The sequence below is a fragment of the Lactuca sativa genome, chromosome 6 (genome assembly GCF_002870075.4).
Source record: "Lactuca sativa cultivar Salinas chromosome 6, Lsat_Salinas_v11, whole genome shotgun sequence".
In the NCBI taxonomy this organism is placed as follows: domain Eukaryota; kingdom Viridiplantae; phylum Streptophyta; class Magnoliopsida; order Asterales; family Asteraceae; genus Lactuca; species Lactuca sativa.
The window spans coordinates 18,350,827-18,422,915 of NC_056628.2; the positions used below are offsets into that span (position 1 = coordinate 18,350,827).

At 33.7% G+C, this 72,089-nt stretch overlaps 3 protein-coding genes and 2 long non-coding RNA genes across 12 annotated transcripts; 3 read left to right on the forward strand and 2 right to left on the reverse strand.

Moving 5' to 3' along the window:
* Positions 1 to 27,374: 27,374 nt before the first annotated feature.
* Positions 27,375 to 28,597, forward strand: LOC111906104 (short-chain dehydrogenase reductase ATA1). The gene is made up of 3 exons (XM_023901846.2): positions 27,375 to 27,430; positions 27,561 to 27,820; positions 28,013 to 28,597. Exons 1-3 carry the CDS (start codon positions 27,375 to 27,377, stop codon positions 28,555 to 28,557), a joined length of 861 nt encoding a protein of 286 aa, XP_023757614.1. The 3' UTR covers positions 28,558 to 28,597.
* Positions 28,598 to 36,797: 8,200 nt separating this feature from the next.
* On the reverse strand, positions 36,798 to 44,141 carry LOC111906080 (uncharacterized). 5 transcript variants are annotated; one of them, XR_002855095.3, is made up of 7 exons: positions 43,743 to 44,140; positions 43,463 to 43,621; positions 43,029 to 43,164; positions 42,797 to 42,857; positions 42,262 to 42,335; positions 37,385 to 37,591; positions 36,798 to 37,253 (listed from the first exon to the last, which is right to left on the reverse strand). It is a non-coding gene; the product is annotated as an uncharacterized LOC111906080 (long non-coding RNA). The 5 variants fall into 5 exon arrangements; XR_006184098.2 differs by having other exon boundaries at positions 36,798 to 37,591; positions 42,976 to 43,164; positions 43,743 to 44,141; XR_006184099.2 differs by having other exon boundaries at positions 36,798 to 37,545; positions 43,743 to 44,137.
* LOC111906081 (uncharacterized) lies at positions 37,312 to 38,620 on the forward strand. 3 transcript variants are annotated; one of them, XR_002855096.3, is made up of 4 exons: positions 37,312 to 37,449; positions 37,514 to 37,639; positions 37,725 to 37,855; positions 38,039 to 38,620. It is a non-coding gene; the product is annotated as an uncharacterized LOC111906081 (long non-coding RNA). The 3 variants fall into 3 exon arrangements; XR_006184100.2 differs by having other exon boundaries at positions 37,514 to 37,855; XR_008224691.1 differs by lacking the exon at positions 37,312 to 37,449 and having other exon boundaries at positions 37,501 to 37,639.
* A 969-nt stretch (positions 44,142 to 45,110) lies between the features above and the next one.
* Positions 45,111 to 47,251, forward strand: LOC111906079 (uncharacterized). 2 transcript variants are annotated; one of them, XM_023901819.3, is made up of 6 exons: positions 45,115 to 45,269; positions 45,517 to 45,588; positions 45,693 to 45,962; positions 46,046 to 46,151; positions 46,604 to 46,747; positions 46,854 to 47,251. In XM_023901819.3, exons 3-6 carry the CDS (start codon positions 45,706 to 45,708, stop codon positions 47,097 to 47,099), a joined length of 753 nt encoding a protein of 250 aa, XP_023757587.1. In that variant the 5' UTR covers positions 45,115 to 45,269; positions 45,517 to 45,588; positions 45,693 to 45,705; the 3' UTR covers positions 47,100 to 47,251. The 2 variants fall into 2 exon arrangements, with proteins under 2 accessions (XP_023757586.1, XP_023757587.1); XM_023901818.3 differs by lacking the exon at positions 45,517 to 45,588 and having other exon boundaries at positions 45,111 to 45,269.
* A 3,510-nt stretch (positions 47,252 to 50,761) lies between these two features.
* On the reverse strand, positions 50,762 to 52,407 carry LOC111906078 (uncharacterized). The gene is made up of 3 exons (XM_023901817.3): positions 52,072 to 52,407; positions 51,422 to 51,580; positions 50,762 to 51,239 (listed from the first exon to the last, which is right to left on the reverse strand). Exons 1-3 carry the CDS (start codon positions 52,330 to 52,332, stop codon positions 50,862 to 50,864), a joined length of 798 nt encoding a protein of 265 aa, XP_023757585.1. The 5' UTR covers positions 52,333 to 52,407; the 3' UTR covers positions 50,762 to 50,861.
* Between the last annotated feature and the right edge of the window lie 19,682 nt (positions 52,408 to 72,089).

Below are 72,089 nucleotides of genomic sequence, written 5' to 3' on the forward strand. Positions count from 1 at the left end.
GTTTAGTGAATATGGTTATACCTATAAGATTGAGTATAATTCTAAGTTGATTGAAAGAGTTTCAATCAATAGCAAAACGAATAAGAAGAATCAAGTAGGCAGAAAGATAAAAGTTTCTCTATTCTAAGAAGAAGGGAGAGTACATTTTATTATGTTTTATGATAAGTCTTAATGATTAAGAACCTTATCTCAATTGATCCTCTAAGTGAGTCTTAGTACAATTTGTAAGTCTAAAAAGAGGAATCGAGAACTGTGGAAATGGTTAAATCAAGAAGTCAATCATACTTCATTCCAATATCAAGTCTTAGAGTAATACTCCAAGATTGTGAATTGAGTGACAAGTCTTAAGAAGGTTTATAACATTCATCAAATTTGGAATTTGGGAAAAGGTTTTCTTATTCTTACACATTTGAAATTGATAAGTTGTGATGTCTTGGATAAGACAAAGACCAACTAGGACCAATCATGTGAAATGTTTTGTATTGATAAAACTACACTAACTCTTGAATATTTGTTTGTCAAGAAATGTTTCTTGACAAGAGAACCTTATATATCAAGGAGTCAGTGGGAGTCTTAATGGTCTTGAAAGGTTTCAAAAACAAATCAAGAATAAACCTTATCATTCATTACTAGCACACGACTTGAGGTCTACAACCTATCGTGTTGACACTACTTTTGTTTCTATGCCATTCCAATTGAGTTAATTATGCATGTGAGTTCTACGAGTTCTCAATGGGTTGTATAGGGACAAGGCACCTTGTTCAATGGAAGGTACATTGAAATGAAGGGGTGGGTTGTTCAATAACTTGGAAGTAATGGTGGGACCCTTGATGGCAAGAAATTAAGAAGAACAAGTTCTATCCATAAGAAGTTTGAATTTGTCACTAACATTATCTTGTAATTATGGTTATGACGAATTCACATGGATGGGAATGTATACACCACAAAATCTAAGTGTCATAAGGTTTCTCTCATTCATGAAAATGGTTGTGAGGAAACGCTTTCACTAAGAGAGATTTTGAAGATAGCATTATGTAATTTGGGTTTCTCAAATTCAACTATGATTATGGCATACATCTTCATAGTTCGAATTGTGGGAAATGGCAAATGGGTCTGAACATTTTAGACTTGTTGATATGAGTCCTAGAATCGTTTAGACATATACATATGAGCTGTCCAAGGAAAAGTGTATGAGTTTGAGAAGCTTAGATAAAGTCTTATCAAAGCATCTAGTATTATAAATATGAACTTAAGAAATTGTTTTCTAGAAGTTCAACTGATTTCTGAATACATGTTGAAGCTAGTGGGAGCATAAGTGTTATGCTAGTAAAGAAATAATCATCATGTAAGTGGGAGAATGATTATTATGGTAAGTATTTCTAGTTAGCAATATTAATTATAGAAAACAACAGTTATACTTTGCAAAGTCGTAAGGGTTGAAAAGTTGTTTTGCTATAATTAAGGGAGAGAATATTATACTTCATTCAAAATCTAAAGCTTAGATTGAGAAATTTTAAGAAATTTAGTCAAAGGATACATAGTGTCTTCTTAAATTTCGATTATGATTACGGTATCCCTCTTCATAGTTCGAATTGTAAGAACGTGACACATAAAATATTATGGCAGAAGATTGATAGAGTATCGTATCTTTATGTAAGACATTATCCATTGTGTCCCATACGCTTAAGGTAAAGGATCGATTGCAAGTGCTATAATATTTGACCATTCTAAATTTTTTTCCAAATGTCTAGCACATTAAGAGGGAAAAAGGACATGAATCGGTTTTGACTAAGATAATTAAACAACTATCAAAGGACGATCCAAAAGTTCGCTGAGGATTGGTCGCTTGTGAGTAGTTGGAAGTATGGTATTGAATGGACCATATCGACATTATTATGAATAGATAAGATTCTATTAAGAATGAGTTGTCATATGGTAAATATGGAAATGTTTCCATAATTGGGAGTTGGAAATTAAGAATTTATGTCTATATTAGAAAATTTTATGCAAAAGGATGTTCAAAGGAATGTAGTTTGAGTGAGAGACATCACATCTATAGAATTGTTCTGTAACAATTTTTGATAGAGTACCTTGTGATTTTGTTGTCCGAGTCTTTGTGATTTTTGTGTCGTGACTTCACAAGAGGATCATTGTAACACCAAGATTTCCAAAAACAAAATTTTCATTTAAATAATCAATTTAATATTAAAACACTTGTTTAAAATCTTATTCACATTTGAATTACAAAACATAGTTTCATTTTCGTTATAATAGAAGACCAGGATCCTCCAAAACGCAACTCTTTCTTCGGTGTGTACAATCGAACCGTTGCCATCCCGCGTTACTGTAAGAACCTGAAACAACATAACATAAACAACGTAAGCACGAAGCTTAGTGAGTTCCCCAATATACCTTACGCACATACGCCTTCCGGCCCGGACCTTTCGGTCCACATAACATTGCCTTCCGGCCCGGACCTTTCAGTCCACATAACATCGCCTTCCGGCCCGACCTTCCGGTCCATGTGTCTCAGGGGACTTCCGTCCCTGCTGGGTAAACCTTCCGGCCTTACCCACGCCGACCTTCCGGTCCATCACACATCATATCGCCTTCCGGCCCATAACATAATCGCCTTCCGGCCCATAACATACATAGCACATATAGCATATAACATACCACATATAGCATACATATCACATATCATATCCGACCTTCCGGTCACGCAGTCAAACCCTTCCGGGTACAGTATAGTGAGAAGACTCACCTCGCGGACACTGGAAGATAGCAACTCCTAAAACCCCTTGCACTTGATCCTCCGAGCTACAAGCTCCCTGTAACATCATATATCCCTTATTAATACTTCTATCTTCCCCGTTAACTGTCCCTAAGAAATCACACCAGTCAACTCTGGTCAACAGTCCATTGTCAGCTCGACTGGACTCGGCGAGTTCCCTGGCGACTCGGCGAGTCTAGTCGTCCTCACCAATTCCTGCATGATCCCTTTCTACTCGTCGAGTATCCCTCTTGACTCGACGAGGTCCTCGTGGAAGAATCGCGGGGCCACCCCGACTCTACTCGCCGAGTCTGATGAACAACTCGGCGAGTCCCAGTAAATCTTCAAGCTACTCGCCGAGTCTGAAGAACAACTCGGCGAGTCCATGCCATGCAGACGAGCAGCTGCTTCCTGAAATACGTATGGTCCCGAAATACACAATCATGGGACCTTCTGGACCTCTAACCATCCTATTACTGGGTTACAAACACTTGGGTAACAATATAATAATTCCTCTAATCACCAAATGGGTTTCATAAACCCTAAAATCGTGCACACATCAATATAGCAGAAATGATCCGAAATATTACCTGAATAATACCCTCTCTGTGTCTCCAAACCTCAGAACTCGATCCCCTTGATATTCCTTTGGCCAAAACTCTTCTTCGTCTTGCCTAACAAATTCTTCAAGGTTCCAAAAGCCTTCTCTCCTGCTCTAGACGTCCACAACGATTAGGGCTCTTCTCAGTCGGCCAAAAGACGGACATTGACGACATAACAACCCTTATATACTACCCAATACGAAACGGCTAGGGTTTCCGCTGAACAGCGTCGACTCGCCGAGTCCATACCTGGACTCGTCGAGTCCAGTCGCGAACCCGCGACCAAATCTGCGACCCTACTCGGCGAGTCTGACTCCAACTCGCCGAGTCTCCCCTTTAAAACACCCCAAAAATGCAATTTAACAATACTTGAGATTTTGGGCTGTTACAATCATTGCATAAAATATTAGAATTTGACATATTCTAAAAGGTGGCAAGAATTTGGTATTCTTACACTAATTATAAGGATTGGGGATTGTGAAATGAGTTTCATTTGAAAAGTTTTTCAATTGATCTATTTCACAAAGTATGGACCATAGGAAACCAAAGTGTGCATGATTGAAGCATGGGACAATTGTGGTTATGATTCGAGTTATAAAGTTGATTATCTGAAACATTAAACAATGGATAATGAGTAATCAATATGGTGATTAAATAAAGGTGTTTTGTTTATACTCACAAGTTTGGGGTCATATAAGATTAAGTATTATCATTGTGTTTCTCTTTGCATGTTTTGACTTCCAGAATAATAGAGTTTATTAAGAATAATAATCGAATTATTCAAACGGTCCGCAGTCGGTCACATGTTGGAAGTAAGTGTGAATGAAGACTGTCATGAATTGGTTTGTAGATTGTCTAAAGTGTATTAGACATAGCAAAGATTTGCTGCAACATTCATGAGTGCTTATGAATATGATTTTGAGCATTGGATTAAACCCACGCTCACTTGGATCGCTTCATGGATTTTATCACGAGCGATCGGTGAGACGATAATATCTTGTATTCTTGAAATCGAGATGTGTGAGTTGTATCTTGCGAATCGGTTACACATTGATAATATGTAAACGCACCAGTAACTTGGTGTTATAAAACATATTGTTGTGTGTGATTTGGTGAGTGAGTGCAAGAAAACATTGAGTCGAAGTTTATCCGTTACTTTTACTCAAAGTGGGATAAAAGCGATATTTGTGGGCCCCTCGATGATTTAGTGATGACAAACGTAAATGCTCGGCCGGGCTAGGGCTAATTTGATTTGTTCAATTAGTCAGTCGTCATAAATCGGAAATCGGGAAACAACACATAGACTGAGAGAATGATTTCAATCCATGTCTCACGTCTATATGATATCTAGAATGGAGGAATATATGATCCCTTATCTAAAGGACACATTACTGATAAGATCAGAGTTCGACAGCGTCTTTGAGAGCTACGATTGCTAATCGAGTTGTATTTAAATTTGTGGTTACTAAACTTATCCAAGTGGGAGACTGTTGGGTTAGTGTCTAAGCCCGTAACCATATTTGTCAAGTACTTGACCCGATTGTGCATGGTCCTTTTGGGTTGCCTTCACCAAAGCAACTTGACTAGAGAATTAATAGAGAAAGAGGTTATTATGATTTATTAATATGTTATAAGAATAATATATTAAAGAGAAATCATATTTGTTTAATTAATATTGGTCAATAATTAAGTAAGAATTAATTTAGTGATCAAGTGTAATTAATTAAACTAGAGGGGCTGAATTGTAATTATGTGATAGTTACAAATATGGTAATAGTTATCCTTGATATGGGTTGGACGAATTCAAGGGATAAGATATCCTTGAAATCGTCCAAAGGATAAAGGATAAGGGATTTCAAGGCTTATCTTATGATTGCTTGGTGGGCAAGCAACTAGATAAGGATAAGGACTGAAACCCTAATCTATACACCTATATAAAGACCCCTAAGGCCATAAGAATTCGTCCATGCCTTGTATAGGGTTCCTAGGGACGAATTTCATACCTTTTCTCTCTCTCTCTCTCTCTCTATCTCTCTTGCCTCTCCATTTGCTCTTGGTGTTTGTGAGCCATTAGAGGTACTACACTTGTGGTACTTGCTTTCAAAGACAAGAAGATTCAAGATTTAAGTTGTTATTACAGTATAACAACAAGAGGTATGTATTTCATCTACTATATGAATTTCGAAATTCTTAGAAGCCTTTTAGGGTTCTTCAAGTGTTCATAATGTTGTATAACTAATAGTGATAACATAGATCCAACTCTAGGGTTGCATGCACAGATAAGATTGTTTGTATATAACCCATCAATCACTTACCATGTACTTTATAATTTCCATTTCTACTTGATTGTCTTCACCGTTTGGTACACTGTACTCAGCATCAAAGTCGCCATAAGTTGAATAATCATTTGTAAATGCTTCAAATTCATCGAGTCTTACACTTTGTCGTCCATCAATATCTTCACAAATTGGTTCCTCTGCAAGATTGCCTAAATTACCCTTACACACTTCTTTTATGTGGCCTATGATCAATCCTTCATTCACATCAATGACGTTACTTCGTTGGCTAACTTGAGACATAACATATGGAACAATAGTCTTTGAATGATCCTGACTTTCATCCATATCTATTACCTGTGACTAGTCAACAACATGGTTGGCAGGGTGGTCTAACTCAAGCTTTTTACTACATGATCCTACTTCTCTTCTACAAGGTTTTTTTCTATTAAGTTCCGGTGACACACTCTCAGGTTCCAGTTCATCAATAACAACTTTGGAAGAAGACTTAAAATAACTAGCTACCCTAGTCTGACCAATTTCAATATAGACCTTTACAAGTCTGTGCTTAGGGACATAGGAAACCAATTTAAGAACATCTTGGTCATTACCTAAAGGCAATAACCCGTAGTCTAAGGGAAATTCAGGGATACATAAAGGGTAGTAAAGAGTTTGTTCACCTTTGTACCCTAATTCTCGATCCATGTCATCGAGTTCATGGACTGAAAATAAATCAGTGTCAACGTCATCTATGTATGATACAGTACCATCGACGTATTTCCTTCCAGGTGACTTGGTGAAGACACCACTATAGTGTCTCTTCAACGTGAAATAGTTATCATATCCCTCTGCAAACACAAAAATAGAAAAGGTAAAGAAGATGATTTATCTTCACGAATACATTCAAGGAAAAAAAAAACTTAAGTTTCTTTTTTTATGAAAAATCTTACCGTATCTCGATTGCAAGTCCTTCAAGCACGCATTTTTTTCACGCAAACAACATATTGACAGAGCCATTGTCCTTTGGTGCTGTGTAAACCCTAAACCCCGATTTCGTTTCTTGGATGAGAGTGATCTATTGAAGACGAAGTCACTTTACTATTGGGAGATGAAGAGTGTTTGGGAGTTGACGTGAAGAAGACAGTGGCATAATCATTTCCCTCGGTAAAGAAGAGGACACAGGTGAAAATACCGATTTACCCTTATATTATTTTAATGAAATAAGGGTTAACGGTGGGTTTCTAACGGTGTGAGGGATAAGGATCATCTGTCAAAAGTTTTGAAAGCACAAGGACCATCTATGAGATTTTTAAACCACAGGGACTAAACTTTAGAATCTGGGAAAACACAGGGACGATTTATGATTTTTTCTTTTTAAAATTAAAGTCAGATACTTATATATGTAAAGTATTAAATATTATATATATATATATCTATATATATATATATATATATATATATATATATATATATATATATATATATATATATATATATATATGATATTAAATTGCAATAAATATATTTCTTCTTTACTTTAAAGTTGTAGATTAAAAAATATTATCTATTTACACTTTAATGTTTATTTTTTTTAAATCAACCCGTGTAATATATGGTTTCACACACACACACACACACACACACACACATATATATATATATATATATATATATATATATATATATATATATATATATATATATATATATAGTGTTCTAAAAGGCGCGCCATGGCGTGAGGCGTGACTTCGCCGTTACGAAAAGCTTCATAACGTTGCTGTTAGGCGTAACGCGTGGCAAGGCGTGATATGGCGCGCCATGGTGCGTTATGGCGCGTGTTTTTCGTTTGAGACACAGTTTTTTTCTCTTCGTTATGTCTTTTCAAATCGGAGATACAAGTATTGTGGTTTTTGTTAACTTTTTGTTATTAGTTATTGATCTAACACTTCTAATAAGTAGTTATATTTAATATAAATTTATATTTATGTGGTAATATAATTTTAAATTAATACAAAATCGCCGCCTTACATCACGCCTTGAAAAACGTCATGGCTCGTTAAGCTTGAGGTTTGGCCTTGCCGTCACGTCACGCCTCACGCCATTTAGAACCTTATATATATATATATATATATATATATATATATATATATATATATATATATATATATATATATATATATATATATATATATATATAATAGCCATTCAATTGTATCGTAAAAAGTTTATTTGATTTATTCGTCTGTAATTCTGTATATCACATTCTTATATGTTTTATGTTTTTATTTTAGTTGTAATTTGGTCATTCAATCATATTGTCGGTTGATCATGCTTTTATAAATAAAACTAGGTTATTTTCAGGTAGAAATTTTATTCGATTTATTAGAAAAAACAATTTACATTGACTCTATAGGGTAAAGAACACAATATATTGATACCGCTATAGAAAAACAAATTGCCAATGCCAATCAACATCACTTTACTTTCAACGCATTGGTGTCATTCAGCCATTATGCAACTCCGCAACCTTTGTTTTATTTTATTTTCTGTGGTTTTTTAATTTGTACTTTTTTCTTCCAAAGATTATCAACCGTTGGTATCGTTTTCTTGGGGGCACCGCATGTTACTAGACTATTAAATAAAAATTATGTGAATTTTCTTTAATTTTAATACATTTCTAGTCTAGAATATAAAACATTCTTCCATTATATATATATATATATATATATATATATATATATATATATATATATATATATATATATATATATATATATATATATATATATATATATATATATATAAAAGCTTAGGTTATTATATTTTAAGTAATTATTGCGTGATTGTATGAATAAATATGTACTAATTATTTTACTTATTTTAAAAAAATGATTAATACATATTATTGAATTAAATATAATTGAAAATTATCATCTAGTTTAACTAGAAGGGTATTTTAGTTAATAAATATAGATTTAATAAAGTAATTTTGCATATTTTAAGGGATCATAGATTCAATTAATTTTAAAAATCCGATTTTACGAATTATAATGTTTTTAGTTCGGACATTTTAACATATTATGTTTGAGTATGTTCAAAAATAAAAATATTCATGAACCATAAAATAATAAAAATATTTTTAAACATATTTCTTGATCATGACTTTAAAAATTTCTTGTAAAATAACAAAATTCCTGAACCATCAATTGAAGAATTAAAACAAAAATTACATTAATTCTTATAGAATACATGTAACAATTGTTAATAATTATATTTATTATTAAAGAATAAAACTAAAAAAAACTTTCAAATCTGGAAAAAAAATCAAAATCTAACAAAGACGCTAATACATTCTAAAAGAATAATGTTGCTAAGAGGCATCGTTCAAATTTCATGGTCCGTTCTTTAAGCATCAGCTTCTGTGGAAACAAATCCAATGAATAAATTAGTGAGAAAATATTCATATTCCATTTTAGCATAATTGGAATTCGTGATTCCATTCTGATAGAATTGGAATTCATTTACCAATAATTATATTAATTCGGGTATTCTAACAAAATATGTTCATGATTATCATAAAAAACATTCTTTTCTGATAGAATTCTATAAATGAAGAAATACCATTCAGTTGAAGCATTTTAGCGAGCGCTTGGTGTGCATCAAAACAACTTTCAATTTCCTGTAAAAATTAGACAATCAGAACAAATTCCTAATTCACCAAAAATATTACACCTTGAAAGAATTAGACAATAAACCTAAACATATCCAAAATTTCTTTGATTCCCATCAAACAATCAACCCAAACATCCATTTTATATATTGAAATCAAATCAAATTAAAAAAAACCCATTTGAAGATTAAACTTCATTGGTTTACAGTAAATCAGTCAAAATAAGAAGAAGAAGGAAGAAACCTGTACCCATCGACCTCCTTGTTTCTCGTTCTCACCTCACTAGAAAAAAAGAGGAAGAAGTAGCAGAGTCGCCTACTGCCGCCGCTGAGCGTTCATCCCTATACCCTTGCTCGTCGATCACAACCAAGACCAAGGCCCTTTTCCCTTTTCCTTCTCTTTGGCCCCATCAGAAACCTTTTCTTCCCACTGATCGAACCCCGTTCACGTACCGTTCAACCACCATCGAAGCAAACGCACCGAACACCCCCTTCTTCTTCTTCACTGTTGCTGCTCGCGACACCTAACTGGAGACCAATGGCAGACCCCCTCTACTGGCGTCCGTCGCTGCTATGGTGCCTCTTGATTTACCCCATCAACACCACATCCAATCATCCCTCTTAATACCAACCAGTTACAAATCCAAGCCACACTTTACCAAATCCTTCTTCTATTTCGTTCGGGCTACGTTATCATGATTAGATGAAGATGAAGAGGTTTTCCCCCGTCGATTATTTTTGGATGATCAGTAAGGGGTTTCCGAACACGATCTGAAAGCGTCGATACCCTCTAAGATGCTAGGGCTTTATCGGGTGGGAGATCGAGGAGGACACACTTATTTATTTAGGTTATAAGTCAATACCATGATTATAGGGATTATTTTTGGAAGTTACTAAACAAATTACTAAATTACCCTTATTTATTTATTTAATTATTTAATTTTGATTGGCCCACATTTATGCATACAATCACACAATAATACTTTGAACACCTGAACCTAACTCTCCCCCTCTCTCTCTCTGTATATATATATATATATATATATATATATATATATATATATATTCATGTATTCTAACTATTTATTGTATGGATGTAAGAATCAACATGGATCAATCATTTTACAAACCTAAATAAGGGTAAATATGTAATCTCTCATATTATTTTATTTTGGTAACTAAATAAGTATTTAATTAATCCCTATTTAATCCTTAAAATATTTATAAATTTGGGTTACTAGCGATCCGTCACGTCTTCTTCAACCTTGCCTTACCATCGAGCAAACCCTTCAGCGGCCATGTTCCACCATCCGCTTCCATCATTGTCTGAGGCAATGGCCCCTCTCATGTCAAAAAAACATAACCCCAAACACCCCTACAACTTGTTGAAGAGGAACCACCCAAACGCCCCTGCTGCTACTACTTTTCTTTTGTGAATGGTTGTCGGAGACGAGGCAAAAAGGATGAAGAAAGGCTCGCCGGAGATCGACAGCCCTTCCCCTCCCCTGCGTGTTTTGCTACCACACCAGTCAAGAGGTTGCCGAAAACAACGCATCGCCACCATTTCCTTCGCCTTCTCCTTCTTAAAAAAATTTCTGGCACCAGAGGTGCTTTTCCAATCCTTCCCGTCGTTGTTTCCATTGTTCTTCCTCCTTTCCGTTGACTAAATCAGTCAAATGCCCTCCTGAATCATCAACCACCGCCACTGTCATTCACGATCGGTGGTTGTCGATGACTAAATCATGAGGCCTAGGAAGAATCGTCGGTCTCGACGGACCCCTTACCCTTCTTCTTCACGATGGAATTCCCCCATAGAGCCATCCGATTCGCCTCTGAATTCCTCTTCCCTCCGCTTGATAAACGAGCCATTGGAGGCGTTTGTCTACTTCATTTTAATGTTGCTTTTGTTCATCATAGTCGGATAGAAATTGAAGTTTATTCGATTTTTACCGGTTGCCACCGTAACCTAAATCCTCATTATATAGGGTTCATCAAGGTTTGTCGATATTAGCCCGGCTTCAAACATACAAACACATGATTTTGAGGTAATATTTTTCTGCTTAATAATAAAATTGGTAATTAATCCTATCTTTTAGATTTAGTGTTGATTTCTTCCTTGTATCTTGCAATTATTTTTTTTGTTATCGGCATGCTTTTTTTTTTATTAATTTTAAATTTCATTACTTTCATTAGATCTAGAAGCTTTTATTGAAATCTATATGCCCATTCTAAATTGTTTATGGATTTTTGGGCTTGTGGCTATTAGAGAATATGGTTTATTTTGAGATTTAAAGGTCAAAATTCAACCATATTTTTAAAACTAAGATATATTATTGGGGTGTTTTAGCAAGGAAGGCTAAATCAATCCTTGATGATGATAATGACTCTACTAAACGTTTTGATCCTCTTATTAGCAGTGTGAAGCCAGAAACAGTCTCAACAAGCAACCAGGTAGATATTAACTTTCACAATGCAAATAAAAAGTATTATTTATTTGTTGTTTGACAATTGACACCACTATCTTGATATTTGCATATATGATGTTTTAACACTCAGTTGAGCATCGTTTTGGTTTGTTTAACATCCTAAATTTTTATTTTGCGATGATATATAATATTGTTGAGAGGTTATTTTGCCAGAATTGAATTCAGTTATGTTGAAATGGAATTAGGAGTTTCAATTCTACTGGAATGGAATCGTGATATTTCATCACTAATTTGTGTATTTTCTACAATTCTTGCTTATGGATTTTGGTGCAATTCACACGTCTTCAGATTTGAACAAAATGAACAAAAGACTTTAGTTTTTTATCTTTTATTTGCTAATGTATTATTGGGTTCTAAACTACAATTGGATTTGGTTTGACAGATGCTTGAAGAACGGACTACAAAATTGAACGTGATTCATAGCAACAATATTCTTTTAGAATGTATAAGTCTCTTTTGTTAGATTTTTTTTTAATTTTAACCGTTCTTAGTTTAATTCTTTAACCTTAAATGTAGTTCTTAGCAATAGTTACCCATATTTTTTAAGAATTAGTGTAATTTTTGTTTTTATTCGTCAATTGATGTTTCAAGAATGAATGTAATTTATGTTCATAGTTGTTCATAGTTGATATAAAATATGTATTCATTAAAAATTATTAACTTTGATAATAAATGTTTATAGTATTATCTTAGAATGGAATGTTTTTTTTTTCAAGATAATCATGAACACATTCTTTTAAAATGTTCGAATTAATATAATTATTTTCATAAAAATAGATTCTTAAAGTTAAGAGAATTAATGATTTCCTAAAATCCGTAATTTTTCTTTTTTAGATTTAGGTTAATTGACTAAAATGCCCTTATAATGAAATTATATATATATATATATATATATATATATATATATATATATATATATATATATATATATATATATATATATATATATATATATATATATATATATATATATATAAGATGGTTCAATTGAGAAAAAAATGGTTGAGAATAGGAGAATTATTCTCAGTCACACATTTATTTTGCCGCAAAACACTTAGGTGTATTGACGGAAATTGGTAACGGATACACATATGTTTTCCAACCAAACATGTTTCCTTAAACTATGTTAATAATTATCTTAGTATACACAAACACACACACACACACACACACATATATATATATATATATATATATATATATATATATTGTTTTTTAATTTTTAGAAAGCTATTTTTATCGAAAAATGATTTTTTAAATATATCAAAATTCATAATTTTTTATTATCTATAACAGACATCCATTGATATAGTTTTAAAATAAAAAATAAAAAAATTACTTTTTAGAGTTTCGGCTTTCGTTATTCATAAGTGAATACAAATGCATCGGATTTTTATTACAGTACATTCGTTATTCACTTCTGAGTAAAACGTATGTTCAACTTTTTTATAGTTTAAGTATCGTTTACATATGAATATAATACGTAATAAAGTTTTCTTACTTAAAATATATTTTTTACATCATCTTTTGTCACATGTTATATTTATATATGAATAAAACGTGTATTAATTGTCGTCATATGTTATATTCGTATATAACTAAAACATTTATCAGATTTTGTTACAGCTCAGTTGTTATTTATATATGAATAAGTAATATGTTAATAAAAGACGTAGTGTTTTGAAAATTTGAACTACTTATTCATATATAATTAACAAATAAACTTTAACAAAAACTTGTGAGGAAAACTTATACATGTTTTATTTATATGTGAATATAACATGTACGAGAGTTGATGTAATCTGTAAAGAGTTTATGATATTTTATATTCATATATGAATGATACTTAAACTGTAAAAAAAATAATCATATTTTTTATTCATAAGTGAATAACGAATATAATGTAGTAAAAATCTAATGCATTTTCATTCACTTATAAATGACGATAACTGAAACTATAAAAAAATAAAAAATTTATTTTATCTTAAAATTATATTAATATGGATGCTATTTATAGAGAATAAAAAATTATGAATTTTGATATATTTAAAATCATTTTTCGATAAAAATAACATCTTAAAAATTAAAAAAAATGAAAAAATACTATGTTTTTTTATATATTAAGTTAATGATTATCATACATGTTTTGTTGGAAAACACACACGATTCCTTTCCCATTTTCGCCGGTACGGTGGAAGCTTTTGCGGCAAAAATAAATGAGTGACTGAGAATGATTCCTTCATTTTCAATTTTTTTATCTTCTCAATCAAACTTACCTTCTCTCTCTCTCTCTCTCTCTCTATATATATATATATATATATATATATATATATAGGTTCAAATGTTTTTCACATCTATTTTGTGCTATATACACGATAATAAATATTGAATCAAGAATGTCAAAACAAATCTTTATCCACATTAATCATATGTAATTAAATACATTTAATCACATGTGTTTATATGGATCTAATCACATATGATTTATATGGACACAATTCATTTTTGCTTTTTCGGTTCAATAGTTGTTATCGTGTATTTTATCACATGTGATTATATGCATAATTACATGTGATTAAGTACAGGAGCACAATTATTGAATCGAGAAGGCAAAAATAAATCGTGTCCACCTCAAATCATATGTGATTATATATATATATATATATATATATATATATATATATATATATATATACATATAATCACATATGATTAAATATACAAAACCAATTTTTCAATCGAAACCGTGAAAATAAATATCGTATACATAAATTATATCTGATTACATACATATAATCACATGTGATTATATGTATCCAATCACATATGATTTATGTGATAAGATTCGTTATCACATTCTCGATTTATTAATTGTTCTTTGTCAACTTTAGTCATATGTGATTAATACATCTAATCACATATGATTATATGTATCTAACCACATATGATTTATACGGACAAGAAAGAATAATGCCTATATAAATCATGTATGATTAGATACATATAATCACATATGATTATATACACAAGAACAACTATTAAATCGAGAACATAAAGATAAATATTATCTACATATATCATATGTGATTAAATGCATATAATCACATGTGATTGTATGTATCTAATCACATAGAATTTATGTGGAAAATATTCATTTTCACATTCTCGTTTCAATTGTTGTTTTTGTGTATTTAATTACATGAGATTATATATATATATCTAACCAGATATGATTTATATGGACAATATTCATTTTCGCAATATCGCTCAATAATAATTACTTTTATATTTATTCACATATGATTTATGTACACAATATTAATTTTCGTGTTTTCGATTCAATAATTTTTCTTTTTCCATATTAATCATATGTTATTAAATACATACAATCACATATGATTAAATACATGAAAAAAATACGGAATCAAAAATGTGAAAAACGAATACTATCAACATAAATCATATAGTTGGAGTACTCTCGTAAGCCTACATCATGTGAAATTATAAGATTTTTTGTATAGAAAATATAAGATTTTTTTATGTGAAATTATGCTTCTTTTTTTGTATAAATATGATTTTATAAAGAAAAAACATATTAGAAACAATATGTTGAGAAAAAAAGTTGTTAAAAACAAAATTTAGGACGAATTCATAACAAAATTCCAAAATTTGGGCTAAAAGGGTAAATTTTGGACCAAATTTGTAAGAAAATTTAAAATCTGGGCAAAAAGTTTAAATTTAGGACCAAATTTGTAACAAATTTTGAAATCTGGGCCAAAAATGTAATTTTTGAAAGTTGGATGACCTGTTGACTAGGTAAAAGGGTTAAATTGAATACGAATACCGGTTTTTAGGACTTAATTGAATAAAAAAAGATATAATGATTAAATCGATTATGAGACTAATATGTAATAACTTTATCACAACTTTCCCTATATATATATATATATATATATATATATATATATATATATATATATATATATATATGCACACACATGAGTTATCAAACTTAAATCTTCAAATCATTTATGTATTTGTGTACATTACCATGAGATTTCTTAATTATTTGAGCGAGTATTATACACTTTTATAAATTTCTTATCGAACATACTCAACTTTTCATGATAAACCTTAGTTAAGGGCTTTATGAGTGAGGCATTATTCATTACCTAAGTGAAAAAAATACTTAGGATACCCACACCACTATAATCGTTCATCTTCAGAGCTGATATACGTATGTATAGCTCTATATGGGTTGACACCCCCACCTGTGGTTGCTAGCTACAACCTTGACCGATAAATTGAAGTTGGTGATAAATATCTTATTCATTTCTACTATGTCCAATGAAGCGTTGTAGGGGGTACTCTAGTCACATAGTTCGACTATAGGACTCATTACAAGCATTAACTGAATCTCTTTACCTAGAAACCATGGATTCGGTTTCTCTGTTTATGAAGCATTTGAAGTATGGATTTAATTTGATTTCTCTATTTATCAAACATTTTAAGTATGAATGTACTTGTGTTTTCTCTCTTTATCAAACACTTTAAGTATGGATTTACTTATAATTTTTCTTTTTATCAAACATTTTCAAACATGGTTTTAACTACAAAAGAGATACTTTTCAGACTTTGTTTTTTGAAAAAAAAGAGTATTATTACTGCGATTAGCAGAAAACCTGTAACTCTCACCAACCTTTGTGTTGACTCTCTCTCTCTCTCTCTCTCTCTCTCTCTATATATATATATATATATATATATATATATATATATATATATATATATTCTCAGGATATTATTAAACCGGTTTTTAGTAGAAAAAACGTTCATGGCTTTCAGACAACCTAGTTTTATCTACTTTTTGATATATCGGCCTATCTGTTAAGGCAAATTTATGAACTTATTATTGTTATTTGTATCAACCATGTATTTGAACCGTAAAATGAAATATAACTGTTGTGGTGTTATTGTTGTAACTTGTGATGTATATTTAATTTGCTTGTGATCCATGAACTAAGTCGCACAACCTGGCGTGTTCTTCGGCCGGGGGTGTGACAATATTGTTTAAGTAAGGCATTATGTCCCTATCGTAAACTTTACGTCTAAAGTTCCTTAGAAGTTTTCCAAGGCAACTCATTACGTTTTTTCTTCGACTCACATCAATTTTATAGTAACGCTGCAACAATAATAAGTTTTATGTTAGTCATCAAACTAAATTGCAATGGACAATAAGAAAAATAAATTATTGAAAACTACTATTTTATACCGTTATCTCATCCCATAATTTGTCCTTAACTTCTTTAGATACCTTAGTATCGTGTTCCACGACTATCTCAAGGAATGTGAAATAGTTTCACAATTGACACCTCCTAGAACACCACAACTTAATGGTGTGGCTGAGAGGCGTAATCGAACCTTGTTGGACATGGTTTGTTCCATGATTATTTGAGCTTCACTTCCAATCTCATTAGAGATTGCTGCCCACATTCTTAATCTTGTCCCAACAAAGAAGGTTGCCAAAACACCTCACGAGATGAGGACATGGATGGTTCCCTTGTTAGCACATATAAAGGTTTAGGGTTGCGAAGCTTTCGTTAGATGAGAGACTCACAACAAGCTTGAACCTCAAAGTGAGAGTTGTATTTTCATCGGCTACCCACAAAAGTCCTTGGATATTTGTTCTATAGACCTAGTGAGAACGCGGTTTTTATAGAACTAAGATGAGTCTTTCGGGAGAGAGATCTCATATGCAAAGAGGATACTGGGAGTACCATTGATTTTAAAGAAATTCAAGTGTCAAACGATGAAGGAACCTCTGAAGATGCTAGGGCTCAACCCGAGGAAGAAGTTCCAATTGAACCAGTTGACAAATCATTACCTCTTAGGCGTTCTAATAGAATTAGAATGCAACCTGAGTTGTATGGTTTCCACATCACTACAGATGATGATACGTTTATCAATGATAGTACACTGGTAAATTTGGATGAACCAGCCAACTACAAGGAAGCAATGATAGGCCCTGAGTAAGCCAAGTGGAAAGAGGCAATGGACAGCGAGATCAAGTACATGTATGACAATCAGGTTTGGAACTTGGTTAACAATGTACCAGTTCGTAAGACAGTTGGTTACAAATAGATGTTCACGAAGAAGACCGAAATGGATGGAAACGTACACACCTTCAAGGCTCGACTGGTTGCTAAGGGCTTTACTCAAACCCCAGGGGGTTGACTATGATGAGACTTTCTCACTAGTGGCCAAGATAAAATCTATTAGGGTAATGCTGGCCATAGCTACCTTTCATGACTATGAAATCTAGAAGATAGATGTTAAAATCGCTTTCCTTAATGGAAAACTGGTTGAAGATGTTTCCATGAGTCAGCCAGAAGGTTTTGTAGATGGAAAGTATCCAAATAAAGTGTGTAATCTTGAGAAATCAATCTATTGATTGAAACAAGCGTCTCGCAGATGGAATCTTTGCTTTGACGAGAAGGCCAAAGAGTTTGGTTTCTCCAGAAGTGAAGATGAGTCGTGTGTATATGTTAAAACTAGTAGGAGTATAGTAACCTTCCTAGTATTGTATGTTGATGACATACTTCTTATAGGAAGCGATATTCTAACTTTTCAAGAAGTTAAGTCTTGGCTTGGAAAGTGTTTCGCTATGAAGGATCTGGGAGAGGCTGCCTATATTCTAGGGATAAGGATTCTGAGAGACAGGAGTAAAAGGCTAATCAAACTTAGTCAAACTACATACTTGGAAAAGGTACTGAAATGTTTTAGTATGGAAAATTCCAAGAAAAGAGAGTTGCATATATAGAGTAACACCAAACTGAGTATGACTCAGAGCCCGAGTACTGATGTAAAGATAGCAGAAATGAGTAGAGTTCCATATGCTTCCGAATTTAGATCATGTATGCTATGACATGTACTCGTCCTGATGTAGATTTTGATTTGAGCATTGTGAGCCGTTATCAAGGAAATCCAGGTAAAGCTCATTGGGTAGCAGTTAAGAATGTTCTCAAGTATCTGTGAAGAACTAAGGACTGGGTCCTTGTGCTTGGTGGCAGTGATACATTGATAGTAACAGGGTAGAGTGACGCCGACTTTCAAACAAATAGAGATAACTTCCATTCTCTATCTGGTTGGGTGTTTACCTTAAATGAAGGAGTGGTAACTTGGAAAAGTTCTAAACAGGAGACGGTGGCTGATTCTACCTGTGAATCAGAGTACATAGCAGCAATTGAAGCATCAAAGGAGGCGATTTGTTTGAAGAACTTCATCTAAGACCTTGGAGTTGTTCCAGCCATTAAGGATCCAATGGAGATTTTCTGTGATAATGAAGGGACGGTTGCCTTAATAAAGGAACTGAGAGATCATGGTAGATCGATACATATCGATAGAAAATACCATTTCATTAGACATAAAGTAGAAGAATGTCAACTCATTGTAAAGAAGGTGTCATATGAAGAAATTCCTGTAGATCCCCTCACAAAGGGTCTGAGCAGGGTCAATCACGTTCAACATGCAATGAGCATTGGTCTGAAAGATGATATTAGTTTTAGTAGTTAAATAGTTATTTTGAAACTTGTAACAAGTAAATGTAATTGACTTTTGGTGATTAAATAATAGAGATTTATTTATGAGTTTCTTTTACTAACTTTTGTTAATTGTTTATTATTGTGTTTCATTTTGCATGTTTTACTTCCCGAATAATCCGATTATTCAAACATCCACAGCTGATCATACTTTTGGAAGTAAGTAGTGAATTAAGACTGTCATGAATCAGATAATAGATTGTCTAAAGGGTTTTAGACATAAAAGTAGTATTGCTACAATATTCATGAATACTTTGAACTGGAGATTTAAGTATTAGATTAGCCCACGCTCAGAGAATTACTTCTTGTAATTTATCATGAGTAATTCTGAGATGATAATATCTTATAATCTTTAAACGGAGATATATGAGTTGTGGTTTACAAATCAGTTGTTCATTGGTAATACGTAAACGCATCAATAACTTGATGTTATAAAATGTATTATCGTGCATGATTTTGTGAGTAGATAGTACAAGCATATAAGTCAAAGTTTATCTATTCCTTTTGCCCTAATGGGAAACAATGATATCTTTGGGCCCCTCGATGATTTGGTGTTGACTTATAGTGTCGGGACCGACCATGACTAAGTTGATGTATTCGATTAGTCGTTCTTTGTCATTATAAATCAGAAATCGGGAAACAAAGTAATGGAGAATGAGATTGATTATGTTCCATGTCTCATATCCGAATGGTATCTTGCAGAATGGATGATTATATGATCACTTATCTTAGGACACGTATGTGACTGGGTCAGAGTTTGACAACAACTTTTGGAAGCTACAATTTGATGATCAGGTTAAAAGTTGTACTAGAAGTTATAGTTATTAGACTTATCCAAGTTAACGACTATTGGATTAGGTGTCTAAGCCCATAACTATATTTGGTATAAACTTGAATTGATAGTAGCACAGTCCTTTTGGGTTGCCCTCAAACCTAGTGTAACGCCTGTAGATCAGGGCTAGTCAATTTAGAAACATTAAGCGTCAAAAAATGACTTTTTGATGGAAGATTATCTAGAAGGATTAATCTTAACCAAGTTGTAGTATATGTCACAAGGTTTCCGTGCATATAAAGAACGCCAAAATCTGAGTTATAACGAAGAAGTTATGGCCCGTCGAAGTTTCGCGACAGAACCGGCACGACGCAATGCAACGTAAAAAGTGAATTTACGTTAGAGCGGTATTTAGCCGAAGCAATCTAAATGAGAATCGAAGATCTCATTGTTGGTATCGAAGCGATAAAAAGTTAGGCGAGAACGGACGTCAAACGAAGAAGTTATGAATTTATAACGAAAGTTTATGTCGCGGCCTATTAAAAATAATTAATAAAAATAAAGTCAAAATTAGCCGACGGAGTCTAAACGAAAGTCGTAGAGCATGGTCTCACCTTTCCGTGGATATAAAGAACGTCGAAAACGGAGTTCGTATGAAGAAGTTATGAATTTCCGAAGTTTATTAATCATTTTATATTTATTTTTAATTCAAAATCGGAAGCATTATCCGAAGCCGAGTCACCGGTGTGATCCGGAGTACGCCCCGCGTACGAGGTTACGCTACCGCGTACTCAGCATAGTGTCGACACTTCGGATGACGCATGCAATGACGATTTCGGACGCGTACGCGCTGCGTACGCCTGTACGCCCCGCGTACTCCGAGGCTCCAGCCTCTATATAAAGGATCCGAAGGCAGCCTCATTTCTTGTTCATTTTCTTCTCTTCTCTCTAGTCTTTTGCATCGTTTTTCGTGCCGAAGCTATCCCGAAGCCCCGGTATTATACTCTAGCCCCGAGGCAAGTCCCGAGATCCCGAAGATCCCGAAAAGTGCGGCTCCCGAGTCGAAGCTCTGCCCGCGAGAAGTTCGATTTTTGAAGAGATCTTCCAGATCTGCTGAGGATTACTACTTCTGCAAGTCGTAGTGCTGTCCGATCATCTTCTGATCAAGTGAGTGTATACTACCTTTCTTAAACACAATAATAATACGAGTTTGGTTTGAGTGTATTAAGAGTATTGTTGTTTATAAGTGTGAGGGTGTAGTTATTTTTCTTCTAACGCATAATTATTAAGTATTTTCGTTGAAATACGTGCTACGTGGATAATATAAAGTTGTTTATATGGATGGATGTATAGTCCCTTTCATAAACACGGGTATAATACAAGTATTGTTTGAATGTATTGAGTGTACGTTTGGCAGAGTGTATGGTTACTTTCTTCTAACACATAAATATGAAGTATTTGGTATAAAATACGTGCTATGTGTTTATATATTGTTGTTTATTTGAGATGAGTATGGTATGAATGTTTTATATAGTTTTAAAATGAGATAAACTGTATGTGTATTCTAGATCTACAAATATGTTGGGTAGAACATGGGTAGATGAGATAGTTGGTATGTGATGAAATGATGAGGTATGAAAGATGATTAAGAATGATATTGGTAGATGCACCAATTAAAGAATGTCATAAGACTAGCAGATGTGCTGTAGAATAATATCGGTAGATGCACCAAGTAGTGAATGTCGTAATCCTAGCAGATGCGCTTATAGGATAATGTCGGCAGATGCGCCAGATAGAGATTGTCATAATAAAAGCAAATGCGCTTATAGAGTGATCCTAGCAGATGCGCTCATAGGATATTGTTGGCAGATGCGCCAAATAAAGATTGTCATAATAATAGCGGATGCGCTTATAGGGTAATCTTGGCAGATGCGCTTATAAGATAATGTCGGCGGATGCGCCTAAAAGAGAATGTCATAAACCTGGCAATCGCGCCTCATAGTGTATGACGTAATCCTGGCAGAGGCGCTTAAAGGATAATGTTGGCAGATGCGCCTTATGTAGCAATGGAAGTCTGTGTAAATCCCTTAGGTCAATCCTTAGGAATGAAGGAATGACGAGTAGTTGAATTCCTAGGGTAAAATCCTAAGAAACATAATAGGGATGAATAATTGAGTTGATTGTTTGATGGTTGAATATAATAATTGTATTATTGTGGGTTGAAAACCCTATATGCTCACCAGGCTCCCAAGCCTGACCCACTCAGTTTTCTTTGCATTACAGGTAATGGCACAAGAGTATAAGTTGGTGGACTTGACGAGAGATTTTGGATTATAGGCCAGTAGTTATGAATAACTGTTGTAAGGTCTATTTATTATTGTTTATGCTTTTGGTCTGTATCGGAACATGACATCCCGAGGTTTTAATTATTTAATAAAAATACATTCTCTTTGAGAAACGTTTTGATAAATGGTTATCATATTTTATTTTGGGAACAAATTCCGCAACCGTTTTCTTTAAACGATCACTCTGATTTTGAAAACAAAGCATAAACAAATCGGTCTTTTCTGGCCGTGAAATTGGGGATGTCACACCTAGCAATTGGACAAGATGATTTATTGGAGAGAGAGATTAATTTATTATTTGATTAATAAATTGAAATAATTGATTTATTAATGTATTATGAAAACAATATATCAATTAAAAATCATATTATTTAATTAATAGTTGATCAGAAATTAATTAGAATTAATTTTGAGATTAATTGTATTAATTAAAAGTGTAGGGCCCATTTGGCAATTTATTGATAGTTGAGGAAAAGGGCTCTTGAAGCTCTTTGAACGAGGTTGGACAAAAACTTCTAGGAAAGCCCTAGAATTTTAGTCTAAAGGCTCTTAGATGGAGGTTTATGGGCTACTTGATTACCAAGCTAAGGGATTAGGGTTTCCTCTTTAAATCCTAACTTTGGCTCTAAGCTACCTCACCTATATAAAGGGCCTTAAACCCTCTCAAATTCGATACCTCAAACCCTAGAGAGCATAGGAATAAATTTTCCTCCCTTTTCTCTCCTCCTCATCCTTCTTACAAGGTTGGGTGTGAACCACTAGAGACACGATAATTGTGGTGCTTGCTTCCAAATGATCAAAAGGTATGTTTTTCTTCTTGGTTTCTAATTTTTTAAAATACCTAGGTATCCTTAGCGTTCGTATTTGATGTTCAAAGTTGTATGTTTGTAACGCCTAGTTCCTTCTTGTGAAGGAAGGAGAAGCTTGGGGATTCAAGAAGAAGCTAGTAGATCCAGATACTTCATTTCATTCTCATCATTTCCTGGTAAGCAAGCCTCAAACTTGCTTAGTAACTTCTTAGATCTCCTTATTATCATTTTATTGGGTTTTTGGTCCAAGAAGCATGATCTTTGGGAAATAGACGTCCCAAGTGAGTATACCTTCAGATCTAGAACCTTGACGGGCTCTCATGGCATAAAGGTGCAAACTTTATGGGCATTAAAGCCCCATGCAAGCTTTAGGATGTCATTTTGGCCTTTTAAGCTCCAAAAGACCATGCATGGAGAGAAATATTGAAGCTTTACATGTTCTTGTAGTGTCTAGGGTCCAGATCTCAGTTTGTATGCCTTGGTTTAGAGTATTGATGGCTTTTTGGATCTAGATCTAGGTCTTAAAGAGTTAGGGTTTGTGCTAAACCCATTAAGGGAGGGTATTAACGGGTGTAGTTGGAAACTTTACCCTTAAAAGGACATTTTCAGTATGTAGATGAATTATGGATCTTAGAATTAAAGGATAGGAGCTTAATCCATTAAGGCAGCCTAACAGACTGAAGAACTCGACGAGTTGGGTCGAAATGCCCCGATCCTGTAGAAGGAAAGACTCGACGAGTTCAAGACGAACTCGACGAGTAGAGTTGGAAAGTCCCAATTCTGATGACAGGAGAAACTCGACGAGTTCGTGAGGAACTCGACGAGTTGATCGCGATTTCAGGGTTTTTGATTTATAGAACTCGGCTAGTTGATGGGTCAACTCGGCGAGTTGAGTCAACCTAGAATGTTGACTTTGACCAGAATGTTGACTTTGACTAGGGGTAAAATAATCATTTTACCCTAAGAAGGATTATTGGATTTTGACTAAGTGTTATTGTGATAATGATAGACGGGGAGTCGTTGGAGTAGCCGTTAGAGATTCCTTGCCACGAGATTTCACAGTCAGCTTTGCGAGGGGAGTTTTCTCCTGGTTTGACGGGTCGAAGGCACCAAGACTAGCCTGTATATGTTTTGATTAGTAGCTGAGTGTGGGCGAGGCCCGTATCTCATAGATAGTTGAGTGTAGGCGAGACCCGTATCTCATAACATTGTTTGAGCATGGATATAGGATCGATTGATAGATTTGATTATACTTGTTGTCTGTGTGATACTTGTATATATGCTTAGTAGCTGAGTGTGGGCAGGGACCGTATCTCATAATTAGCCGAGTGTGGGCGGGGCCCGTATCTCGTAGTTAGCCGAGTGTGGGCGGGGCCCGTATCTCCTAGTCAGCGGAGTGTGACCGGGGCCCGTATCTCCTAGTTAACAGAGTGTGGTTGGGGCCCATATCTCCTTGAGTGTGGGCGGGGCCCGTATCTCCTAGTAGCATGATTATGTGTATGGTATGTGGTAGATTGGGGAGACTCACTAAGCTTCATGGTTACAATTTTCAGTTTTTGTTTTAGGTACTTCCAGTAGCAAGGGGAATAGCTCGGGATGATTGCAGTGCACACATCATTTGTTTAGTCTAGGATGTTTATACTCTGATATATTTGATAGATGTTTATGATATTTCGAGATACACGAGTTATGATTTTTATATGATGCTTGATATTATGGTTTTCTTGATGATTTAAAATGAAAATTTTGGACTGTATTTTTGGGATGTTTCAGTGTTCAATTAGATAAAACATATATCTTCAATTAGGGTTGCATGAACACATATGATTTTTATTTGTTTTGCATAAAACCCATCATCAAGAACATGCCATGCTCAAGAATCACCATTTTTGGAACAAAATCTGTGCCGACGACATATCGTCGCAATAGAGCTAGCTATACCGACGACTTCTATGCCGACGACCTAACAGACCTATGCCGACACGCCTGTGCCGACGACTTTTTCCCGACGACTTGTCGTCGCCATACCCTATGCCGACGACTTGTCGTCTCCATAGGGTCTAAAATCGTCGTCTGCACAGGGTCCGATTGTTGTAGTGAGTGATCAAGTTGCAAACTTTTTACCTTCTGTAGCTTGCTAACAAGAAGGAAATCTCAGATCCAAAGTGCTTCCCAAATTCCAAGCTCTCTACACCACTCTCTTCTTCTTCAAGAACACTTCTAATCACTCCAAATGCTTCAAAATGCTCTCTTTCACTCAGGGCTTGCTTTGGGGGGAGGGGGGTCGATTTTACAAAATGAGGTTGAATAAGAATGAGATGTGAGACTATAACAAGGTTTAAATATGAGCTAAACCCTAAAAATTAAGGTTTGTATGATCCTCATGTACGCTTTGCGAACAAGGTGTACGCCTAACATACTAAGGCGCACCTTAGTACGCTTAGCGTATACACATACGCTCAACGTACTCCCCAAAGTCTGAAATTACCAAAATGCTACTATGGGCCCTTTTGCACTGTTTCTCTTACTTAGGGACCAAAATTCAATATTATTCAATTATAGGGTCAAAATTGAAAGTACCTCATCATTGAGATGTTACAGTAGTTGTCGCCAGTGACAACAACAATTGAAGAAAACTGAAATCAAGTTTTTTTATTTTTTTGTTTTCAATTAACTCGACTATAAACTGGAAATTTATGTTACAAGAGAAAGAGAAAAAGAAATGATGAAGGAATTGCACCTTAGTCTTCGGGATTACACCTTAGTCGCTGAAGAAGAAAAATAGATGTCGGTATCTTCATTTGCCTTCGCCAGTAATGTCATAGTGGGGTAGCTTCACGGCGACGCGGTGGTGGTATGTTTGCCTAACTCAGTCACCGGTGTGAGAATCACTCGACAAATGGGAAAAAAAAAACAGGAGGCACAAACATAAACAAACTGCAAAGGAAGACAGTCGTTGTATGGTCTATCTTCGACAAACAATATCGGCGACACTTTATAGTGATGGCGATCGAGTAATAGCGGCGACACTTGGAAACAATGGCGACAGAAAAGAGGGAAAATGTTGCAGGTTTTTTCCCGACTATTAGGTTATTAGCGGCGATACCTGGCACCCGGTATTGGTGTCGCCGTTATTGATTTACACGAAATGGATGACACTAACCCTTGGATTGTACACAGATCGAACGTACAGTGTTTCACAAAAAGGTTCGATGTGGATCGTGGTTTATAGGCATTAGCGACGACGCTAATAACAGCGACAACCACTATTAGCAGCGACAATTACGCATATCGTCGCTAATAAACGTATTTCTTGTAATGGTATACTTAACGATTCAAATCTTCATATAGACATTCACACTCATTACGAGTGTAATAGACTTTGAAATTTATTTGTATATCATTTCACATTTCCTTCCAGCTTAACAATCCTGTGACATTAAATTTTGAAAAAGTTAAATGAAACATTTTTCTTAAAAGTCATTTATTTGTTAATCATATTAAAAAATTATATTGTTCGTTTCACTTCAATCGATATATATATTGAAGTATAATATTTTTAGTTCCTAAAATGAATATATCCATTAAACTAAGCGTCATGCATTGAATATAAACTAGTAATGCACTGAATATAAACTAGTTTTTTATCTCATTCAATTATTTTGTTAAACTATATATTGAATATAAATTAACTATCTAACTCATTCAACTATTCTCATAAATTACATATTGTTCTTTTGATCACTAAACACATTTTCGTCTCTATATATATATATATATATATATATATATATATATATATATATATATATATATATATATATATATATATATATATATATATATATATATATATATATATATATATATATATATATATATATATAAGTACGTTAATTTTAGTAATCACACAATATAAGTACGTACCATTATTATAGGTCAAAAGTAGGTGGTAGAAAAGTTTATCATCAAAGACAACACCGTCTTCCTAATTGCTTCCAAATACAACTCATATATTGAATGTTTTACCAATACAAAGTGTAAACCATGGAGTCATCTGGTCATAAACATGATGATGGTAGGCAAAATTTGGCAACAGAAAGGTTAGTCTACTTGTTACACATCTCGTTCTTGATATCAACATACATATTCTTGCCTAGTTTTCCCTTCTTTCACACACAAGAAACATGTTAAATTTTATAAGTTGATGGGGTTCTGGTTTCTGGTTGCAAGGTTAAAGGGGAAAGTTGCGGTTGTAACCGGTGGAGCAAGGGGAATCGGAGGTGCAACAGCAACAATACTGGCTGAGAATGGCGCTCATGTTATAGTTGCTGATGTTTTGGACGATGCTGGTGAAAGTCTTGCCAAGTCTATTGGAGGTCTTTACATACACTGTGATGTCTCTAAAGAATCCGATGTCGAATCTGCTGTTCAACTTGCTCTATCTTGGAAAGGAAAACTTGATATCCTCTTCAACAATGCTGGAATTATTGGTATAATTAAAACACATATTTCTTACAATAGTATATTCTAATATATACAAGGAAATAAACATTTATACGTAGCTGTGCTTTTATATACGCCACGTGTAATTGTTGTAGCAATAGGTCGAACTTAAAGCTGGGTCTAGTATAGCTATGAAGTTTTGTTTCTCTTATGTTGTTGAAATTTATGTTTAATTTCAGATAATGGAAGGAGCATCACGAATCTTGAAATGGAAAAGGTGGCAACCCTAATTAACGTTAACATAAAAGGCGTTATACATGGGATAAAACACGCTGCAAGAGCCATGATTTCAGTTGGTAACGGAGGTTCCATCATTTGTTCGTCAAGTTCAGCTGCAATCATGGGAGGCCTTGCATCGCACGCATACACGGTAACTAAAGGAGCCATTCTTGCAGTATCAAAGAGCGCAGCCTGCGAGTTAGGAGTTCATGGGATTCGCGTCAATTGTGTCTCACCACACGCCATCCCATCAGAGATGCTCGTGAATGCATATCGAGACCATTTAGGGAAACCGAAAATGACCATGGAAGAAGTAAGCAACAGGATAGGTGAATGTGGCAGTTTACTTCATGGGAGATGTGGAAGCATGGACGATGTTGCACAAGCTGTCTTATTTCTAGCCAGCGATGAAGCCGGATTTATAACCGGCCATAATTTGGTACTTGATGGTGGCTTTACTTCGTCTAAAGTTGAAATGAGCTTCATTTATCGGCATAAATCATAAATGTTGTCGATTATCATCAGTGAAACTGAATTATATACTGCTTCTATAGTCTACTATTGAATAGAGTCATTTTATAATACTAAATATTTAGCTTATTTTATAGTCAAAAACTGTTAGAAGTAGAGAATAGAAACAAACAAACGACAAATGAAACGATCAGTTCATTGTTCGATATATATAATGGATTTATATCCCCAACTATACGCATTAATTGGTAGTTTCTGGACTCGATTTCTCCTTGAATTCCTCGATCTAAAATATCTTCTATGAGCATAAAATTGACATGTAGGTCCGTATAGAATGTTGTTTGTTTGTTGGAAAATCTTGATTAGTGATTGAACTGTCTAATATATTTTCGCTGCTACAAAAAAGAACATTACCGACGACTAAAACCGTCAGTATTCATTTCTAAAAGGCTTTACCGACGGAATTGCAACAGACCCAACTGCGTTGGTATATTCTTGTTGGTAATTGTTTATACGGGTTTCTGACAGCTACAACAAATTTAGTAACAGATTTTTCCATCGGTAATTAGTAACCAATCACCGACAAAAATATTTTTGCAATGGATCATCGACGGAATGTGTTTGCAACAGATTACCGACATAATAATTGTCTAACGGATTACCGAATGAATATCAGAATAACTCTATAATGGATCATCGACAAATTTGCTGTGACAGATTACCAACGGATTTTGGCATTACAAGAATAAATTTTAATCTTAAAACATACTTTAAATCCATATTTCAATACGGGAAAATGACACATACGCCATATAAAGTTTCTAGGGTTGACCCTTTTAATAACTTAACTTTTTTAATGGGTTTTTAAGGGAACAAATTTGGTTTTGTCGGTTCCAATAGGTCTTTTTTTGAGAAAACGAAGGGATAACCCGGTTACCCCACTTATGTCACCTCATTTATTTTTATATTTTAATAAATTAAAAAAAAAAACTAAAAGGTCTCATGCCATCTCTCTCTCTCTCTCTCTCTCTCTCAACTTAAATCAACCTTGCTCCACCATTGTCATCACCTTCTTCCTCACTACTGGAAACCACCATCGTCCGCCATAGAACCATCGTAGCCCCACCCCAAACAACCCTGATATATGAACCTTATTTCCTATTCGATCACCGTTGGATTGGGAAGGTGGAAGTAGTAGAGCTGTTGTGCTACCACCACTCGTCGCCGCTGATGTGGTGGGTGGTACCCATCATCACAGTGATATTCAACACCCATCACTCCTGCTGTTCTTGGCTCTAATAGGTGACGACCAGAAGAGAGTAATGACGATGAGGAGCTCGCCAGAGGAGACCCATAGAACTACTCTTTTTAATTTTCGACCTAAACACCTCCAAAACACAAGAACAACTGAATAAGGAGCTACATATATCTGTTTAGGACCGAATCCATCACCGGGACCATCCAGTCGGAACTGTTCATGTCACCGGCCACCATGACAGGTGTTGACTGTTCTTGGAGATTTTTGAATGAGTTCTGAACAGAAAAGAAAAGGGGTTACCTAAGATTGATGGAGGAGTAAGGAAAAATGATTGGAAGTTGCTTGAAGGTCGAAAAGAAATGAAGACAGGAGGGAAACTGGTGATTCTCGCCGGTTCTTCTTCTCCGGTGAGCAGTGTTGATGGTCCTCTTTGTGGTTGGAGGCTTTCTTCAACTGGCCATGGCAGTGGTGTGGTGGTGATTGGATCAGTCTGCAATCAAAATAGAATAAAGACGAGAGGATGGGCTGAAGAAGGCAACATCTTTGGTTGTTGTTGGGTTTTTTTTTTTTGAGAGAGAGAGAGAGATGACCCCAATTTTTGTCTATATGACCTCTAAACCAGCTAAAACAAGTAAAGGGGACTAAAGGAACAGGTTGCCCACAACTCGGTTCTCTCATAAAGCCACGAAAAAACTTAAGTAACTAAAAGGGTCGACCCTAGAAACTTCATAGGGCATATGTGTTATTTTCCCTTTCAAAACAAACAAACATAAAAATAAAAAAGTTCCAATACTCGACATACATTAAATTCATAAATTTCAAATACACATAGAAGGGGTCGACATACATTAAATTATTAAATTTCAAATACATATAGAAAAGTTCCAATACTTGACATACATTAAATTCATAAATTTCAAATACATAAAAATAAAAAAGTTCCAAAATTCAATAAAAAAACATGTTTTTAAGTTAATGTTTTTAAGATGCCATAACTTTTTTTTTATAAAAATTTAGTTTTTTTTTTGTTAAAAAGTGCATTTTTTATGTTTTCTAAATGTTGGTCCAAAACCCGAAACCCAGTTTAGTACACGGAACCAGACCAGACCGAACCCGAACCCGATACACCAAAAAACAGTCCGGTTTTCGGGTAAGATAATTAATGATTTTCGGTCTTCGGGTCGGTCCGGTTTGGGTCCGACCCGTTGCTTATCCCTAACTGAAAATGTCAACCGGCATCCCTAAATTGTTGATTTACCAAACTATCCTCCCAATTATAAATAAAAAAATCATATTTTTCCTGAAAGATTACCAACAATACTGAATCTTTTTTGAATTTCGTCGGTAAACCGTCAATATATAGTAATGAACTACCGACGATAGTAACCGTCGCAAACACGTCACTAATATCCTACTAATTTCACTTTCTTAGTCAGACAGAAATCCATAGTATGTCATTGTTTCCAACGTTTTTTTTTCCGTCCCTAATATATGTTAATCCCCAGTTTTCTAGTAGTATATAACAATGGTCCTCTCGTCGCTAATTATTCAAATACTTGATTTTTTTTTATTATTTACAACAACTTGCTACAAAAAGCAATGCATAGTTTGTGACAAATCATATGAAATTAATCTTCTTTTGACTAATTTTTCCTACTCGAATGAACCTTTGAGGATGTAAACAAATACCGTATTTTAAATGCAACCCAAACAACCCCAATGCAACTTATTGACCAATATAATCAATCAACAACTTAACAACACGTAAGTAATCAATATAAGATACATAAATTTTAGCATGGAAAGCCCCGTTAAAATGAGAGCATAAACCACAAGAATACTACTTGAGCCATTTGAAATCCACTATCACCAATATTTGAACAGTACAAAGTTTTCGTTAGATCTACTAGATACATACAATAAACATCACACACTTGGAACAAAAGCACATCAGGTATATGTAATCAAATAAGCAAAAGAAAAAGAGATATATCACCAGAAAAGAAGTTGTTGTTCAGAAAACATAAACAAAAATATATGAACTTTCAGAAGAGATCAATTCAATCCAAACACAAATTTTGTGAAGCGAGATAATGTGGCTGTTGATGTGGTGTTGTTTTGGACACATTAGCATGCCAAAGTGGCAGCTTGGACTAGGAAACCAACTACCACCAATTGTACAAATCATATGTTATCCTTTGATAATATAATTTTTTAGTTTAATGACATTTTTAAAATTAGTATGAAACATTGTGTTCCAAACAAAATGATTATATTTACAAAACAAAATAAATATGATTGTTTCTATTAAGAGATGATGACTTAAAAGGGAAATAAATTTTTCGAATTGTACACATTTGGTCACTGAGTTTTTTTCGTCGATATTTACCCCTTCAACTTGTTTAAATTGTATATATTCAGTCTGTATGACCGGCTACTCCAGATAAGCTTAGAAGAAACGACTTAATATGGTAATATAATTCTCACTTTGTACACATTTAGTCTTATATATATATATATATATATATATATATATATATATATATATATATATATATATATATATATATATATATATATATATATATATATCTTTACTATCTTATAAAGGAAATCATTCTATTTCTAAAAATAAATCGAATATAATAATAATATTTTTTTAAGACGTTCAAGTCTCCAAACATAAAATACAACTAACCATTATTATAATAATATTATATTTTTAAACACAACTTTTTTAATATAAATTCTACGTTTGAATACTAATGAATCCTAAAATGTAGGGAAATTTGACCCGACTTCCCTTATATATCATAAATTTTGACCCACAGTTTAATTTATTCATTGGGTGAATTGATTCCTAATATATCTGCAAAATTTATTGGATTTTGGCCGGATTTCCCCTACATTGGATCTTTCAGCCAAGTGAAACTACCAACTATTTTTCTCCATCTAAACAAAATCTCCCTTAAGCCTCCAGTCGCAACCGTAGATGACCACCACCTCCACTATTTCTGTTGTCGTGCTACCATAGAAATCTTCTTTCCCTGCTAAGTGGTCGTATCCTCCTTCTAGCAAACTACCTGCCTCCAGATGCCATAAAGATACTGCGTCGTGACATCTCTAGCCACCCGCATCACCACGCTTCGGACGATTCCCTTTCTCTCCCTTCATAGAAACCCTAATCGTTTGAAACCCACATCCGGAGGTTAATGGTCGATGATTTTCTGTACCAGCGCCACCTCAATTCGAAGGTTAAAGACCCAAAACCAAATCAATCTCTTAACACCACTATCCGTCGCCTCTATTACTATCAGAAGACAGCACCATCCACAACATCAACCATCATCAGAGACCGTTGCACGAACACCATTATACCACCAACAATATCTCCATCTAAACAACCACACTACCATCACCACCAATACAACTCTTCCCATCTTTGTATCGCTTAAAAACCATGACCAGAACCACCACTACTCACCCTCCGTCTTCTCTTTTCGTCCTTATATAGTTCCCCCTAAACGCCATCGCCTCCATCAACCACCAATCACACCACCTCTCTCTTTCTCTTTGTGATTTTTATTCATAGACACATTAACATCAAATTCTTTTCATGAATCTGGATCAGATAAAGTTGTTCTCGTCATTCCCTGATTTAGATCTCCCCGTCTTATAGCTACATGTTTCCCGTAAAAAAAGCGACACAGGTCAGTCCGCCAAACCAACCTTTCCTTCTACACATCTGAGACTCATGCCAAGTCATCTCCCATCCTTTTAAAGACTGTATGTTTTAACTATTATCTACTTGTAATTATTGATTTTGGTGTAATTCTGATTTCTTTTAGAAATGAATGATTTTTATGTTTTTTCACATAATTTATTTTCCTTTTTCCTACAGATCCACACTTCTTGATAGGGTAATTATGAAAAAGCTGGTATGGTTGTTAAATAAACAATATATGTATGGGATTCCTGAAATTATTCTTTTGATTGGCTTCTGATAGTTATTTGAAAGGTTGGTTTAGAAATAAAGAATGTAATTGAAGCTATTGAGTGTTTAACACGTATATTCTTGAATATTAGGGAACATTATATGGTTGGTATATGTTTAGAGGTTTCTGCCTTTTCTTATCTTCCAGGTGCTAAGTGCTTCAAATGCAAATACAACCGTAGAGCCTTTGAGTATGGAAAAATGGGCAAAAGGTGGGAAACGTTACTTTTAAGGTATGCATGCATATCACATATGAAGAGATATGGTTATGGTTATGAATTATTTATACACCATAGTCCATAGGAGCTTTGATGTTTTATAACACATCAACTAATATTTATTATATTGTGTTCTATAGGCTTACAGTAAGGTTTTAATGAAATATACTCTTCTATTAACTCAAGCGATGTATTAAGAGAGAACATATTTTCCTTTAGGAATCTTAGGGGAGACCATAGGGATATGCATTACTTGGAAACAAATAGAATCATGAAAACCAGAAGAATGAGTGGGATAATCAAGCTGCAATGCAATAAATCCTTACACCAGTGCTTGACTTTATTGATAATAGATGAAGAAGACATAGCAACTGAATCATGAACAGATCCAGGGTAATGGCGCCTTCCACACTTAGGTTGATGCTGGCGGAGTGTGTTGGTTTTTTTCTTCTAGTATTTTTTGATGCAGTCAGAACGTCTCATCATATGATAGAACATAAAATTTGAAACAGAGGACACCAAGATAAAATTGCCATGTTGAGGTAAACATTTTCTAGCATGTCATTTTGTTCTGTTATGTTCTACATGATGTATAATCTTTGTTAGATAAATAACTGAAATTGTCTAATTTTTTGTTGGAATTGCCTATCACAGTTGGTCAAAGATATGCTTGATATCTAAGGCTTAAAAGAGGTAAACTTGGTATTCTCTAGACATTCGTTGGTCCAAGACATGCTTCGACTTTTTACTGAATTATTAAGATATAATTAGTTTAGTCTTTAGATTCAGGTAATAGTTGTACATTTCTAAACTTTTAAACTATGAAACTAACATGTACATGGCTTGCCGGGTGAAACAAGGTTTCCTGTTTTGGTTAAATAAACAACTAAAATATTTGGGTTTTTGGTTTGACTACGGTTTACATTTATTGTCATGAACAGTTTACCAAAAAACCTAATTTTATCTTATTTATTTATTTATTTATTTATTTTTATTTTATTTGGATGCTTAGATATAGTCATGTAGACTATGGAGTTTATACTAGATTATTATATAGATGTAAAATAGTCTTCATATGATTCCACGGCAAAAATAAACTGCAGCCCTAGCGGACAATGCCAATTAAAAAGGTAAAACTTTCTTATATTGACCTATTTACCCCTCTTTCGGTCTTTAGTGTTATGGGCTTGTTGTGTGTGTAAATGTCTATTGTATGTGTCTGTGATGTTTGTGTGGTGCATGTGTAAGTGTATACGTTGTGGTTGTGTGGATGCGTATGTGTGTATGCACTATTTTTGTGTGTGTCCAATGCGCATGTTACTGTGTGTCTATTGTGTGTATATAATAAACAAGAAATAGAAATGTACTTTCATTCAACTATTTATTATAACATGTTTGTAGATATTTTCTTCCCCGACTAATTGTAAAAAAATACAGTGTACTTTTGATTTTAAAAGTAAAATTGTTGTAATCAAAAGAAATGAAAGTAAAAATGCTAACATGACATCTTCTTCCTTGTGCTATTGGTGCTTACATTCATGCAAATTTAAAATTTATATATGATTGAATGGGAATCCTCAAAATGTTGGTGCAAAGTTTATTGTGATAAATATGCACCCTCTTAAAATTTGTTTCCATAATTAAGTAGCTTATCATTAAAGTTTTGTTGTTTTTGGGCGTCACAATATGTTATACTTTCTATTGTACATATACTCTCAATTCAACTGACAATATATTGCTTCTATTAGTGTCTTACGATCATGGAGTTAGTGGTTAAACATAAACATCTAATCATAACATTTTACTCTGAAACATGTTTAGTCCAGTTTAATAAAATATAATTGTAATGCTCATGAAAGCGTTGTCAAGGTGGAACTCAAAGATGCTAGGTGATGTTGTTTGTCCGGGTTTCTTCACAATGTGGTTGAACTTGATATAACATATTATTATTACTCATTGTATGATCACCAAATGTGTGAAAATTTCCATTTTGTCCTTTAACACAAGTGAAAATAATTTAAAATTTTAATGTTTGTGTTAAAGCCTTAAATTGCAGTCTTTAATGTTTATGATAATATTTCTTTTAATCTGATCTGAATATGTGTTTTATTCCGAACAATAATAATGGATGTATAAATGTTTAAAAACTCATCATATCATTCTTTGTCTAAAAACTAAATAACGAGTTTCTTTCGTCACAATGCATTCTAAAGAGGAACAAATATAACATCCATGGAAGTCCATTTTGTAAGATGATCATTTTATTTTTGGACCACAGTAGAAAATACAATATGCCTTGGTAGTCCATTTTGTAATTTATTTATTATTATTTTAAGTATTGCTGATAACATTTTATAATAACGAAAATTAATTTGGTCAATGTAAAAAATAACATGAGTAGAAAGTCCGATCTACAATTTAAGAAAAAATTAAGGAAACTGTATGAACCTTTTCTTTTATAAGGAAGATATATAAAACGTGTTGAAATTTATAAACGTTGTGTTCAAATATAGTTTTTTTAACCAAACTTAAAACCTAAGTAAAAACTATGTTATTTCTCATTCTTGATTTACAATTTTACATCCGTTTTTGTCCATCTGTGAAAACCAACACAACAAACAAATGATCTATACATGAATCGCAGAATGAAACTAATTGCCGAATGAAACTATTTGCCACCGCCGCTTTGCGCGGGTAGACGACTAGTGTATATATATATATATATATATATATATATATATATATATATATATATATATATATATATATATATATATATATATATATATATATATACACCTTAATAAGCATTTGTACCTAAATACCGAATTTTAAGAGATACAAACATTACTACAATATTTACAAGCAATTTATGCATCACAAACTTAACCGTCAACCAATGAGTCAAAGTAAACCAATCTTCCTTGGATTTCTGCCTCTTGAACAGGTCCTCATTCCTTATCCCCCATCAACCTAAGCCTCTTCGCGTCTCAGCTCCCTTATAATCCCCCCATTCTCCAAAAACCGTACACTCCACCGCCACCACCACTCAATCCTGTCATTTCATCACACATGTCGACCCTTTGTAACCTACACTACCTTCATTGGTTGGTTCACTCTAAGGCCTCTCTTTTTCTGACATTTGCAATCACATATAAACTTGAAAAAGGCATCTCTCCTTATCTCTTTCCGGTGCGCGATCACATACAAACAATCATTTTTGTTTTGTGTGTAAGTTTCATTTCATCTCACGCTCATACCTATGAAATAGCATATTGGGTTTTTTTCTGGTTGAAATTGTATTTCTATGTGAACCCCAGTTTGGGTTTTTCTTTTGTATGTGTGTATGTGTGCGTGTTGTGGAGGAAAAAAAGGAATGCTTAGCACTTACCCGCCAACTGTTCGATGAATTTCCTCTAATACATACAGATAATTATACTGGATGAAGATAGCATGGTCAGTTGATTCTCTTTTCTCTTTTTCTCCTTTTTGCTCTTATTGTTTATCTTTTGTGTACCAGATGATAAAATCACTTACTTGGAGCAATACAGCCTGTTTGAAGGATGTAGACCACTGTTTGAGTTGTAGAGCGCTACAGCTACATATGTAGTCATTAAAGGGTCAAGAAAACCTAAGATAACATTTGGTATCCTAAAAATTTATTTCAATATAATTTTTACTTGAAAAAACGATTGTTTTATTATAAAATGTTTGTTGTGTGATGTGCTCAGTCCCAAAGAATGGTGAAACTCCCACAGAGCTTGATGATTTGGACTTTAAAGGCCTTGACATTACATTTGCAATGTATAATGTTGATGAGGAGAACATGATCGTGTAACCTTCACCAACCCTATATCTTAAGGTACAAACACCTAACTTTATCTCACTTATCATTTTTTTCATTGAGTTTTGTGCAACCACTCTCCATATTCCTCGTGAATCTGTTGGATTGATTCATAGTGAAAATGAGGAAATATTTATTAGCTTTATTCTCCATATCTTATCTATTTAGTTTTTCACCTGTTACTTTTTGGTTTGGTTTTAGGTTTGATGAAGAAGAAGCAGACCTAGACAAGAAGCTGATACATGCTCATAATCAATTTGTCAATTCTAAAACTGCATCGAACTGGAAGTCCTAATCGACCGCTGCCAAGGTCTCTCTCTTGAAACCATCTCTTACTTTTTGTGTGTATGTTAACATATTATATTCTTATTTTGCTTTGCTATGAAGAGAATCTAGAAGAAAAATAAGGAACAAAGAAAATGCTTTGGAAAAATCTGGACTATACACAAATTTGGATATAATATGAACTTCCTCATTTTTTTTCTTATATCTTCTTTTAGTAGCACACTTTCTTTGGCTTCTTAACATTGATTTTTTGTTTGTTCCATTTAGATTGGGATGAAAACTGTTTACCGAATCAACAGTGAAGGTTCTGTATTGGTTGTATAGATTACTATGTTGGGATGATATATTGTCCGCTAATCTTTTGTTCGTTTCTATTCCCTTAATATTTTTGTTACGTAATATTTGTGAACTATTTATGTTTTTTAGTTTGGTTTTGACATATTTATTGGAATCTATAGTAGTAGATAAATGCTACTGAGAATACATAAATACAAAATATGTTTTTTTTGAGAATCGAAGAACTCCAAAATAAAAAATAAATAAATAAAACATATTCACAACTTCTACTTTTGGTCGGTGAATCAAAGGTCTAGAGTAAAAAATAACTCTTGAGTAGTGTGTTAATATGTGATAAATGGAAAAAAACATCAATCTCATCAACCATCAAACAATTACTATTATTATTTTCATTTTGTTGTAAATAACTTTTAAATAAATCAATACTTACTTGAATACATTTTTTTAAAAAGAACTTAAATTTGACTATTTAATAGTTTATTGTTGAGATTTAAGAATTTAAATCAAATGGTAATTTATTGGTGACTACTTATCGGAAAAAGATAATTTTGATTTATCAAATATTTTTTTAGATCAGATAAATAGATACAATAATACATAGACGGACAATGAAGAAATGACCATAATAAGTCTATCTTGGAGGCTCGACCATAATAAGCCTATCTTGGAGACCCATACTTTCACGTATGTTCCATACATAAGTTGAACTCAACATATTTGCTAAATTGATACCCCTTACACATCTTATTAACATTTTATTAAAAGTCATCTTATAATATTTATAATTTACTTTTTAAAAAATCAATGAAAATTCAACCAATAAAAAAACCATAAAAATCAAATAGGGTGTCTAAATGGTAAATTGGGGTGTCTTTTTAGCGAACATTAAACAATAATAATAACTAATAATAATAAATATAACGAGCATTAAACAATAAAAGTAGATTTGTAAATATCTTATATATTTTGCATGTTTTTAAAGAATAAAACTTATTATTTTTTAATTTTTTATCCAAGCTTTTCAACTTTAGAGTTAATTACTTAAATGACCATTTGATATTTTCCTATTACAAAACGACTGCAAATATATGTTTTCTAGGAATCTTATTATTTAGGTAAATAAAATAATTTTTGGTAACATATTTTAAAAGTAGACGTTCATAAAGTAATTTTGTAATTTTCCAGCGAAAAGCGGTTATTCTTCAATAAATATTCAAAATGTGGTTCTTCACAAAAAGATCATCTTTGTATATTTTATAGCAAAATATCACAAACTATATTCCTACAAGAAATTGATCACTAACAGTGATAAATTAAATAATACGCCCAAAGGGCGTATGACCCACTGATATCAAGACTAGAGGTTGATGGTTTAAAATTCGCTTGGAACAAAATATGTAGATTTATATGTAGGGTAATCATGTGTGAGTTAGTAGTTCTAAAGAGTAATTCAGGTTCGACATGGTTTCAACCGCAGGGGATACTAGCCACCCTAAAAGACCCTTTAAATGGTCACAGTGTATTGTCACTCTCACTTTTTTTTATTACATCACAGTCGACGAACGAAAACTATAGCCCTCACCACCGCATCCTACTCTCATTTGCGAAAAAGAAATTAATCGCTTCTAGAAACTAATTTCTAAATGAAATTATACGCACCCGTCGCTTAGCACGGGTAAACGGCTAGTATATATATATATATATATATATATATATATATATATATATATATATATATATATATATATATATATATATATATATATATATATATATATATCACATTTAGCCCTTAATATTTTTTGTTGCAAAATAAATCTTTGTTGTTTTTGTATACATTCAGTACTTATGACTCGTTTCTTTAGGCTTTTCTCACAATATCATACTTGATACAGTCATTAATAATGTGTTTGGAGTTATTGATACGTATGGCCGTCGTGGTCTTGGCTGATTGGTTGCTTAGATCTTGTGTTTTGACTTAGGTCTTTATGTTCTAGACGTCATAACTTCTCCATACGTTCTAGAATTTTAACAACTTGTATATTCACATGTTCATATTTGATTATGCTATAACTTTCATTTAGATTACTCCCGTTAAAAAGAAATATATTTTTACTTACGATATTTATATCCATGCGTTCTTTGTGAATGTATATAAGAATGTTTTTTTTTAATCGTAAGTAAAAACATATTACTTTTTAACGGGAATAATCTAAACGAAAATTATAGTAGACTCGAATACGAACGTGTGGATATAATGATAGTTAAAATTCAAATCATATGAAGAAGTTATGACGTTCAGAATACATGACCTAATCCAAACCACAAGACATAAGCAACCAAGTAGCTGAGGTCGTTGTGACCATATGCATCAGCAACCTTGAACACCTTATTAATGATTATCCTACATAGGATATTGTGAGAAAAAAACTAAAAAAATTTGGTTATAAGTAATAAATATGTACAAAAACAACAAAGACTTATTTTGCAATATATATATATATATATATATATATATATATATATATATATATATATATATACACACACACACACACACACACTATGTTATAACCCGTGGACACCACGGATGAGGAAGTTAAAAATAATTTTATTTAAATTATAACTTAACTATCGAACAATGATAATGAAAAATTTAATAAGTAATAAATATATATGTTATGTTAGTAATTTCCTGATGATATAATGATATGTTGAAATTACGAAAGTATAATGGTTTGGATATCCGATCGTCAATTTATATTTGTAGATATGTTAGAAAATTATCATTTTCTAGAATGCAATATAAATTTAAATAAAGCAGAAACATAAATTCATATAAATAATAAAATAGTACAAAGTTCTTATAAATTTCTAAAAACTTCTTTATACACAGCATTGAATGTTTTATTTATTAGTTTATCATACTTATCTAAAACTAACTATTTTAATCGTTCCTTACTTTGAACACTGGAATTTTATATCTAGTTTTCAAATATACGTATTTTGCTTACAGGTTAAACATGTAATATTTCTGTAATGTTATAACACTTACTATTTCTGTAATATTATACATGTTGAAAGTTGAATAAAACTACTGAAATAGACCCTTAGATACGAAATTACTTGAATGGTCCTTGTAAAAGAATTACAAAAAGGTCCCTTGCTTATAAAAATGGCATAAAAATGGTACATATGTATATTTTCTTACAATTATTACATACAGACACATCATTAACATGCATACCCTATAAAATTTACAGAATAAGTCCTTAAAATAGCATTATTTATCAAAAAAATAAGATTTTTATATTAAATATTCGTGTTACAGGTTTCTTTCAAAGAAATGTTTGAAAAAATATAAAATGTTAGCCCTGTTAAAAACAAAGTGATGTCAATTATAACATTATACTTACAAAGTACATTGTTATATAATTGGGAGCAATGTAGGAACATGAAGCATTTTAATGTTGATATTTTATTTATTCTATAAAAGAAATGAAGGAAATAGATGCATAATGGTTAAAAGGAAGTTGGTATAAATTTGAAAAAAATTGTTTATTTGGAAAAAATAAATAATAGTCAAAATTAAATATGATAAATAATAAAAAACAAAAGTAATCATAAAATGGAAGTAAGTTGGTATGTCATCATGTCACAATTTCTTGCAATCAGCCAAATTAACAACAAAATACTGCAACTCTGACTTTATCAGATTCTCTCATCAAGCTTTGAATTAAAATTTTCTAAAAGTAAATATTTAATAAAGGGATTAGAAAGTAAGAAAACTCCACTAATATATTGATAATACATCAACCTAATAAATAATTCTAAAAAAGTACCTTCACAAAGAGCAGGTTTTATCCTTTCTCCCCACTGCTATTTGAAAACAAATAGCACATGTGCATATCTATATCTGAAAAGAAAATATATTTGGTTGATGATCTCTTTTGCAAAATTAAGTACATGATATATTTGATAGGAAATAATAAGGGAAATTTAATTATTTTTTTGTTCTAATTTTTCAGTTTTAAAGCATTTCAATTCATGAAAATTATGATTGTTAATTTGTTCATTTATACTAACATAATACATACTCTACACTAACATACATTTTATTATTCGATATTGTTTGTAAAAACTACAACTTTAAATTTGAAAGCATGTTTAATAAACATTTGAATCATTATATAATTTATAACAATAACAAACAACACACATTAAGTAATTGTAGACTAAATCCAATACAGTAAGAAATGTCATTTTACTTATTTACTTCTTCAACAAACAACACATAATTAATTCAAAAATAAGAAAAAGAAAGCACAAAAACGAACAAAATTTGAAAATGACATTTAAAGGAAGCCGACTATGTACCTCGTCTTTTCTGTTTCTGATCATTATCTTCAATATATGATCTACTTCTTTGGAAAGTTATCTGTAAACAAAAAACATAAGCTATACAAAATGTTTATAGACAATTAGCGAAATATAAAGAAAAATAAGTAGAATGCAATAAAACATAGATAAACGAAAGAAAATAAGATGCTATATACATGTCCACAAAGAACATTAGGATCAGAATGAGCTTTTATAGAGTAACCAGTACCCCATTTTCTTCCAAGATTTTAGTTTTACACCTCTAGTTGGATAATCAAAAAAGGTAGTCACACATGGGTCTTCCCGGTAGTTAACCATGAAAAACTTAACCATCTCATCGAACCAACTTCTTCCAAAATTGAAACCTAAATACCCAAAAGACAATAACTCTCCTACTTTAGTAGAAAATAAAACAATATAGGAAAGGGTGATAACTATTTTCTTGAAAAATATGATAGGTGAACAAATTTATTATTTACAACGTTTTTGCTATACTAGAAACACGTTTCCACATATTTATATATATAACAGCCATAACACATATATATTGAGAAGATCTTTAGGCCTAATTGCTTCTAAGCTTGAATTCCTCTAAGAAATTTTTGTTTCTAGAATACAAAAAACCATAATAGTACCATACAGTTGATTCTAAACAAAACTTACAAGATTTGTGTAGGAGAGTTGTGTTGTAACTAAGACGACTCCACCTTATAGCTCTGTAAATGGAAGCCACTGTGGAGCAACCACTGATCTCTACATAGTGAGGATGCAGGGTTATCGTTCTTTGTTGCACTCTTATCTGCATTCGCCTTCTTTATTATCCTTCAACAATACCAAAAAGAACATATATGATTTTTTTAATGAACTTGAAATGCCCTGAAATTACATATACACAAAATTAAATCCAACCCTAAAGTAGAAAAAAAAACAAATATCTCCATACTCGAAAAGCTCTAATTTGACTTCTTTCTTCGACAATCGTTTGGTTGTATAGGTGAAGAAGATGAACATACCAATGAACCTTTAATTTGTTGAGAATTCCATAAAAGAATGTTTGGATCGACATAGAGGATGGATTAGGGCTCATGAGGAGAGAAAGATTGAACATTTGGTCGTGAATAATGACCTTGAGAGATTAAACCAATGAAAATATAGAGTTAGGTGATTTTGTTTCCAAAATCAAGAAGGTAAAATCTGGGGATACAAGTCGTGACAAAAAAAAATGAACCAATTAACAGATGGCGTTGGGTGATTCTGTTGAATAGCTGAAGATAAATCCCTAATCTTGTGATCGAAGATTTCTTAATTAAGGGAAATTTGTAAGTTGAGGATAATGATTAGTTGATTTTAAGGGTTTCATATATCTATTTAAGCTGAAAGTCGTGTTTATATATATAAAAAACGTATTTTGAATGCATTTTAAGTAAATATTAAAACTAATTTGCTTAATTTTAGGAGCTGAGTAATTAACAATTGAAGCAATGAATGGGCGGGAAAATTAGTCAAGACTTTATGTGGTAATGACACGTGGCATAGTGTTAATGTAAAAAAGAGCCATGTGCACCTTAAAGAGCTTTTTGTTAAGAACTAGTTGTGAAACTCGTATATTATACAGGTTGATTAAAATAAAATGTTAAATAGAAAAGATTAAATGAGAAATTTATCTGAATTAAAATTATGAAATAACTGAAAATGGAAGAAAAAAAATGTAAAAAATAAATAAATTTATAATTATGTGTTTAGTTATTAGATCCATGTACTAAACGGGTAAATTATAACAAAATGTTAAACACAAAAGTGTAAACTATAAATTTATTTGAAATTAAAATTAAAATTCAAATTCAAAATTTGAAATTTGAAATTTGAAATTAATAGTCATTATGATAGGTTTAATTTATGGAAACTAAATTAATGATATATTGAAAATAAAAAATGAAGTAAATGACAAGTGGAAAATAAATATATTTCAAAATTATGACAAAATGACATGTGACCAATTGAATGAGAGAATGAGATGTGACAAAATCATTCTTATATATTAAGGACTAAATAAATAAATGTTCAAAAAATATTAAAGATTAAATATGTATTAAGTAATTTTTTTCGCATTGATTAGAGTTGCCGGCATAAAGATTAAATCAATACATTTTAAGGGGTAAATATAAATAAAGAATTAATTATCAAGTATGTAATTACTACATATATCTTTATGTTTTTTTAATAGGCATTGGCCCAACAAATGAAATTGAGTGTCCCGTGAACTTGAAGACTTGAAAAATGAAGCCCGAGGCCCTTCACCTTTGGGCCTTGGCTGTTACTCCCTTTACGCAGGTCGAGCGTCGAGGTCGCAGTCTCGCGTACGTAAAGCAACGTTAAGAGAAAAAAAGGAACACCGGAACATCGAACAGGCGTGAGTCACCGTTTCCGGCCTCTCTCCGACTTGCTTTCTTCCTTTTCAACTCTTTCGGCAGTGAGTTCAAAACTTCAAATATTGGTTTTAACCTATCTTATTTTTGGGGTTGATCTTTTGAAAATCCTAAATTGCTAGAAATTGTTGAGATGCTTTAATCTGTTTATATGAGTATACGTGATATATAGTCGATTTTTAATTTTTAATATGATTCTGATAAATCATTTCTGTGAAATGTTTTAAGTTTAGAGTCAATGGATGATGTTTATGTGGCTACTGATTTTGAGATTCGAATGTTGTTTGGTAGATACTGGAACTAATCATCCAAGTTCAATTTTGTCAGAAAATATAGTTTTAGAGCAAAAGGGTTGCATCCAAGGTGTTTGATGTTTTGTGTCAATGAACATTTCAATTGTACTTTCTAAGGATTTAGTGGATAAAGTTGAGACACGGGCTTAATTTGTGTTCTTGATGTCTTTGCAGTACCTTTTTACTCATGGAGGGAGAAGAGAGCTTGCTTGATTCAATACTTGATGCAGACAATGTTGAAGACTTGGAAGATGTTGATATGGTTGATGTAGAAGAAGGAGAATTTGTTGAGAACTATCAACAAACTGAGTTGGGACAAAACAGCAGTGGAGATGGTGGCACAATATCTCAAGAACCTAAGAGTAAAAGTCAGAAACGTAGAAATAAGAAGAAAAATAGGAAAAAGAAAGCTGCTTCAGGCCCTGGCGTCTTGGACATTAACAGGTATTTGCCTTCTTTTTCCCTCTCCTTAACCCTAACCCTAATCATTTCCCCTCTTTGACTTATGGGTTTTATGTCATTTGTAGATTTGTTTTAGATACTTGTAGGCGTTTGAAAGAAAGAAAGTCTTACCTGATATGGACTGCAGTTGGTTGTTTGGGTGTCCCTGCTGTTAGTGATCTTGTGAAGGAGGTATAGTTTCTTGGAAAATCTTTAATCTTTAATCTTTAATATATGAATCAAATCAACCTTATTGTGCATTAATTTAGCATTGGGGTAAACAACTTGTATCCATGCATATTGCATAACTAGAAAACATGGGTTCCTTAGCATTATTCTGTAGGAAACCAAGATTTATGTTTGATCTTTATATATGTATATAGATTACTTCATTTTTTTTGTTGGTGTCTGAACTCTGATGCTGAATGTTGTTTCCCTAAAATCGCAGATTTCTCTTCCAGAAGCCATTTTATCAGTTTCAGTCTGTGGATCATTGATTATATCTTGATGGTGTGTTTGTATGGCTTTGATTTGCTGTTTCTTTAGAATAAAGAGTGTTATGTTTGTTAGCTTTGATTGTTGAGTGCATATTTTTGGTATTGGATCTTGGATTGGATTATTTAATGATGATGGAATGGTGACAGGTGGATGCAATTCAGGCATGTGGTGGTCAGATGACTTCAGATGGAGGGCGATATAGGAATGGTGGTGGAATTTTGTGGAACATCCTTAGAAAACGTGATCCAAATGTATATAAGGAAATAATGAAAAAAGGGAGGGAGTTTGAGGTAATTTTACATACATTTTTACTCATAAATAAAACATGTATTATGACTATTGACTATGAATGATGATTAGTATAAGATCATGATTGGTGGATTATTGTTCTTGCAGAAGCAATTTAAACCACCGGATTTCAGGAAAGCAGCAAACCAGAGCAAACGGGGTTTGTCTGAAGCTGAAGCTGAAGCAGAAGTAGAAGGTGTGAAAGAAGAGGTGGAGAGGGATGAAGGGCAAAATGGGGAATTGGACATTGAAGAGAGACAGGTGAAGAAAAGACCTGTTCATGAAAGAATCCGTGTGCCTGTATCCTATGATGACTTGCTTGAAGTTGAGGATCCGAAAGAAGAGGCGAACTAATAGCAAACAAGAAGGATATGGATTGAGAAGTTTTATGATGGTTTTGTTTCATAAAATCTGTGTCTTTTGAGTGGATTGGTTCTTTTTTGTGGCGAATGAATGAATGAATGGATGGAAGTTTTGATGTGCATTTGTGGGTTTGTTTTTGGTTATTCGTTTTGTTTTCCCATGCATATACATACATACGTACATGATGTTTTTGGTTCTTTGCTTTGATGCAACAACACTCCACTAGTTGAAATATGATCATTTGAAGTCTTTTATGGTAATATGAAAGTTGTGTTTTGAGCAAAAAGGATGTTAATGTTGATCAAAATGTAGCAAGATATGGTAATTGATAAGGGTTCTTGAGTGGCATACATTTGTGAAGTAAGAATAATTTATTTATTACATGTATTTATAAAACTGAGGCAAGGGACCTTGCTCTTGCAATGAAATGTCATCCCACAAAGAAGAAATAACTAGATTGGTGACAAAAGGAAAATTCAACATATACTGGCAATAAGATCGGAAATAAAGAGAAGCATTGGTGGGCAATGCACAAATATCAGGAATAAGAGGGGAATTGGCGCCTATATTAATCTTCCAGGCATTTGAGATTTTCTAATTTTTTTTATTTGAAGTGTTTGTTGACTTATTATGGTTTATTACTGTTAATAAGTAGTTTTTTGTATTTGGGTGAAACAAACTAAAAAGAGTTTCTTGACATAAATAAGGGGTGTTTGAAATTGCTTATGTGAATAAGGAGTTTTAACAGGAGAGGATAAGTTATTTTGGAACGGCTAGCAAAATATCATTAGCAAACAAAACAAAGACTTAAACGAGAAGCTCAAACCATTACAAGAAAACGTTTAAAATGGGAGAATTACACCAACTAGGCCAATCAATCAAATTCAAGTTAGACCTAAGCTTAATCTAGTTAAAAGTGAATATACTAATGTCATCCTCCATAAGCATAATTGTTCGCCTTTTGTTCCTAAAGACAATAGCGTTCCGCTCTTTCCATATCATCCATATAGTGGTACACACGAGAGAAAGCTTCAACTTTTGCATCTTCTTGCTGCCAATATCCGCCTGGAGCATCTCCTTAAGATCATCACAAGAGGACATAGATGATGAAGAACCGATGACCAATTTACCAGCCATATCCACACCTTTGTAGCAACAAAGCAAGAGAAAAAAGTGTAATCTAGATTCTCTTCCGACACCAGAAAGGACAAAGACTTGAAGTAACAACAATCCCTCTCTTGAGCAAGTTTGAATATGTATGATCCTATTTTTCAGCATCCGCCAGACAACAATTAATCTCGAGTGGTATCAAGTTGATCCATGTAAACATGTTACCATTCCCGCTATTACCATCAACAATCATGTGCTTTAGGTCTTTATCCAAGAAGGTGCTTTCCCCATTGCCATTCCACAACCATCGGTCCAGGCCATTCGAAAATTGAAAATCACCCACATACTCCATTAAAACCAAAAGTTGTTGACTTTCTCTTCCTCATCTTAGATGTCTAGACTAGCACCAACTCTACATGTTACTAATATCCACCCTAATGTTTATACAATCCATAAATAAACAATTCTTGTTTGTCTCCAAGGCATATAAATTTGGACAAAGCTCCTTCAAGATTTTCATCACCATGTTGGTGATTTTAGTGTCACCATATCATTTTAAGTAACTAGAACTAATATGTGAGCTAAGGAGCTTCATAATTTGTACTTTAATATATGTACGGAGTTTGTGCGGAGTGCATGCATGTATAAGATCGAATTAGAAGCCGGTTCGACAACTAGTCGGGAGTCCGGGGGCAGCGCCCCTTTGGTGGGGTCTAGGGGCAACGCCCCAAAACCTCACTGAATTTTACATATGGGAATATAGTGGAAAATTCAATTTTTTGAGGATGATTATGGTAAAACTAACGGAACTCGTTAGTTTTGGTAACCTTAAATCCTCATTAAATCCGAATTAACATTACTTGCTTCCAAAGCAATTAATGACGGCCCAACCCTAATGAAACCCTAATCTTGTTTAATATATAAACAACTCTTCCTGTACAGAAGAGGGTTACGATCTTAAGCTCTCGTTTTTCATCATACTTCCACAGAATCCTCTAGCATATTGACTTACATTTTTTGTGCCTAGAAACGTAAATGTCCACTTGGATTATCTTAGGCTGAATTTCTTGTAACCCAGACATAAGATAGACATATCAGTTCGGAAAGTGATATCACGATTCAAGTTGGTATCCATATCTCCACCATAAACCCTAAGTTTCCCTACACACCACACCAAGCATCTTTCTAAAAATGAGTTTTGTCACCCATACCAATCACCTTTTTAAACAAATCGGGCAAGGAAATCCCCTTATCACCCAACTAACTCCATACCAATTTGAGATATGTTTAACCATCTGTATTCTATCAATTTTTTAGCCAATGGATACTCACTGATCAATTTTAAATTATGAATGGATTTTATACAAGAGAATAAAAGAGAGTAATACTCGATTTTTAATCTCCACCACCAACCGTCAAGGAGAGCTAAGTTAAAAGAGACAGAGTGTGAGACACTCAAAGGAGACAAGAGATTGTAGAAACAATTGGTCGCCAGAAAGGGGTAGAAGATGATGGAGATAGGCAGCGAGCAATGATGATAACTTGTAAAAATTGATATACATTGTCCCGTCAGCGAGACCTATCACAAAGAATTCTACTAGTTCCATTTTAACCATCTAAATTTATGCAGTGGGTAACACCATCTTTGACACTCCCTTCGCCCTCGTCACCCCTTCTTATGTATCATGGATCCCGACAATGACGATTCCAACAATTTTTTTTTTTGTTGGGGACACTATTGAGTTTTTTCAAAAACATAAAGGGCCTTGCAAGTAAACTTTAAAATACTTTAAGTATTTATGTGTAAATATTTTTAGCCCTTGGGGGCATGTGCCCCCACTCCCATAGCTCTAGGTCCACCACTGGACATCGGATATTCGAACCTCTCATTTGGATGTAGAACTTGCTCAATAGTACATACTTATGTTCTTTCTACATTTCAGTCTTAGCTGAAATTGCATTTTAGTTGTGATGATCATAAACCCTCTACCTTCCAACAACGCTTTCCAAGCATCTAGCCTAACATTCAACTTGGTCCTAGTCATTGTCATTAGACCAATGCCTAAGCCAAAAACATACACCATGGTCCCCTCTATGGATCTGTAGTGAAATCTTGCCCATAATCAAGCAAAGATCCCGTGAAAGACTTTGTATTTTAACATAATGGAAAATGCTCATGTGGAAGAAGCGCATATGACAACCGTGGTTTATCCACAACATGCGAGTTCTTGTTCATATTGTTTGAACATGTTCTAAAATAACATGAATAAGATTAGGTGAAACTCTAAAAATTAGAGATATATAACATGAATAAGAACACAACTTACGTGATTCAGTTGATATGACCAACATTCATGGACATGATGAAGTTATCTTATTCATGACTTCATAAACAAAGAGTAAAACCAAAAACCCTAAAAAAAGAGCATCTTACATAGCCCAAAAATACCTACCTACAATAAAAAATCATATCTCTATCTTCTTAGAGAATTCAGTCCATAAAGTTTCAATATTTTTCGCCCAGAATAGTTTCAATTGCACGATTTTAGTCCAAATAACTCCAAATGCACAATGCAAACCATTTCAAACAACTAGAACACGGATTGTTAACATATTCATATACAATACCAAGAAATTAACAAGTCACTGACTGGAGACAGGAACACATTCTTGATCAGCAACAGCAGCAGGGTTAGGGGTGGCAGAATCCGGTGCGGGTGACTTCTTGGTAAGAGATTTAGGAATATCAATGTCATCCTGGACACAACGTTGTTGTGGATGTGACAGCAGGACACACATGTGGCGAAAGAGGACACGTGTCAGCCCCTGACCACTCTCAAAGATATACCCCTCGTATTCACTCACCTGCTCAAGGGCGTCCACCAGACCATCGTACACCTTCTGCGGACAATTATCGGGCCCCGGTTTATCGTGTAGGTAAACCACATCAAACGTGAACAGCTTTTGGTTTGTGGGCCATTGGTGTTGTGGCACTACTGATGATCTACAATATATTAGAATCTGGAGAAAGTGGAAACCACACATAGATAATTAAACTGCTTGTTAATATATATATATATATATATATATATATATATATATATATATATATATATATATATATATATATATATATATATATATATATATATATATATATATTTTATTATAGTTAAATAAAATAATTTACAAATGAAACTAACCACCCTGAGTAACCGATTCTGTGAACGGGATTTTTTAGCTTCATGATTTGCGACTTTAAAGAGATGCGTGAGATCCGCATGACCAGCTGAAGAGTCAACTGTGATGGCTCGAAATGCAGCAATTGCAGACTCAACTTCACTGCTAAACTCCTTCTTAAGCTGTATGTGTATATATGTATACATGCAATAAAGCAGACAATAAGGATTAAAGAATACAAGGAGAAAAAGTAAGCAATCAAAGCCACAATATGCCTTTAGTAGGTTATTAAGTGGATAATGTTTTTGGCAATGTTTCAGATTAAAAGAACAGTAAAGATCAAGAGGATTAGGTTAAAGTAAAGTATGCTAGGGTTTGTATACAACAGAATTGGGTTAAAGAAATCCAAGGGTTTCTGCAACTTTCTTAGTCAAATGGACGAATTTGAAGCTTCAAAGCTGTTATAAACTACCAACATATCAAGAGAATTTTCACTTGATTTCAACATCATGGTTCTAGAAATGAGACCTAACCTATCTTGAATTTGCATTTGAGAATATTTATTCATCATTTTGGAAACGAAGGGATAACTATATCAAAAATGCAAAAATCAACGGATTGGGCAAATATGAAAAGAAATCGAGAAAACGAAGAATAGAGGAAAAGGATTTACCCAAAAGGGGGTTTTGCCGAGTGCGGAATAGGCGAATCGATGATCTGGATTAATAGCAAGCTTAGCATTGATAAACAGAAGAATAGCCTGCTTAATTGATTCCAATCTGGTAAAAGGTCTTCCACTGGCGCTGGTATTCTTCATTTCAACGAGGGATTCAGGATCAACATCGATACAGAAAAGTATGTCTTCGGATGACAATCTGGTTGCTGGTAGAGTGTACCGAGCTGCTGCTATCGAGCTCTGTCCTCTTGCCTCCATACTATATTTTCCCACACACACGGATGACCAAAGAACGAAGATGGTTATCAAATTCAGGAAGACGAATGAAGATGGTCGAAGGAGTTTAAGACAAATAAAAAAAAATAAAAATAAAAAAGTAAATTTTCCTTTTTATTTTTGGGATATGTAATATATTTTTGATTGTTATAAATTTGGTCATTAATTTATTTTTTGTTATTTTTTTTTGTTTTTGACAAAACTTCATAAATGGTCCCCGTGGTTTCATAAAATCTGAAGTTTCGTTTCTAACTTTAAAAAACCTCACGGATGGTTTTTGTGGTTTCAAAACGTTAAACATAATGTTTTTATTGTCAACTCTATCAAATTTTGTCCGTTAAGTGAAGGACATTTGAAACATCTCAAAAATATAGTCCAAAAATTTTGTTTTTAATTATTCATAAAAACCAAAAATATCAGTCATCATCTCATAAAAACATAAGTAATGTGTCTTAAATCATCACAACAAAATAGTGTATCAAAATCATGTGTCAAAACATCAGAGTCTAGACATCCCAGGCTGAATCAATGGTGTGTGTACTGCAATCATCACAAGCTCTTCCCCTTGCTACCGGAAGTACCTAAAACCAAAACTAAAAATTGTAAGCACGAAGTTTAGTGAGTCTCCCCAAACTACCACACACCATACACATATAACATGCAACTAGGAGATACAACCCCCCCCCCCCCCCCCCCCTCGCCCACACTCAACTACTAAGCATGCATACAAGTATCACACAGACAACAAGTATAATTAAATCTATCAATCATTCATATATCCATACTCAACTAAAGCTATGAGATGCGGGCCCCGCCCACACTCGGCTAATTAGGAGATACAGGCCTCGCCCACACTCGGCTACTAATCACACATATACGGGCCGACCTTGGTACCTTCGACCCGTTCTACTAGAGGAAAACTCACCTCTCAATCTGGCTGCTGAAATCTCGTGTGAGGAATCTCTGATGGCTGCTCCAATCGACTCCCCGACTATCATCATCATAATAAGCACTCAGTCAAAAACTAGGGTTGTTCACTATTCGGATAAAACCGAATTATCCAATTGGAAATTTTGGATTGGACTATTTGGTTCGGATATTCGGATTTTTGGATTGGTTTTCAGTAAAACCGAATTATTATTTTGGATTTCGGATTCATTTTTGTTTATAACATAAGAACCGAATAAACATTTATTATTTATCTATTTATAATATATATATATATATATATAGTTATTTATTAATTTTGTAATTTATTTTTTTAAATAAGTTCAAAACGTTTCACCCGATAAAAAAACATTAATATGCATTTTCTATCAAAACTTTTCTACCTATAAAATATTTAACTATAATATATCTTCTTATTAGTTGCTTATAAATTTCAAATCACAACTAAATAATTTGTTTTTGCTGCTTGTGTAATATTATAATTATATGTCGTTTTAAAATGTTTCGGTTTTTGAAAACCGAATTAAAAAAATCGAACCAACCGAATTGTAATTAGATCAGATCGGATTTGAATTTTGGTTTGGACTATTCGGATCCATATTTTGAAAACCGAAATCAATTTGGATTCACTTGATTGGATCGCATCAAACCGATCTATCCAAACGAACACCCTGATAATTCTTTTAAAGGAAAAATGACCATTTTACCCCTGGTCAAAGTCAACATTATGGGTTGACCAAATCGCCGAATCGACCTATAAACTCGCCGAGTTCATTAACTCAACAATCCTGAAATCGCGACCCAACTCGTCGAGTCGTCCTACCGACTCGTCGAGTTGTATCGGGCTGCTCATTGTCGCGATTTAGCGAATCAACTCGTCGAGTCCCTTCACAGACTCGTCTAGTTCTATCTTAAGCTGAAACGGGTCAACATGACCCAACTCGTCGAGTCACTTGTGCATGCTAAACATACATAACGCTAGACTCCATAGACTGGCGAATACTTGATTCTACCCTAAGCCCACAACCAAACAAGGAACAAGAAATAAGGCTAAATCAAACATTCCCAACTTGATGAAGGTATAAAGATTTGATGCAAAGATGGGAATCGAGGAGGAGCTTTTGGATCTGGCTTTTAGGACTCATTCTCAGCTTGATGAAGGTATAAAGCTTTGAACTTGATCATTCATCCCCTAGATCTACCATTTTTGGGATTTGGTTCCTTTTTGGTCCCAAGGATGAAGCTTTATGGTTCAAATTTGATTCTTAGACTTAGGGTTGCCACCCTTGATGCTATTTAAGTCCCTAAGACATAAAGTTGCCATCTTGAAGGTCTTAATGGGTTCATGCATGAGTTAGGGTTACTTTTATGGAAGTAGAATGCCATTTTTGGAGTTTGGGTTTGTTTGGGGCATGCAAAGTCACCAAGTCAGTGACTTTATGGGTTTAGACGTTAAGTATAGCTCAGATCTATGATTTGGACTGGTGCGATCAAAGTATTAAGCACTTAATGAATTTTGGGCATGAGCTGTTTGTACGTTGGGAGTATTATATAGTACGTTGTGCGTACAATCCATTTGCCCAGTACGCTAAGCGTATAGAAGAGGTACGTTGGGCGTACGCTCTCAGGAGGACTTGGGCCTTAGTGGACATCGAACCTTTGGGCCCTAATGGTTTTGGGCCTGGATTTGCGGTTTGTTGGGTCTGAATGTATCTTGGGCCAATATTGGAATGGTTGGGTCTATTGGGCCTTGTGGCCCAATATAGAAATGGACTTCACATTTGTAGGCCTCGGTTTGGGCCAATTCTTGGATTAGGTTGTTGTGGGCCTACGTGGGCCAATTAGGGTCAGGACTATTTGTTGGGTTTTGAGCATTCTAACACTCCTATGGTGTACATGCAACCCTATAAACCTTGGATCTATGTTTTCTCTATTATACATGCAAATATTAAATATTCCAAGGTTTCATACTAACTAGCATATTATGAAGCACCTAGACGACAAATTTCTAGTTAGATGACATACCGTTTGATGTAGCTTGATGTCTTCAAGCTTTAAGAGCTTAGCCCCAATAGTGTGGAAGCCTCAAATGGAATCATAAATCACCAAAACACCTTGGAAAACCTTTTGAGAATATGGATACTTGGCTCACACTTATGAAATCAGCCATTGCCCTCTTTAGTGTATCTACACTAGCCACTAGCCCTATTTCATGAACCATAAGACCCTTTATATAGTGTGGAGGATTAGGATTAAACCCTAATACCCATGACCTTTCATTTCCTAGGATCCATGGGTTAAAGCTCCATGGACTATCCATGAAGACTTAGCCCAACCTAAATGAAATTGGCCCACTACACATATATATCTAAGAGTCCATATTTAATTAGTTCCTTTTGTTCACTTAATTAATTCTAAATTAATTCTTGATCAATACTAATTAAATAATATGATTCCATATTAATATATTAGAACTTATAATATATTAATATAAATCATAAATATACTATTCTTAAAAGACTAACCATATAAATTGTATCGGTGAAGTGCAGCCCAAATGGACCATGCCGAGTCAGGTCAAGTACATACAAAATATAATTATGGACTTAAACATTAATCCAACAGTCTCCCACTTGGATAATGTAACGCCCCGATTCTCAGGTATTGATTATATAAAAGGTTCTTTGGTTTTAAGTCCTACTCGACGAGTTGGTTGCCCTACTCGTTGAGTAGCAATGGGGTGGGATCGCATGTTTAGTGACCTACTTGCTGATTCTATAAAGGGACTCGACGAGTAAGAGTTGGCAGATGAAACCCTAAATCCCGGGGTTTTGCACCCTATTTAAAGGAGCCACAGCCTCCTATGGCCTCTTTACAGTCTTTGAGAAGCTCAGTGAAACCCTAATTCGTGTGGTACTCTTCTTGGTGTGATTTAAGCCTTAGAAAGAAGGTTGGCTAGGAGGGAAAAGCTTGAAGAAAAAAGGAGTTGAAGCAAGGAAGGTGTGGGAAGCAGAATTTACCTCAGCTAGCATCTTCTGGAGGTATCAAGTTGCAATCTTTACTTCCCTTTCCTTCTAGATCTCTTTTCTTTTGGTTGAGTTTTAGGGTTTTATGGATTTTGAGTTGATATGGGGAGCTATGGGCTAGATCTGAAGTTGTAACTTCAGATCTGGACTTTTCCTAAGTCCTAGAATCATAAAGTTGTGAGTATGGGGGGTGATTGAAACCCTCCTTGCGCATGAAATCCCATTAAGAGCTTAGAATTGCCATTAAGAGCCTTTTTAGCCATGCATAAACGTAAAGTTTGCAAATTTACGTGAAAAGCATGCTCTAGAAGCTTGGATCTGTAATTTGGAGCCATTGCATGGCTTAAATGAGTTTGTATGGCTTAAGGGCTGAAGGTACTCAACGAGTCGCAAGGACGACTCGGCGAGTCGTATGAAGATGGCCTTGAACTCGACGAGTTGGATGAACAACTCGACGAGTCTGATGAAGATTGTCTTAGACTCGGCGAGTTGCATGAATAACTCGGCGAGTCGGATGAGTTTTCTCTAGGATATGTATGCGTGTGTATCCGTCGAGTTGCAAGAAGGAAAATCGATGGGTGGCTTAGAAGTTTGACCAAGAATCGGAGGAACTCGACGAGTCACCTCGATGAATCGGTGAGTTGGATAGTGCTTCAAGGAACTCGACGAGTAGCCGAGGGTGCTCGGTGAGTTAAGGTCAACATGGACTGTTGAACTTGACTGAGGACTTTGACTTTGACCTGGGGTTGACTGTTGGTTTATGGATTACTTGTGAGGTTGAGGATTTATGAGTATGCTCGTACTATGGTAATAGGTGGAGGAGTCTTTGGCGAGTGATCCGAGAGTTGGGATTTATCTACTGAGTCGACATCTGCAAGGTGAGTTATCCTCACTATATCAAAATGTTCTAAGGCACCAAGGCCGGCCCTTTAGTTGTTATCGTTATGATATATATATATATATATATATATATATATATATATATATATATATATATATGTATGTATGTATGTATGTATGTTTATGATCTGATAGATTCTTATCAAGATAGATAGTATGTTATGCTTCTATGATCCTTAGGGATCGAAATGTTAGTGGCCTTCTAGGTATGTATTCTGGTCATGAGAGATTGCTAGGATTGCTGATCAGTGAGTTAGTTATGTTTGATGCTTATATATGCCAGTATATGTTGGTTTTGCAAACATGGCTATTTGCTCGTTGCATGAGTTGAGGCGGTCCTGCTTTGTGCTGAAGGCCAACACACCCTAGGAGTGGTCCAGGAAGACTATAGGCCCACATGGTGGTCCAGTCATGCCGAAGGCTCGATGTAGATCCAGTTGGACTGTAGGCCCGGTAGGGCGGTCCAGTCAGGCCGATGGCCCAGTATGCATGTTGATTAATTGGTTATTACAGATATGGTATTATCAGTGTGGTATTGGTATTTTGGGGGTAATTCACTAAGCCCTCGGGCTTACAGTTTGCAGTTTATTGTTTCAGGTACTTCATGAGGAGATCATGGCAAGGCAAAGGCATGACCGTACCGCTCCTCATCCTTATGATCTTGTTTTGGGACACTCTAATGGATATTGATAGAAAATGTTTTGTAAACTGTTACTATTTTGTTTTATTTATGCTTGAAAATTTTTAATTTGGTGAAAATTTTATGGATGTTACAGATAAGTCTAAAACTATTATTGAGTTCGATTTCAAAACCTAACTGGCATTCGTAGCTCTTAAAGCCACTGTCGAACTCTGACATTGCCAATGAACTATGACCTTTGTCAATGACTTGTCCATTATATAAGGGATCATATATTCCTCCATTCTAGATATTATATGGACAGAGACATGGATTATAAATCATTCTCTCTGTCCATTTGTTGTTTCCCGATTTCCGATTTATGACGACTGACTAATTGAAAAAATCACATTAGTCCTGGCTTGGCCAAGCTCTCACATGTGTCATCATTAAATCATCGAGGGGCCCCCATATATTGCTTTTATCCCGATGGTAAAAGGAATGAATAAACTTCGACTCATATGGCTTGTTCTACTACTTGTTGAATCATACACAAAGGCACGTTTTATAACATCGAGTTAGCAATGCGGTTTCGTGCAATGAATGTATAACCAACTCATAATAACAACTCATATCTCTAGGTTTGAAGAATATAAGATATTATCGTCTCATGATCACTCGTGATATAATCCATGAAGTGATTCCAATTAGTGTGGGGTGAATCCAATACTCAGAACTTATGAGCACTCATGAGTGTTGTAGCACCACTTGGCCAACATCTTAGACCTCTACAAGCCAACCCATGAGAGTCTTGATTCATATCTACTTCCAACATATGACCCACTGTGGACAGTTTGAATAACTTAGTCATTCAGGAAGAACGACCTAGTTATTCTGGAAGTCAAAACATGCAAAGTGAAACACAAGAATAATCGAATCCAATATGGTCTCAGAACTTATGAATATAAATAACACATCTTTTATTTATCACCATATTGATTACCCATCATTCATTGCATACTGTTTCAAACTATCAACTTTATACTTGAATTAATACAATAGTTGTCCCATGCTCCAAGCATGTACAATATGTTTTCTAAACAATAGCTTTGCCATACACAAAGTATGCACTCTATGTTTGTCTATGATCCTTACTTTGTGAACTAGATCGATTGGACATAAATCCAATGATTCCCAATTCACAGTCCCGAATCCTTACCGCAAATGCAGGAATTCCAAATTCATGCCATTTACTGAAATCTGTTAGATTCTAAACTTATATGCATTGATCCTCTTGTAATGATTATGCACAAAGTCACAAAGTCTTGACAACAAACATTACAGAGTATTCCAATGGAGATCAACTCCATGGAAACATCCTTCTTGCATTATGTCACACCCCAGCCGTCGGCGGAAACACCGGGCAGTGTAACGTCATTTCTCGTATCATAGTTATCAACTTCCTGAAAACACATGCAATTTAAAATACGTTAACATAAAGTTGGTGAGTCCACAGGTTTTGACTCCATATAAAAATAATACATTTTCCAAGTTCAAAAGTATAGTTTTGAAAGTATCATTTCGACTCTCCAACGTTTAGTATATATATCCTAGGTATAAAAGTTTACTTACCAAATAAGTAGTTTACCTATAAGTCTCATATACTATGGATATAAGTGTTTGTAATTCCATACAAACGATAGTTGCTACGTATAAATCTTATTTCAATTCTATACGAGTAAAACCACTACGTATAAATCTATTTCAATTCTATACGAGTATGTGTGCTAGGTATAATTATCTACTTAATATACAAGTAGTACCTAGGGTATAAGTAGGGGAAACTTATACTTAACATTAATACTTGTATAGCGACGAAGTATAATGTTTCTAACAAGTTGCTACCATGAGTCTGTAGTTGCGACTGTATGACATAGTCATATACCTCCTATTATTATCACAAGGATCACACATTGCGGTAGTACAAGGATTACAACTTGCGGTGGTACAAGGATTACACCTTGCGGTGGTACAAGGATTACAACTTGCGGTAGTACAAGAATTACACCTTGCGGTAGTACAAGGATTACACTTTGAGGTAGTACAAGGATCACACCTTGCGGTAGTTTCTGCACATTTCATCGACGCCGGAACAATAACAAATAAAAGGATAGTTCATCACTCGCTTTTGGTTGACTGTAGCTAACAGTCACAAGTGGGGTGGTCAACCCGTATACTAATTATACACGACTTCCTCGCTCACACGAGATTAACGAATACGGGTCAGAGGACTTTCACTAAGATCCGCAATCTTAGATGATGAATACATTAGCTCAGGTAGACTTAGACAACGTTCTATAGTTCTAACAACAAAAGCATTTTCATGTCTAAAAGCCTAAGTTACTAGACTATGCTTTTAAACATTACTCCTAATTTCATAACATTTAGGCAGTATAACAACTATAACTTGAAGTAAAACCAGGTTTTATCTTGACATAAAACCAATAATAACAACATATAACGTTTCTAGTTTTATCTTGACATAAAACTAACAATAACAACATATCCGGTTTTATCTTGACAAAAAACTAATAATAACAACATATAACATATCTAGTTTTATCTTGACATAAAACTATTAATTGCAACATACTATATAACTTAACATATAAAACTTCCGAATATAACTTCGGAACTATATTGCACACAAAATATATATATATATATATATATATATATATATATATATATATATATATATATATATATATATATATATATATATATATATATATAGAATCCTAAGTATAACTCAAGATCTATATTAATATATTAACATATTGATAAGTTGATAATAGTTGTATATATTCAAAATATTATATTTAGAACAACTATACCCTGGCTATTATAAGTATATATTATCATATAGACATAATAATAACATATATACAATGACTAGCATGCGTTTTCCCCCGAAATATTAGAAAGTGGGGCCGTGAAACTCACCTTAGTAGTGTGTTTATAGAATTTAAACGGTCAGAAGTTCGTCGTAGTCAAGCTCGGGAAGGGAAAACGGCCTTTGGAAACGAGAGAGAATGAAAGAAATGGTGTACTAAGCCTTGGGGTCGAAATGGCTATTTATAGTAAGATTTTATGACACTCACGTCGTGAGTGTCATAAAACTCACGTCGTGAATTAGCTAGTTTAGGGTTTTTAAAAGCTAAATCTTCGGAATGCCATAACTTTTGCATACGAACTCCGTTTTTTACGTTCTTTATATGCACGCGTAGGTATTTACGAGGACTACAACTCTATTTTAGAATTAAATAGCTAGTTCTAAGTCTATTTTATATTCCTCTTATTATAGAGATTTATAGTGTTCGGTTTATCATAACTTGTTCATGCGAAGTCAAATTTAGATGTTCTCTATATTTTGGAATCGTGTGGATGTATACTTTGAGTTGTATCATAAATTATGTATGAAATTTCATACTTTATCATGAATTATATAGAAAATTTGTCACTTTACTAGTTTAACAAAATCACATTACATGATTGGCATAATCACATGTGATTGTTTTTGACCTATTTTGACTGGTGTTACATTCTCCCCCGTTAGAATAATTTCATCCCGAAATTTATCTTGTGGATGGGAAAACGTTAATTAGTTAGGAAAACATTGTCGATATTGCTTAACATTTGATGTAACTTAAGTTGATATGCGACAGAACCAATTCTTGCTAGAATTTCAATAGGATCTATATATTGCGGGTTTAGCTTGGCTCGTTTACCGAATCAAATCATGCCTTTCCAAGGAGAGACCTTCAATATTACTTTATCTCAAAATTGGAATTCTAAAGGCTTACGTCTTACGTCAGCATAGCTCTTTTGACGATCACGTGCAACCTCTAATTGATCCTTAATTTGCACGATCTTTTGGGTTTGTCTTATGGATTATTTCTGGTCCAGTACGTAAGGTATCACCTGTACGTTCTCTGGCCATCTGCGTGTCTCCAACTTCCCAGTGCAAAAATTACAGCTCCCAATTCAAGGTCATGGGTAGTGTAATTATTCTCATGCACCTTAAGTTGTCGTGATGCGTTGGCGATAACTTTTCCTCTTTGCATCAACACACATCCAAATCCTTGATTTGATACGTCGCAGTATACAACGAAATCTTCTATCCCCTCTGGAAGAGATAGGATTAGTGCACTACACAACATTTGCTTTAGTTTCTGAAAAGCTGCTTCTTGTTTATCTTCCCAGTTGAACTTCATATCCTTATGGGTTAGTGTTCTAAGCGGCTTGGCTATTCTGGAGAAATTCTCTATGAATTTGCGGTAATAGCCAGCAAGACCTAGGAATGGACGCACTTCTGTTGGCGTCTTCGATGCTTCCTAATTCTTAGTTACTTCAATCTTGGAGGGTTGGACGTGAATCCCTTTGTTACTAACTACATGTTCTAAAAATTTTACTTCTCTAATCCAAAATTCACATTCGGAGAATTTGGCGTACAACTTTTCTTTTCTTAGTAGTTCCAAGATTATTTGCAAGTGTTGACCGTGTTCTTCCTTGGTTCGTGAATATATCAATATATCATCGATAACTACTATCACAAATTCATCCAAGTACGGTTTGGAAACACTATTCATGAGGTCCATGAAAATTGTTGGGGAGGTGGTCAATCCAAAAGTATAACTAGGAACTCTTAATGACCATACCAAGTCCTAAATGTTGTTTTCGGAACATCGTTTTCTTGTACTTCGAGTTGATGGTATCCTCATCTGAGATCTATCTTTAATCTTCTAGAATCTTCTAGTGTTTTAGTCAATCAGACATCGTATCCAAGTTTAGTTGTGCATCGGTCTGACCAAAACTAAACATAGGTGATCAGTCTACATTTAGTTGTGGTTCGTAACATGTACTATAAAACTCGACTAAGTAGTTTGACCTAAAACCTTGCGTTGAATTCTTATCGAGGGTTTGGGTTTTCTATATTTTTGGTTTATACATGTGTTCTCATCGCGGGACTGAGTTCATACATAACTCTATATCTTTGTGTTTGTTGTATTTACGAGTATTATTAATTATTGTTTGTTACTTCAGGTCTAGCTGATAAGGCACCGGCCAGTCAGGACAGTCGAAAGGGCAGGATCATTTTAGCATATAGCCATTCTGAAATCTAGCAATCTATCCTTGTCACCGCTCCCGTAAGTAGTCCTTCAGTAGTATAATTACTAATACTTTTTATTTGTAGGTTAAGGAATATACTTAAACCTAACAGAGTAAGCCCTAAACTATAGTCGTTCTTTGCTAAGAAAGTACCAATTCACTATAGTTAATAGCTCTGATACCAATCTGTCACACCCCGACCATCGGCGGAAACACCGGGCAGTGTAACGTCATTTCTCGTGTCATAGTTATCAACTTCCTGAAAACACATGCAATTTAAAATATGTCAACATAAAGTTGGTGAGTCCACAGGTTTTGACTCCATATAAAAATAATACATTTTCCAAGTTCAAAAGTATAGTTTTGAAAGTGTCATTTCGACTCTCCAACGTTTAGTATATATATCCTAGGTATAAAAGTTTACATACCAAATAAGTAGTTTACCTATAAGTCTCATATACTATGGATATAAGTGTTTGTAATTCCATACAAACGAGAGTTGCTACGTATAAATCTTATTTCAATTCTATACGAGTAAAACCACTACGTATAAATCTATTTCAATTCTATACGAGTATGTGTGCTAGGTATAATTATCTACTTAATATACAAGTAGTACCTAGGGTATAAGTAGGGGAAACTTATACTTAACATTAATACTTGTATAGAGATGAAGTATAATGTTTCTAACAAGTTGCTACCATGAGTTTGTAGTTGCGACTGTATGACATAGTCATATACCTCCTATTATTATCACAAGGATCACACATTTTAGTATTACAAGGATTACACCTTGCAGTGGTACAAGGATTACACCTTGCGGTGGTACAAGGATTACAACTTGCGTTAGTACAAGAATTACACCTTGCGGTAGTACAAGGATTACACCTTGAGGTAGTACAAGGATCACACCTTGCGGTAGTTTTCGCACGTTTCATCGACGCCGGAAAAATAACAAATAAAAGGATAGTTCATCACTCGCTTTTGGTTGACTGTACCTAACAGTCACAAGTGGGGTAGTCAACCCGTATACTAATTATACACGACTTCCTCGCTCACACGAGATTAACGAATATAGGTCAGAGGACTTTCACTAAGATCCCCAATCTTAGATGATGAATACATTAGCTCAGGTAGACTTAGACGACGTTCTATAATTCTAACAACAAAAGCATTTTCATGTCTAAAAGCCTAAGTTACTAGACTATGCTTTTAAATATTACTCCTAATTTCATAACATTTAGGCAGTATAACAACTATAACTTGATGTAAAACAAGGTTTTATTTTGACATAAAACCAATAATAACAACATATAACGTTTCTAGTTTTATCTTGACATAAAACTAACAATAACAACATATCCAGTTTTATCTTGACATAAAACTAATAATAACAACATATAACATATCTAGTTTTATCTTGACATAAAACTATTAATTGCAACATATTATATAACTTAACATATAAAACTTCCGAATATAACTTCGGAACTATATCGCACACAAAATATATATATAGAATCCTAAGTATAACTCAAGATCTATATTAATATATTAACATACCGATAAGTTGATAATAGTTGTATATATTCAAAATTTTATATTTAGAACAACTATACCCCGGCTATTATAAGTATATATTATCATATAGACATAATAATAACATATATACAATGACTAGCATGCGTTTTCCCCCGAAATATTAGAAAGTGGGGCCGTGAAACTCACCTTAGTAGTGTGTTTATAGAATTTAAACGGTCAGAAGTTCGTCGTAGTCAAGCTCGGGAAGGGAAAACGGCCTTTGGAAACGAGAGAGAATGAAAGAAATGGTGTACTAAGCCTTGGGGTCGAAATGGCTATTTATAGTAAGATTTTATGACACTCACGTCGTGAGTGTCATAAAACTCACGTCGTGAATTTTGGATCTTATCCTCTCGCAGCTTCTAGATTCCGATTTATGACAGAATTATTCCTCACGTCGTGATTGTCATAAAAATCACGTCGTGAATTCTGGATCGTATTCTCTCGCAGCTTTTAGATTCAGAATTATGACAGAATATTCTGAGTGTCATAAAAATCACGTCGTGAATTAGCTAGTTTAGGGTTCTTAAAAGCTAAATCTTCGGAATGCCATAACTTTTGCATACGAACTCCGTTTTTGACGTTCTTTATATGCACGCATAGGTATTTACGAGCAATACAACTCTCTTTTAGACTTAAATAGCTAGTTCTAAGTCTATTTTAAATTCCTCTTATTATAGAGATTTATAGTGTTCGGTTTATCATAACTTGTTCATGCGAAGTCAAATTTAGATGTTCTCTATATTTTGGAATCGTGTGGATGTATACTTTGAGTTGTATAATAAATTATGTATGAAAGTTCATTCTTTATCATGAATTATATAGAAAGTTTGTCACTTTACTAGTTTAACAAAATCACATTACATGATTGGCATAATCACATGTGATTGTTTTTGACCTATTTTGACTGGCGTTACACATTAAGTTTTTCTAATCTTACATAGATTTATTGAACAACTTCTACCTTCCCATATTCCCATTTTGACTATCACCTCTGAACAAGAGTTGCCTCTTTTCAAAATATGTCAATATGGTCCTTCCAAATATTAATATTATATTTCCAACTGTCCCTGAGCAACCAATCTTTGGTAAAACTTAGATTGTCCTCGACAATTGCTTAATCCTTTTAGTCATATCTAATTCTAGACCTTTTCCCTTCTTAATGCCCCAGACATTTGGAAAATTTTAGAAAGGATGAATATTATAGCACATGTAATCGATCCTATATCCGAAGCATATGGGACACGATTCATGATGTCTCACATAAAGACATGATTTTAGACCAGTCTTTTGCAACAATATTCTTATTTTCCAAGTTCTCATAATTTAGATTAGGGGTGTTCATGGTTTGGTTTGAAACCGTGAAACCGGCCAAACCGGGCATCAGTTTGGTTTCGCGGTTTGTATTTTTCTTTACGGTTTGGCTTGCGGCTTCAAATTTTCGAAACCGTAATGAATGGTTCGGCTTATGGTTTGAAAATTTTTAAACCGTATAAAATCGGACTGGATCGTAGTATATATATATATATATATATATATATATATATACACACACACACACACACACAAATATAATCATTAAAACAATGTCATTTTGATAGAAAAATAACAAGTTTCTTTTTATTCATTTGTTGCGTCTAAATTCATTTTTTTCTAGTTTCCTAATGTAACCATGTCATATTTCGATTGTATGTTTTTTTATTACACCTTCAGGTATTTATATCATATTATCATGTGTGATATTTTAAGTAAGTCTTGTATAAAGGTTTAATGGTTTTATTTTAGTGATAAATCGTGACTAAGGTAGTTGTTTCTTTTAGTCCATCAATGTTTATCCTTTATGTTAATTGTCAATGATTCAATTTGGTTCGTTCTTAATTTTATTTGAAAAATCCTAGTCTAATGGGCCCGACTTAAATGAGCGTAAAAAGCCCAAACCGTGAAACCAAACCGTTGGTAACAGTTTGGTTTGGTTCGGTTTTAATTTTCAATGTTTTGGCTTTGGTTTTCGATTGACAAAAACCGTTACTAACGGTTTGGCTTTGGTTTGACATAAAAAACGAAAAAACTGGACCGTGAACACCCCTAATTTAGATTATGAAAAGGGATGCCGTAATCATAATTGAATTTTAGAATGCAAATAATAGACCCATATATAGAATTTCCTTATGTTGAGCCATTCCAACACAAAATTCATATATATCCGTGACTAAAGATGATTAAAACCTCAATCTAAGCTTTTAGAATTGAAATGAAGTATAATTTTCTCTCCCTTAATTATAGCAAAACAACTATTCAACCCCTACAACTCCACAAATTGAAACTTTTGTTTTCTATAATTAGCATTGCTAACTTGCAACCTTTATCATAATTATCATGCTCCCACTAAGATGATAATTATTAGAATAACACATATGCTCCCACTAGCTTTGAAATGTAATCAGAAATCAGCTGGACTTCTAGAAGTCAATACTTTACTGACTTTCTTACCAAAGTTCAGACTTCTGATACAAGATGCTTTGATAAAAAATTTATCAAAATCATACACCTTTCCTTAGATAGCATACATGTGTGTCTAAACAATTTCAGAACTATGAAAAGGGATGTCGTAATCATAGTCTCAATTGTTTAGATCTTTGCTATCTGCTTCAAATCTACTTTGTGGAAGTGTTTCCTCACCATCATTTTCATGAATCGGAGAGAAACCTTATGACCCTTAGATTTTATGGTGTATGTGTTATTATCCATGTGAATTGTCAAAACCATAGTCACAAGACAAAGATAATGACAAATCCAAACTCATATGGATTGAACTCAATGTTAATTTCTTGCCACATGGTAGCTCAAGGGCCTGCCATTGCTTGCAAGTTGTTATGCAACCAATTGAGAACTCTAAGAACTCATATGCAAAGCCAACTTTAACTGGAATGGGCACAGAAATTGAAATATGTCAACACGATAGGTTATAAACCTCACGTTGTGTGCTAGTGTTAAACTACAAGTTTTTATTCTTGATTAGATCTTGAAATTCTTTTCAGGATCTTTAAGACTCCCACTGTCCTCTTGGCATATAAGACTATCTTTCCAAATATTCAAGAGATAGTTCAGATTCTTTATCAAGACAAACACTTCACACAATTGGCCTTAGTTGGTCTTGTTTTATCCAAAACATCACAACTTACCAATTTCTAATGTACAAGAGTAGGACACACTTTACTCTTACATTTGACTAGTGTTAATAAACCTTTCTTTAAGATATGTCACTCAAGTTACAATCTTGGAGTAGTACTCTAAGAATTGTTTTTGGAACGAGGTATGAATCATCTTCTTGATTTGAACAATTCATAGCTCCCTTTCTTAGCTATCAGAATGGACTTAGAGGATGAATTGTGATAAGGTCTCTTAATCATTAAGATGATCATATAACATGATAATAAAGTACTATCCCATATTTTCAGATTTGAGAAACTTTTATCCTTCTGCCTAATTTGATTCTTCTCATTCGTTCTGCCATACATCGAAAATTTTCCAATGTATCAGGATTACACATAAACTCGTAAGTGTAACCATATTTACTAAACTTTACTAAATCATGAAGAATAGTCTTATAGATCTTTTGTGGTGGACTTGATCAGTGCACAAGAATGTGTACTCGATCCCTTAGCCCTTCACTTGACTCATATATAATTGTGAACAAGGAACTAGTCTTAATTTTCCAAAGCTGAAAGTTCTCAATCATCATACAGTACAACTTGTATGGTTCCAAGTTTCTATCAAACTGAAAACTTCGGGTGATGGGAAGCTTTCCTTATTTGGTAAATTTAGACACTACCACAAATGAAAGAATCAAATCCACTTTCCAATATTGCTATCAATGGAATCATATAAACAACAATTTTTTACAAATGCCATTGTAAGAATACTTAGAATAAATAAAACAAAAAATTTTATTTTAAAACTTTGCGGAAAACTTATCCTTACATTGAAAAAGCATATGAAAAACTTGTTGTTATCTATTCCAAAGCAATATTACATAGCTCCTAAGTAACAACTCAAAATTCTGATCACCAAACCATGCAATCGAAATCCATCTTCGCGATTAGAATCAGCATATACTTCCTTCTTCACTTTTTCTTTGATTCTTACAACATCAATATGTGACCCAGTCACATCATGTAATAAGAATCTCATAATAGAAACTTAACAGAGTTACTTTACCTGAAGATCTTTTAGGTAAATTTGACAGCTTCGTAACCAATTCCTCTTACCATGTACCATTGTCAATGTCCATGGAAGTTTGGGAAGTTGATCTTCTAATCAAATTTGCTTCACTAGTCCTCCTAATCATTGCTGATTTAGAAGCACCAAGCAAATAGATAAGATTATTAAGGGTCATGTCATAGTCTATTCCATAGTAGTCCCAAAGGAACTCACTATGTGACATAGAAAGTGATTGAACATCCAACTTTCTCAAGACTTTGACACCCAACTCTCCCGGCTTGTCAATTTGTGACTTTATCTCCAAGATGTGAGCACACATAGACTTTTCTTGCCAATAGGGCTTGAGTGACCTTGAACTTGTGGGTTAGGGAGAATAATTGGAGGATATGGAGGAAGTGAAGTTCCAAGAGATTTGGGAAGATCATAGATGTCTGAATTAGACATCTTTTGGGAGATATTCAAGATATTTGATTTAAAGTCCTTAATATAACACCCAATATGAAATATTAAGGCTAGGACCCAAGACAATACTTTTATAACTTAGAAGAGGGATGGCGTAATCCAACCTATAAAATATTTGAAGGTAAGCGAATGACGATTCACCAATTTCCACCATGAAAACGAAATAATTTAATTAGGTTTTACTTGGATTTGAAACTCCTAGATATTTTGAGATTCATTGAACTGTTCAATGGCATGTTTCAATCTCGAGTGTGCCTTTCAGGTTTTGTGACTGGGATGCCGAGGATCACAAAACAAGGTGTGAAGTAACCATGCAAATCACTTGGTACTCTTAAGTGTTTACCCCTTAATCGATGTGTCGGTTAACCACACACGCTCCATTGATACTATGATAGACATTAAGTTACACTTTGCCTACCTTATTAAATATGAGTTAGTGTGCCAGTTAACCACACACGCTCCACTAACCGACTTAAACAAAGTGCAAAGTGTAATTTCATGGATTATCACCTTATTCACATTTTCCTAAAGTAACTAAGATTGGGAATTCTAAAAAAACATTTTGTTACTTTATATTTATCATTAATACTTTTAATGAAGGGAAAATTATAGTCCTTGTCCTACCTGTTCGGCTAACGACCCTCCACCAGTCAAGGAAGCGGTGGGTGAGAGTGGACACCCATTAAACTTCCATTTTATAGGCAGTAACCTTATACCCCCCTTATAGACCGACTTCGTGACGACTTGCTCTTATATATATATATATATATATATATATATATATATATATATATATATATATATATATATATATATATATATATATATATATATATATATTATTAACTTATAATATTATAAAGTATAAGAGTTGAATTTTAACTTTTAAAATTCTAAGGGCTTAACTTGGAATTAAAGTATTCATGGAAAAACTTTACAAATTCCAAAACTTGAGGGCAAGTTTTTGAAACTATTCAAAACTTTTCATTTCATAACTTATGAGTTTAATGGTTCATTAAAATGAATACTCTTCATTTTTTATATAACCTCTTATTCTTTAATAACACTTTTAAAGAAGTGACTCTTAAACATCCATAGCTTGAAGACAAGTTATGGAGTCATAATACTATTTAATGAAAAAGACTGTTCATTTTTTATGTAACCTATGACACTTTTATGAGTTTTAAGATTCATAAATGTGACCTTTTATGTAACTTGAGGACAAGTTACAAAAACACATATTATGAACTACCTTTAGATTAATTAGGATTGAAAACAACTAAAACACAATTTTTTTTCATTAATCTAAACTAACTCATAAATCAAACATATAAATTTTGGTAATCCATAACTTATGGAGTTAAATGCTTGTTTTATGATGAAACTTTTCATGTTCCATAACTTAAGAATAAGTTATGGAATTCTTTTAAAACATTAACACCAAATTTTGTAACTTCATAAAAACTTTGAATCAATTTTTTTTTAAAACCTTTTCATATCCATAACTTATGGAGGTTTCAAAAAAAAAAACTCTTTAGATCAAACTTTTAAAACTAATAAAATAATCATATCATTTTATCTTTTACTAAATTTAGCCTAATTCAACTCATATAGCAAATGATTCAAATTTTACAAATAATTAGTTTTTCACAAAAACAAGTAATTATCTTAAAATTTGACAAACGTCATGTTTTTTTTTTCCTTTTTTTCAATTTTGAAAATAAAAATTTGCATCAATATAACAGAAAACAATCTATGGCTCTGATACCACTGTTGGGTTTTGAGCATTCTAACACTCCTATGGTATACATGCAACCCTATAAACCTTGGATCTATGTTTTCTCTATTATACATGCAAATATTAAATATTCCAAGGTTTCATCCTAACTAGTATATCATGAAGCACATATACTACAAAGTTCTAGTTAGATAACATACCTTTTGATGTAGCTTGATGTCTTCAAGCTTTAAAAGCTTAACCCTAATAGTGTGGAAGCCTCAAGTGGAATCACAAATCACCAAGACACCTTAGAAAACCTTTTGAGAATATGGATACTTGGCTCACACTTATGAAATCGGCCATTTCCCTCTTTAGTGTATCCACACTGCCCTATTTCATGAACCATAAGACCCTTTATATAGTGTGGAGGATTAGGGTTAAACCCTAATACCCATGACCTTTCATTTCCTAGGATCCATGGGTTAAAGCTCCATGGACTATCCAAGAAGACTTAGCCCAACCTAAATGAACTTGGCCCACTACACATATATATCTAAGAGTCCATATTTAATTAGTTCCTTTTGATCACTTAATTAATTCTAAATTAATTCTTGATCAATACTAATTAAATAATATGATTCCATATTAATATATTAGAACTTATAATATATTAATATAAATCATAAATATACTATTCTCAAAAGACTAACTATATAAATTATGTCGGTGAAGTGCAGCCCAAATGGACCATGCCGAGTCGGGTCAAGTACATACCAAATATAGTTATGGACTTAGACATTAATCGAACACTATTGACTAAGGAGAATTGAAACATCCCAAAAATATGGTCCAAAAATTTCGTTTTAAAAATCATTATTTAAAAGATAAATCATCCATCATCATCATAAAAAAACCATGTATCTCAAAACATCATGTCAAATAATGTATCAAAACCATATAAGAAATCATCAGAGTCTAAAACAATCCCAGGCTGAATCTCTGGTGTATGTCATGCGATCATCCCGAGCCCTTCCCTTTGCTAGTGGAAGTACCTGAAAACAAAACATAAAACTATAAGCACAAAGCTTAG

Excerpts from the sequence above, each read along its gene's own strand:
- LOC111906104 (XM_023901846.2), top strand. The coding sequence starts at position 27,375 with ATGGAGTCATCTGGTCATAAACATGATGATGGTAGGCAAAATTTGGCA. Across the intron at positions 27,431-27,560 it reads CAAAATTTGGCAACAGAAAG|GTTAAAGGGGAAAGTTGCGG; the intron begins GTTAGTCTACTT and ends TCTGGTTGCAAG. Across the intron at positions 27,821-28,012 it reads CAACAATGCTGGAATTATTG|ATAATGGAAGGAGCATCACG; the intron begins GTATAATTAAAA and ends GTTTAATTTCAG.
- LOC111906079 (XM_023901818.3), top strand. The coding sequence starts at position 45,706 with ATGGAGGGAGAAGAGAGCTTGCTTGATTCAATACTTGATGCAGACAAT. Across the intron at positions 45,963-46,045 it reads GGCGTCTTGGACATTAACAG|ATTTGTTTTAGATACTTGTA; the intron begins GTATTTGCCTTC and ends TGTCATTTGTAG. Across the intron at positions 46,152-46,603 it reads TTAGTGATCTTGTGAAGGAG|GTGGATGCAATTCAGGCATG; the intron begins GTATAGTTTCTT and ends GAATGGTGACAG.
- LOC111906078 (XM_023901817.3), bottom strand. The coding sequence starts at position 52,332 with ATGGAGGCAAGAGGACAGAGCTCGATAGCAGCAGCTCGGTACACTCTA. Across the intron at positions 51,581-52,071 it reads TCGGCAAAACCCCCTTTTGG|CTTAAGAAGGAGTTTAGCAG; the intron begins GTAAATCCTTTT and ends ATACACATACAG. Across the intron at positions 51,240-51,421 it reads AGAATCGGTTACTCAGGGTG|ATTCTAATATATTGTAGATC; the intron begins GTTAGTTTCATT and ends CACTTTCTCCAG.